Source organism: Emydura macquarii, unplaced genomic scaffold, assembly GCF_026122565.2.
Source record: "Emydura macquarii macquarii isolate MOO-44397 ecotype Brisbane River unplaced genomic scaffold, CSIRO-AGI_Emac_v2 contig_2422, whole genome shotgun sequence".
Taxonomy (NCBI): domain Eukaryota; kingdom Metazoa; phylum Chordata; order Testudines; family Chelidae; genus Emydura; species Emydura macquarii.
Window position 1 is genome coordinate 18,344,740 of NW_027132559.1, and position 72,089 is coordinate 18,416,828.

Below are 72,089 nucleotides of genomic sequence, written 5' to 3' on the forward strand. Positions count from 1 at the left end.
GTTTAATGAGAAATGATTGTTCCTTTTTCTCTTTCCATTGATTAAAATACATGATGCCAAATAAAACTTGTTCATTTTTAATCTGGGTGGGTGACAATTTAACTACTGCCACCTCACCCTTCTTTGGAAGCTTTGATCTTTTCTGCATTAGATAATGGTGAATTTGAAATGGCTGTGACCTGAAAAGATACATCTGCCAAGGTGCCTGATTTATTGCTACCCAGAGATGGATGACTATTCTACTTGCCATTATCTGCTAAGACTCATTTTTTTTCCTGATTGCTTCACTTCAGCACTAAAGGCTAGATTATGCTAATAGCACAGAGCCATAGGAAGGGGTGATGTGGAGCTACACTAACCTGGAGAAGCACTGGGAGGCACTATGGCTCAGAGATGCAGAATGCCTCTTTGTCCTGTCGGGAGAGCAATCTGCAACACCTCTTTATGAGGCTCCTTCTTCCCTGCTGCCCAGAGGCAGAATGGTTAGTAAGCAGAGCTTGCACACTAGGGTTTTGAAGCCAGGATTCTGCACCTTTTCTCTGACCTGCTCTGATCCCCTTTCCACTAAGTTGTGCTCAGTATGGGGAGCAACTTGGCAGTAGTTTCTGGGTTGTGGGAGGACAAAAGTTGCAAAGCCCTGAGATGAAGGATAAAAACATCCACAAGATCTGGAACGTTCCCAAGTGAACAAGCTCCTGAAAAGAGACAGAGTGAACCTAAGTGGAAATAAGAGCTAGAAAAGTTGCTGTGTAATCCAGGGGTGCTGGAACAATTTGTATAGCGGGGGTGCTGAGAGCCATTGAACCAAACTGTAATCGCTGAATATAATGTGCCGCACCCATAGTTCCAGCACCTATGGTGGAATCCCACTGCTGCTGTAAAGCGCTGTAGCCTGCAGTACAGTTGTCAGTTTGTTCGACGCTGTTTCAGAATCAGGCTGAAGGCACAGTTTCTCAAGTTTTGAATAACCTGGAAGGTATCCTCAAATGTTCATATTCTTTTCAAATCCTGCCTCATCATCGCTTTTGCTTCTAACTTTCACAGAGTTTAAAAAACTTGAATCATTTGCTTGTAAGTTCACTTTCTGTTTTCTTAGGGCATGTCTACCCTGCACTGTAAACTCAAGCTTGTGGACTCAGTGTTTCCCAGCCCATGCTGGGTTTACAGTTGCTGGGCCCCGCTTTCACACCCATGCTAATGTGTCCACATTGCACTATGCAGACTGACTGACTCAGGTCCGCAGCTTGAGCTGCATCCATGCTGCAAAATGGCAGGGTTTGGACTCAAGCCACAGCGGGATGCAGGCTTTGACCCAGTCCCCTAGCAGGGTCCTAAGACCTGGGACCAGAGTGCTTACTAACCTGAGTCACCCTGATTTGTGTGTGGAGGGAAGGGGCGGGGGGATTGTGCTCAAACCTGAGTCGGAGCCTAGGCTTATTGTGCAGTATAGACATACCCTTAAGAACCTAATGATGGAGAGGGCAAAAAACCAGCAGATCTGGAAGATGAGACCCAGAATAGGGCAGTGCTGCCCCTGTAGCACCACAATCTTTTCCCCACAACCTGGGAAGACCTACAAAGGATTGATTCTTACCAGGGCATGGTGTGGGCCAGTGTTCTCTGTGGCATCATCCCTTTGTCAACTGAGCAGAGAATAACCACCATAGCTGTGCTGCCAAGAAAGCTGATGAAATCCAAGGGGGCCAGAAGCTGTGCAGAGGGGAATGTGGGGAGCTGAACCCCCAGGGTCATTTATGGGCAGGCAAATCCTTCCCCTGAAATAACAATCCAATGGAAAAATTCTCTGAGAACAAATATTTGACTCTAAACAATGAGCGAACCTTGTTTTAGAACAGGTTTAGAAATGTATCTGCAGTGCTCACACATCTCTTTGTAGCAATGCCCCACATCATCCACTCAGGGGGTGGAGTCAGGGGGTGCGGCCTCTCAATATCTTCCATGGAAGAGGTTCTCTGACAACTCTCATGGAAGAGGCTCCAGTGCTCACTGACAACCTGGAGATCCATATGGTCTAGAGAATTACTGACCTTGGCACCCCCTGGTAACATATCTCCATTGGAGTACCACTACCAGAATCTCCCTTGGCTTCTCCCATGGCTATAGTTTCCCCTGGGAGCTCCAGAGGTTATGTTATCTTTTCTGGGGATTCTCTGTGGGGCTGAGAATGATGTGAATCACCTTGGTACTGCTCACGTTGCCCCAGGACTTGACTAGTAGTTGCATTCCCCACAGAAGATTGCTAATGAAGAGACCTTGGGGGCAAGGAGTCGGGGTCATGGAGACAGCTGTACCCCCACTTCTGTGCAAGAGCTGGCAAGATCCACATGTGGAGGATCTTGTTTATACGTGGATTGGGGGGCAGGGCGCAAGCTGGGCCTATTTTTCCAACACAGCATGCACATTACACAAACAAATGGTACGGTTTATATACTTAATATTTTAAATATTAAGTAAATCTTTTATAGTCTCTTTACAACAGAAAAAGCATAGCTTTTCAACATTGCATAATTAAAAAGTGGGTGAACAGAGTTTGCTCCAACTTTTAACAAGTTCTCCTTTAGGCTCAGATGAAGCATGGAAAATTTCCACCACAAATAAGGATTTTTCAGAAAGTAATTAACGTGTGAACGGTGGGAGCATATAATGGAAGTCTCAAGTAAGTTTAACTATAGCATTCACAACCCGAGTAAACACTAACATATAGTTCACAAGGACGTGGAGAAGTTAGAGAGAGTCCAGCGGAGGGCAACAAAAATGATTAGGGGGCTGGAGCACAGGACTTATGAGGAGAGGCTGAAGAAACTAGGCTTGTTCAGTCTACAGAAGAGAAGAATGAGGGGGGATTTGATAGCAGCCTTTAACTACCTGAAAGGGGGTTCCAGGGCGGATGGAGCTAGGCTGTTCTCCGTGGTGGCAGATGACAGAACAAGGAGCAACGGTCTCAAATTGCAGTGGGGGAGATCTAGGTTGGACATTAGGAAAAAGTTTTTCCCTAGGAGGGTGGGGAAGCACTGGAATGGGTTACCTAGGGAGGTGGTGGAATCTCCATCTTTAGAGGTTTTTTAAGCTGTGGCTTGACAAAACCCTCACTGGGATTATTTAGCTGAGGTTAGTCCTGCGCTGAGCAGGGGGTTGGACTAGATGACCTCCTGAGGACCCTTCCATCTCTATGATTCTATGATTGACCAATCCATCCAGGTGAAAAGCAATACAATGTTCCAAAAAGTGTAGTGAATCGGCTACTGGTTCTAAATGATAGCACAAAAGAGTATTTGTTATGCCTTCAGAGGAGCTACTTATACATTATCCCTCGCTAAAGGATTGCTTCCAATTTGCTTCCATCTTCTTTTCCAAAAAATGTAGAACCTCCTATTATTCTTACCCTGTCTGTTGAAACACAGAACAGAACAACAGTTTTCTTCTTAATCACATCAGATTTTTTGGCTCCAGTTCAACTCAAACAGGACACACACTGAAGAAAGAAAGCAAAGCAGATCAAGAGACCACAGGAGCTCTGTCAAGCATAGGAAATTGCCATACTTATCAGACACAGAGTCCATTTAGTCCAGTATCCTGTCTCTGATAGTGGCTAGCACCCAGTCCTTCAGGGAATGGCGTAAGACTCCTGTAGCAGGCAGATGGAAAAGACACCGCTGTTTCTGGGGGCTATAAGGAATGCTGCTTATCAGAAATCTTGCTGTCTTGGGGTTTGCCTACATTACCAAGTGTTATGTACCTGACCCCATTTGTGAAGATTCGAGTTCTCCTTCTGTCAGCTCACTCGATCTTCAGTCATGTTCAAACATGGTAGAGTTTTGTAGTGAACATGATTTTGTTTTGATCTACACTGACTGCTAATCACAGTTAGCACCTGCTAACTTGATGCTTCCAACTTTTTCAAATATAGTTAACATTTTGTAATGTAGACAGGCCTTTACTGTCTCAGGAGAAGTGGATCAGGTCATAAAGCACTCCACCCCTTCCTTTACACCCTTCTCTCCAGATCCCGAGGACACCAGTAATGACCTACAGAAAGACTGCTGCGACACATGCCTCTTCAAACAGCAGGGGCTAGTACTGGCTACGATGCTACCTACATCACAAGCTGCACTATAGTATATACCCAAAAGCTGCAACCATCTGTCATTGTGATGTCAGATCCTACCCTGAAGACAGGCCAGAATATGCTCACAGGGCACTGCACTGAACCAGAAGGTAGGCTTGAGTTTACAGTTTTGCCCCATTCAGTTTCCCACTAGCCATTCATTCTGCAGACTGCCAGACACTGAGTTGGGGAGAAGGGGGGGACAGATCACTGCAAGCTGGCCCTTGAACTGAGATCTCCCTAGAGAATGAGTTATCACAATGTTTGCCATGCCTAATACAATTTAAATTCATACAGGTCTTTGTATTTATTCAAAGTAAACAACAGTTCTAGCATTCTTCAGAATGTTCAATATAATTTCTACCCCTCTGTGCTGTTTGTAACAACCTCTTAAAAGGAAGACTGAAACCAACTGTATTTTTTTAATCCATTCTGTTGCTATTCCATCAGGAGAGGATTCTGGCTTATTATAGTAGGGTTGGTAAATAAATACCAAGTTGTTGATGTTGGGCTTTCTAATTTTTTGTTTTAAACAGAGAGTAAAGGAGACTGGTGTTTGTTTGGTGGGCAAGGTGGAGGTAATACTGAAAGTTTTGTGGGTCCTGACTCTCTTCTCTGACACTGGTGTAAATCAGGAGTAATACCAGTGAAGTCAATGAAGTTATGCAGAATCAGACTGGTGTGTGTTGGGCCCATTATATTTGTGAGAAACAAAAAAGGCATGGGAGGTCAAAAGTTAAGCCAAACCATCTTTTACCCCCAGACAAATCAATTTCCTTAAACAATATTATTCCTACATACACATTTCTTTCAGGGGAGAATCTTATCTAAAGAGCCCTCCCACCCTGTGTTTGCCTTGTCTATTTAGAATGAAAACTCTTTGAGCCAGGGACTGTTTCTCACTCTGTGTTTGAACAGTGCCTCGTTCAATGTAGCTTCTCAGTGCTACTGGAATATAAATAATTATAATGAGATCCTAGGTGCAGCAGCTAAATCTTCCATACCAGGCATCCCAGTTCCACCCCAGGGAAGGAAATACTAGCCTTGGATGTAAGGGAGGGGACTGCGTATGAATGTATGAAAGAAAGAAGCTGCTATTCTTCCTCTCCAGGGTCACTAGAAACTCTGGAGAACTGGGTAAAAATCTAGTCTCATCCCTACTAGGCAGAATGGGTGTTATACACCACAAGATTTCCCCAGGATTTCAGTGATTGGGGGAGAGCAAGAAACAGGTGTTCGGTGACTCAGAAAGCGGGGACAAGGTGAGAGTTAATATTAGGCAAAGGAGTAGGTTTGGGGCATTTCTTTGCATTGAGCTAGTGCAGTTATTAACTCTTATGATTTTATCATGAGTCTCACAATATTAAGTGGCTTTGTAAAGCCCCAGCTCCTGGAGGAAGGTTATTAGGTGGGAATCTCAGTTTTCATTTTAACAAAAAAGTAATTTTCTAGCACACCTAGTTGCAGAGAAGAGCTCAAAAACGTGACTCATGCATCCCAAAGAGTCAGAAGCCGGAAGGCAAATATAAAGCATCCAACATATATTTTTTTTTGAAAGGCCTCATTAATTTTAGGCCAATCTCATGATTTGCAGAGCCCGACATGATTTTTGAACTCTTGGGTTTGGCAATAGTGCAAATGGGGGAGGTCTTCAGCAATGGGAATGAAAATCTGGGAGGAAGGAATGGGGGAGTAGAGGAGAAAAAGGGAATGTGGAAGGTGCTCGGGCCCCACTATAGGGGGTAAAGACTGTTCTACCCCCTACAGTGGTTTCTTCATAGAACTGGGGCCCATTTCCTCTTGCTGAGGATTCCTCATGGACTAGAGAGACTTAAAAGTGGGGGCTGCTGCCCCCAGCTGGGGATTCCCTCTCAGACTATGCGGATTTGGGGGAGACCCTGCTGTCCCTGTTGGACAATAGGGCCTTGGCGGGACCCAGTGTATGTGTGTGGGGCAGAGGGATTCCCTGTGGACAATAGGGCCTTGGAGATTCTCAGATGACCAGATGTCCTGATTTTAAAGGGACAGTCCCGATATTCAGAGCTTTTTTTTATATAGGTGCCTATTACTCCCTATCCCGGCCCGATTTTTCACACTTGCCATCTGGACACCCTGCCTGTGTGTGAGGGGGTCCCAGAGACCAGTGGTTTCCAACTTTTTTTTTTTTTTCATTTGCGGACCTGTACAAAGTTTCGAATTTAGGGTGCGGACCCTTTGGAAATCATAGACATAGTCTGCGGAACCCTAGGGCTCCATGGACCACAGGTTCAAAAATCGCTGTTCTACGGCAACAACAACCCTTCGCAGACCCCTTAGACAACAGGGCCTTGGGGACCCTGTGAGTGTTGGGGGCTCCCCAGGGACAATAGGGCCTTGGGGGGAGACCCTGTGTTGGGGGCGGTTCCCCAGGGACAATAGCCCAGGAGGGGGGTGCTGGAGGCTGCCCTGCTGGGACTGAATCTTCCATGGATGACTGGGTCTGGGAACGGGACGGGGGGGGATTCCCCTCTGTAAGCGGGAGCGTGACGCTCACGCCATACGCCACAGCCCTATTACCGGGGCCACCCCGCAGCGCTGCCTGTCAGCGCCTGACTCCCGGGGGCGGGCGAATGAACACATGACATGCGGATTAGCCCCGCCCCCGTATCTGCGTTCCTCGCCCGCCAGTCAATAACAAAGCTTTAAATTCTAATTGGCTGAATTGGCTCAGCGAGATGCAATCTGATTGGATTCTTCCCGGGGGAAGGCGGATCTAGTTGCTTAGGAAACGGAAGCTGAGTGGAAGGGAAGGACGATCAGATGAGCTCAGGCGCGCGTCCCCCGAACGGGCGGGGGCGGGGCATTGGTGCTGAGGCTTCCAGGCCAACCCGGGCTGTGGTAGCCACGCCTAGCTGGGGGGAGGCGCTGTGCAGTGTAGGGGCCAGAATAAATTCCCAGCGGGTGCTGCGGGAGTCGGGACCTGTGGCCGGGTGGGGTGGGTATGGGGTGGGTGCTATGGGCTGGGATCAGAGACTATATGGGGTTAGCAGGCATGGGTCCAGGTGCTGGGGGACTGGCTGTCATCGAGCCCAGACTAAATGCAGGGGGTGGGGAGCTGGTAGCATGAGGATGGGTGTAGTGAAATTGTGGCCAATCTTCACAGTGGGGAGAAAGGAGCAAGTGGTAGCCCCCTGACTGGGCAGATGCTTCATACAGTTCCCCAGAAAGGACATGGGAGATTGTTCAGATAGGGTCTGTTTCTAGTAAATGGGGACCAGATTATTTCCCTAGTGGTAATCCAGATTTATGACCATTAACATGGTCGTTACCGATTTGCACTAGCATAACAGAAGAGAATCTGGCACCTGTTTCTTACCTCTTTGCAAATTTCAAACCAACAGCTATGATCATTGGTTTCTTTTTCAAACTGAATTTCATGCTTGAACAGGGGATCACAGTAATAGTCCAGTAGGGTCTCATGCATGAATGCCCAACACTCAGAAGTGCACACACTGAATCAGTATGCATATTAAGCACTGCCCAGGTGTGTTACAGGAGAGTTTTTATGCTTTTCTTTGAAGCTTACCATATCAGCTACCATCGGAGGAAGGATATCAAACTATGAATCTGATCTGGCAATTCCTACACTAAGTTCCTAGTCCAAAAGACACACAAAAATAATATATTGTAGAAGTTGTCTAGACATAAAAGAAGCATTAATGTTTTTCATACTAGAGAAGAGTGAAATATTTGGCCCTCATTAACTTGTAGTAATGCTGAAAAGAGAAAGGGCATGCTAATAAAAATAAACCCCACAATAACCTTTGTTAAAATTAAATTAAGGTTGTAGGCATACATCCGCAGTGTGAATGCATATTGCTTTTCAAGAACATTAGTGTTAAAAACCCTCAAACAGTAGAAACTCAGGAAATGCAATTCAAATTGTACTTCTCAAACCAGGCATTCTAACTTCTCTCTAACAATGCTTGTTTACATATTCCCTGCTTTACATATAAAATATAAAAAATGAGGGCCATAAGACACAGGTTTAATAATTTGCATCAGACACACGTCTCAGATAGTAAGTATGATGGTTTGAGCACTAAATGTTATTCTTTTCATGTATTTTCTCTGATGGTATTGGGCATAGACAACTAACTCTGTGTCTAGTGACACATGGAGTCAGGGCCTAATCCTGTCAGATACTGAGTGCCTTCAGCAGCTCAGAAGAATGGGCCCTCGATGAAGAATGGTGGATGGTTGTACCCTGTTTGCCTAATCAGGAATTTGTGAAATTCTTGTATGTGTATTGTGTAGTCATAACATCAGAGTGGGGAGCAAAGTTTAGGGGATCTCTTCTCACACTTCCTTGTGAATTCCTGACATCTGAGTTGGGGAATCCCACTAATGTATGCTTTCTTAGGAGAGCAGTCCATCTCCTGTGGAACTTAGGAGGTGCACAGGAGTATGGCTTTGCCTGAATAAGTGCATCAACCCTCTGCTGAGCCTTCTAACATTTCCAGGAGCCTCACAAGGCCCCCCTGGGATCTTATGCTTGTCCTGTGAACCCTGGGCGCTTGGGAGAGTAGGGGTGGGTAGTGTGGTTTGGAAGGGAGAACACTGATGAGGTACAAAGAGCAGAGTGAGAAAGCTGAGGAGCATCATAGTGCTGCAGGAGAAGGTAGGGAAGCAGCACATTCTTGGCTTCTGTAGCATGCAACGCTGCTGCTGTATTCAGCAGCAGATGCTCCCTCTGATAAACAATGGGAGATTTGTTGGATGGAGAAGGTGAAGAAACTCTAATGCTTTCCCACTTCCATGTCCTTTCCACCTGTGCTTTGAGCTGCTCCTTCCCAACCTGGATCTTTCTGTTCAATAGAGTTCCCCCATTCCTCATAGCAAGAGACACCCACTTCTCCTCATGTCTGCCATAGCCCCATCTCCTCTGATCCCCACCTACAGACATATTCTCCCTCAAGTTTTCATACACTGTATATCTTCTCTCCTTCCCATGTCCCCTTGTGAACCACACACCCAGTGGTTGGAGGGCTTTCAAGAGCAGAGGGGTGCAGATGGGGAAAGGATTGGGAGCAGCTTGGGTGTGCAGAAGGTGGAAGAGGGGAAACACTAGTGCTTCCCGGGCTCCTGCACCTGATGAAGCTTCTGTTAGTCATGGAGGAGGCCAGCTGCTGTAAAACAAAGTGGGCTCCTCAGGTGTAGAAGGGAGGGAATGCTAGAGCTTTCCCCATCTTGTCCTTCAGAACTTCTGCTGGGTGCCCCCACCCTGGCACTGGACTTGGGGTAAAGGGCCTGGGAAAATTAGGGGAGTGGGCATCTTTTGAGAGGCATAAGGGTTCTGCTAGGAGCAAAAGAGACCAAGTAGGGAGAGGGCACTTGTAGTTTATGAAGGAGAAGTTGGGGAGAAGGACTTTTCAGAGGAGATTCCTGCTGCTGTGAGCCATAGGAGCTTCATTGAGTGAAGAAGGGAAGTACAGGTGTCTACTTCCTACCATCTTCTCCTACATGCCTGAGCTTCTATGAAATCAGAACGGTAGCACTTTTGCTCTCTGTAAATGATTGCACACGGTTCCAGGCAGTGGAGAATCCTGGTATATCACCTGTCTTTCATCCCAAAGTGCTTTCCAAGCTCTATACAGCATGTACAGCATCACTGACATGCAAACATGTCTGGATAAGAGGGTGTAAAACACTTTTCACTCAGCACACTGCACAAAAGTGGGAGGAGGAAAAGCTTGGCAAGGGAGCAAACTCCTTCTGTTGTGAAATGTGTCCTGGGATCATTAATGTCCATGCAGAGCAAGCAAGACCTTGGATTTTAAAGCTAAATCTGAAAAATAACTGTTGAATGTTTTCAGAGTCCATATTCCACGGGAAGATTTTCTTTTTCCTGCCATTTGCTTAACATTTATTTCTAGAAATAGTTCATTAATTGAGCAAAGCCATAGTGCCACAGTTCTGTCTGTAAATGTTTTACATTGTAATCTGACACAAGGGACCAGTTGCAGCAATGAAAGTGGCCACTGTTTCCTCAGCTGAACAGTATCAGAGTTCATCAGAAGCTACCTGTGTTACTTGCTCAGACTGTATCCAGATGCAGTGACTGATTCTTTTGATGATTTAATCTTTTATCCATGTAGCTTCCCTGCAGACCTCAGAGCACAAATATGAAGCATGGAGCTGCTGCATGGCCTGCCATACTACTATAGAGAAAGGGAGGGAACAGAAATATTATCGAAAACCTTAGAGTCTAATGAGGCACTGACTCCACTGCAAATTCCTCCACGCTCAACTGTGTCACAGAACAGGTAAGAAATAGCTACTAAAGGAAACTGTGTTTTGCTGAAAATTCTAAAGTATTGGTACCAAATTGTCCTCCCACTTACACTAGTGCAACACCATTGGTTTCAATGGAGTTGCAAAACTTGGCGCTCAGTATCTGTCTCTATAAAATAGATTGCAAAGGTTGAATTTTTGTGACTTGCCATAAATTCTGTAACAAAACTCACTTATCTCAGTCAATAACCTGGCAATTACCTAGTAAGTGTTGATTACAAATGGAAAGCCAACTGGTGAAATAGGTTATACTGTGGCCATGGTATTGAAAACTTTAAGACTACATCTTGAAATACAGTTTTAGAAAAGAATGGTAGCAAAGTTTGTTTTAGCTCCAGCTGCTGAAAAAATGGTGATGCACACCTTTCACTAACCAATCTCTCAGTTTTGTCAGTAATCAACTAGTGTTTTGAGCCTTTTTTAAAATATGAGTTGATCTAGATTTACTAAATGTTTTTAATCCTTTAGAATGCCAGGAAGCCTGCATTTTTCTTTAGCAGTCTGTGATCAAATTGTTATAAGAATCAGTATTTATAGATACAAATTATGGGGCAAATTATACCCTTATTCAGGAGTGCCACACAAGACAGAATTTGGCTCTTTAATTCTGGAAAGCCAAACATCTCAGCTGTTCATTATTTAGGACAGTGATCTTTTTTGGACCCAAATTTCTCACCTTTATACATACAGTAGTCTTCCAGTGGTCCTCATATTCTCCACTATTCCTCCACATATTTTATCTACAGAAATAGGAAACTAAATCTATAGTTCCCATATTATGTAGAGCTGTCTGTTTTGCTAGTTTTCATTGATTTTGTCCTTTGGAGATTAGTATCCCATATTAAGTCTTCAGTAGGAGCATATTTAATGTAATTGGATCGTTCCTGTCTGTCAAACTGTATGCTGAGTCACCTGATTGAGGTATCTTCACTAGTCAAGATATTGGCTGTTTCACTATCATCATGGCTTGCGTTGTGAATGTATAACATTATAGAATATTAAATGAATTTGCATATGATATGTTATAATGGTTGACGTACTTAAAGTTTTGGAGAATTATAGGCCTTATCCAAATCCTATTGGACTCACAGGAAAGACACCCATTTATTGGACAATGTCCCATAATAGGATGAGTTGGCTGGGCACAAAGAAAGCCAAACAATTAAGGGCACAAAACACTATAAAAGCCAGTAACATTTACTTTTGGAAGTAACTACCATTTTAGGCTCCTTCTGCAGTACAAAACATTGCAATGCTGAAGCATAGATAAGAAACATGATTGTGACCCCTCCCCCCCCCATTTTATAACATGTCTTTTGTCTTGTTTCTGTGGATAGAATAAACTAGATTATGTCCACACTAAGGGACCATGAGCCAAATTCTCTGCTGACATAAATGTGCAGACTCCACTCAACTCAGTAGAGCTACATTCATTATCCCAGAAAAGAGTTTGGCCCCAGGTCTTAGACTAGATATTAATCAGGGTTATAATACAAGGGTTTTTTTTAAATTATGCAAATGGATTCTTTCTGACAAGAAAAGAAAATCTTAGAAAATGGTTGGCCTCAACTATCTTAAATAATAGGTCATAAATAATCTGAATTTTAATCATTATAAGTCTGCACACTTTACTGTTTTGAACTTCACGTATATCAATATTTGCACTGCAGGTCTATTGCAGCTGAATCATTTGTGTACTGTTATCTATGGTTACAATATTTGTCATCAATATTTGTGTTAATAAGCTGCCTCTAAAATACTCTAAGGCTGTGTTTGTATGTTTACTGTAATAACGGCCAATTCGTATGCCCCTAGAAACCAGGGAGCCTGAGGATTTCCTTTTGTGATCAAATAATCAGTGTTAGTAATGGTGTACTGAGCATTCAGTAGGGTTCATTCAGTGTCATTGTACAAATTTAGTGGATAAGTGGACACAAAACAGGTTTTATAGACAGAGTTGGTAGTGCTGTCTAGGATTAAGGTTGCCCAACACTTGCTATTATAAGACCCTGTTCTCAGTTGCTTATAACTTTGCCAAACTTTAACCATTTGATCTAAAATTTTCCATGCCAAGGTTTCTTCCTCAGACTGAATATATATATATTTTATTTTTGCAAATTAGGAGAAAATATGATGTTTCGCCCATGTTAAAAAAATTATTTCAGCCACTTCATTGAGAAGCTCTAGCACACCCATGTTCTGGAGCAGGAACTTGAAATTTGGTAGGAGGGGCCACCCTGGTCTTAGAAATGTGCCATTTGTTGTTACTATGAAAAAAAATCCGTATTTGGCCAAGTTATAAGCCTTTGAAAAATTTCACTTTGCAAGTGCTCAGTAAAGACTTGTTAGAGTATGGCAGCTGAATTCTCTGAAGATTCTGTCTGTACTTGGCATGCTTCACCCTAGAGCAGTGGGGGCAGAGCAACACTTTCCCTGCAATAGCTCCTTGCAGCTGATGCAGGCTACTGAGGTGCTGGGTACTGGAACTAAGAGTATCTCCTTCTCCCCCAGGTACCAGAGCAGCCTGACTCAGACGCAGAGGAGACAAGGAAAGGGGGACAGGCAGCACAGGGAGAAGAATGGGACTGGGAGATGGCATGGTGGGAGGAAGACATGGGGCTGAGGGAAGGAAGGCTGGGACTTGACAGCCGGTGAGGGGAGGACAGGGACTGGTAAACAGAGTGGGGTGGGGGAGTCTGAGGTTGGATGAAGAGCTGAGGCAGTGTGGGGAGACTGGAAATGGGTGGGCAAGGAGACTGAGGAAAAGAGAGTGGGACTGGGAGCAGGTGGAAGACTGGATGAGGAGCTGTGGGTGGAGATTGAGACTGGCTGGGCAAGGTACCTAGGGGAGGAACTGGGATGAAAGAGTCTTTACTTACATGATAACATAATTTCTTTCACAGGACATCTGTTATTTTATTCCACACTCCTGGGTCCTGCACTGAGCACAGCTCACTGACACCCAAAATCAGGCCCCATGGATCTACAATGGGAGTGTTGGACCCGGTGCAGGCATAAAAGTGTGGGGTTTCTGATTGATCTTACATACGCCTCTTGATTTTCATATTATAGCACAAACTGTATCAGAATGCATATGCCCCTTATATACCACTCAGTGTGTAAATTACACTAGTTTTGCACACCCACTGGGACTGATTTTCCACTCCCTTTCACCTATGCAAAGTGGATGTAAAGGGTGGTCATTCTGATTTACACTGGTGTAAATGATGATGCAAGATGCACAGCATTGGAAAGTCACGCCCACTGAATTAGAAATTTATGTGAGTTACACACAGGACCCCAAACCTACTCCAGACAGACCCACCACCAACACAGCTTCCTGCAGCATTTGGGTTTCTGTGGAAGTCTCAGTTTCAAGTACTGATCAAGTCAGAACCTGTTTTGTTTATCGGCTCTGATGAGCTCACATCCTATGGCCCAATATCCATACACTGTTGGTATGAGCTCCACAAAACAAGAAAAATTTGCAGGCAAAAATACAGTTTAAATAAAGGATGCAACTGATGGCTGAGTTGGCAAATTCATGTGATCCAAAGCAAGGCATGTGATCCAAAGCATGCATCTGCTGAAGTGGGTTGCAGCCCACAAAAGCTTATGCCCACAGAAATTTGTTAGTCTTTAAGGTGCTACAGGACTCTTGTTAAAGCAAGGAAAGTAGTTTTTAATTCTAAGTGTTACTCTTCCAGAACTTGGCCCTCAGAATTTAATATAATTCTAGAATCATGGACGTTAGAGATGCAAAATCTCTATTAGGCCATTTAGTTCATTTCTCTGCTGGTGCAGGATTGTTTTCTACAGCACATCTTTTTAACAGGTTGTCCAGTCTAGTTTGAGTTTGATATTCTCTTGCAGAGACACTGTTTTGTTCGTGTCCTTGATAACCATAATCCCATTGGATTGATATTGGCCATAACTGTTCCTTTGTGGAAAAGACCATAAAAATTAGATTCCTAACAAAGCCTTGTTTGATCTTGGTGGGCAATCAGATTCATGTCTCTTTGTGTGCAATGTTTGTCTTTTCTGTCTGGGATTAAGTGGTTGTTCTGCATCTTAGTAACCGGTGGATAGAAGTCAGCATGAATGATTCATTAATGTTTCCTTTGGGTTCAGCTTACCACCTATTGACATGGCCACATACACAATGGTTTGATATCTGGCTTCTAACCTTGAGGGGAAAAACAAAACCTTACGCAGAACTGTTAAAAAATTAGATGCTAAAGTTCATTCAGCTATTTAAATATAGAAAAATGTTCTGATAACCCAGAGGGTTCTGATAAGCCCAGAGGGATATTTTAGTTTGTCCTGCAAGACAAACTAGTTGCCTCGTGAAGCTGCATCATGTCGGGACATGATGTCATGAAGGCATGACATAGTATTGCAACACGATTATGGAATGAGACAGATGAGAAAGCTGGGAAATAAGCAATGCTATGGAGCTGAGCTGCCAGGGAAGTATGTTGGGTGAAGACCAAAGTAGAGGCTCTTCGTACTGATGGCACTGGTTTCCCAGAGATCCCCCGGGATCTGTCTGAATGCCTAGGAATCTTCCAGATTTGCACTCACCATGCCGTGGCCTTTCCTACTTGGATGATATGAGGGAATTTCTGCAAGGGAATCCTTCCAGAGATTTTTCTCCCTCAAGCCTCCTCTCCGTCTAAATGTGCAAGAGGACAATTTGACCCTTATTGTATAACAAAGTACAGTATGTCTTGCTGAAATTTTCAATGGTTTCACTGTGATCTTCTGTACTTTGGGAAGAATATCAGTCCCCTTGGAAAGCACTTAAAATTTCAGATGAAATTTGAGGGAAGTTCTGTATAAACCATTCTTTATTTGGGAATTTATTTACAGATGGACAAGCCAAGGCACATCAAGATTAAGTGAGGTGCCCAACGTCACATAATAATGGGCCTATTTCTCCTGTCATTCACACTGGTGTAACTCCAGTGATTTCAATGATGTTACTCCTGAATCAGACCCGTTTAAGGCCAGGTCCACATGAGGAGCACTTTGCTGGTATACTGTTCCGACATACTCTACCAGCAAAGTGCTGCTAGTGTGGATGCAGCTTAGACCAGCAAAACTGGGCTTTGCAAGCATAGTTTATTCTAGCTCCCAGCCTTAACACCTCCCCCAGTGAAATAAGCTACCCTGGCAAGAGGGCATTTTTGCTTGTATAACTGCATCTGCACTAGAGGCTTCTGCCGGCTTACAGTGATGTCCATTACAATCAGGGTGGATAAAATTGTTTTGAATTTTTTTTAAATATCAGGGTTTTTTCATTTAAGTTGGTTTTTATTTTGTTATTTAAAGTAAATAATTTATTTTAAATAAACCTGCTTAAAATGACATCTGAATTTAACACAAAATACGTTAAAGCCTAATTTTTCATTCTCTCTTAAAACATTTAAATAAAAAATAAATAATGCTGAATCTGTGATCGTCTGTTAAAAACTTGGATTTAAAGTTTCTGCATTTCTATGTAAAGAAGGAATCAGGGAAAACATCTAACTTTTGAGATCCAGTTTTATAAACATGGCACAGTAGGACAGCCTAAGTAACTTAGGAGACTGTCTCATGTTCCAGAGACTTAGGGTACATCCACAGTGCAATAACAGACATAAGGCAGGGCTGCAACTGGCCTGGGTCAGCTGACTCGGGCTCCTGGGACTTGAGTTGCATGGCAGAGAATTGCAGTGTAGACGTTCAGGCTCGGGCGAGGGGGCTAGGTCTCTCAGAGCATGGGCTTCAGCCTGAGCCTGAACATCTACACTGTGATTTCTAGCCCCACAGCCCAAGCCCTGTGAGTCCAAGTCAATTGACGTGGGCTTTGAGACTCGGTGCCACAGGATTTTTATTGCAGTGGATGTTCCCATAGACAAGTAGGAACTTAAACTCCTTTCACTTAGGCATATGTGAAAATTTTCCCAAGTTGACCTGAAATAATCAGTTTAATTCACTGACTACAGTTAATCCCTCTGTTTAATACATCATTTATTTGTACATCTGAAACATGTTTTGATAAGAGAAGTTCAAGTATCCAAAACATTTCAGGTTGTTTGGTTTCATAAAAATAAATGTTCTAGGCTATTGTTTGTGTTTAATTATATCCCAGTTACCACTCTAATGCAGCTTGACACAAGGAATGAGCAAAGAGTTTATTATTTAGTAAATAAGCAATATATCATTCACCATTTTCTAACATACTTAAGATGTACAGTTAATAAGAATCTGAAAATATTAAGCTATATAATTGCTTAAATAAATGTATATCGTTATTGTGTACCCTCCTAGGTAGCAAAAGGATGTACCAAATCTAGTGTAAAGGATCTATTTAGTTGTAAATCAACGTGTTTTAATGGTTATATCAACCAGTGAGAATGCACCTTTCTTTAGAAAGTAACAGAAGTACAAATGGAAAAGGTTATTTAAATCCAGGCTTTCCATTTGGTGATTTAATCATGATTTAAATTGCTTTGATTTGAATCAATCCACCCGGGTCACAAATCATGCCACTGACCAACATATAGCTATGCTGGCAGAAGTCTGTAGTGTAGACGTGGCCTTAGTGAGAGAAGAATCATGCCCACCTACTTAGCAGCAGGATGGGAAATAGGACCCAGGAGACCTGGCTCCTCGTCATTTGCTCCGCCAACTGAACAGCACTCTCTCTGACGTAACATAAACTAAAACGATGATGAAGGCCTGTCCTTAACACAGCAACATAACCAATACTTTTGGGTTCGGGGGTGATTTCAGAACTCCTGCTTCCAGGGTCAGTACACACATTTGTTCATTGCTCCAATTTTAGAAGTAATTTTAATTGGTCTGTTCAATTGAGAGATTTTGGAGGAAACCACCATACATGGGGGAAACTGAGTCTATTTTTTTTCAGCCCCTCTTGCCATCAATAAGAATGATAGGGTGGGCTTTGTGCCTTCATTAACCGCTGGGAAATTCCTGCCAGATGAAAAAAACAAGAGGAAAAGGAAGTGTGTAAAATGTTCACTCTGATTGGTGCTCATTTTCATGAAACAAATTAAATAAAAAGAAACTGCTGAAGGTGGATGTGGGTCTACACACATTGTACTGCAGAACTGTCAATGATATAGATACACTGAATTATGCTGGAACTATTCAACCATTAGCAGAAACTTGTGAGATATAGGATAGAGCTTGTATGCCCTGGTGAGTTGCAGGTACTGAAGAGTGACATTTCTCACCTACTCTCTAGAGATGTCAGGTAAGATTTTAAAAAGCCCAAATTGCACTGAGGCACCAGGCTCACATAGTCAATGAGAATTAGATGCCTAGCTGCCATTTGTGTCTTTGAAAATCTCCCCCATCAGCTGATGAGTTTGCATAGTGGCATGTAGAGGACAAGGTGGGTGATCCATGCTTCAGCATCTCAATACATTGCAGGAGGTTAAACACACATGCAGCATATTAGCATATGCATTCACCTACCTTCTTCCTCCAGCCAATCAAAACATACTGGACTTGATTCTGCTTGTCCATTGACTTCAACTAGAGCAAGATCATTATGATGACTTTGTTCAAAAAGTTGAGCAAATAGCCAAGAGAATAAATCCAATGTTTCCATTGTTAAGACATCCATGAAGGCATTCAACATACCATCGCTGCTGCTATTTAAAAATTTTATTTTTTTGTTTCAGATATGAAGAGTTAAGAGATTCACTTCAGTGGTGCAGGCTTCCTTGGGGAACCGAAAGAGAATATGGAGGAATTGCACCGGTTTCATTGCCAGAAGATCATAGACCAAAGAATGAGCCTCCTTGTTTGTTTGCTAAAGGACATCGACATTATGGCTATGGTGGAGATTCTTGGCCAAGGTAGATTAGTTGCATGCGTCATATATTTAGATTTTTTTAAGGTGTTTTAACCAAGAAACAGCTAATGGAATGCGATATATTTGGATAGACCGGCCAGCAATGCAAATTGAGCTGTGTAGATAATTTGCATTCTGGAGATATACTTTGTAACCCCCACTTTGTACAATGCTCTAAACTGTAACATGGCTGACTTGTACTACCATAATCACCTTCAATGTATTTACTGAAACTCTTGGTACTTTGGATCTCCACATTCAGTTTAACTTTTCAAATTGTTTGGTAATGGGAAGGTATTATCCTAAACTTCCTCTGTGACCTTAGGGAAGTCTCACTCATGGCCTGATTTTGCAGAAGCATTCAGCATCCACAGTCCTAGTGAAGTCAATGGGAACTGTAGGCTCTCAGCATTTTCAGAAGGCTACTCTGATTACACCCGGCTTCTTCCAACCCCAAGAGCCATTTTGGCAGCCAAGAATAGACAGAGCACAGAGGTGACCAGCCATGCTCGCTTTCCATGGGCATGGCTTCTGCACTGAGCCTGAGAGAGGGGAGAATTCATAGAATCATAGAATATTAGGATTGGAAGGGACCGCAGGAGGCCATCTAGTTCAACCCCCTGCTCAAAGCAGGATCAATCCCAACTAAATCATCCCAGCCAGAGCTTTGTCAAGCTGCACCTTAAAAACCTCTAAGGATGGAGATTACAGCACCTCCCTAGGTAACCCATTCCAGTGCTTCACCACCCTCCTAGTGAAAAAGTTTTTCCTAATATCCAACCTAGACCTCCCCCACTGCAACTTGAGACCATTGCTCCTAGTTCTGTCATCTACTACCACTGAGAACAGCCTAGCTCCAACCTCCCTGGAACCCCTTTCAGGTAGTTAAAGGCTGCTGTCAAATCCTTCCTCATTTTTCTCCTCTGCAGACTAAACAAGCCTAGTTCCCTCAGCCTTTCCTTATAATTCATGTGCTCCAGCCTCCTAATCATTTTTGTTGCCCTCTGCTGGACTCTTTCCAATTTGTCCACATCCTTTCTGTAGTGCGGGATCCAAAACTGGACACAATACTCCAAATGTGACCTCACCAGTGCGGAATAGAGGAGAATAATCACTTCCCTCGATCTGCTGGCAATGCTCCTACTAATGCAGCCCAATATGCCATTAGCTTTCTTGGCAATAAGGGCACACTGTTGACTCATATCCAGCTTCTTGTCCACCGTAACGCCCGTGGTCCTTTTCTGCAGAACTGCCTGGCCAGTCAGTCCCCAGTCTGTAGCAGTGCATGGGACTTTTCCATCCTAAGTGCAGGACTGTGCACTTGTCCTTGATGAATCTCATCAGATTTCTTTTGGCCTAGTTGTCCAATTTGTCTAGGTCACTCTGTATCCTATCCCTACCTTCCAGCATATGTACTGCTCCCCCAGCTTAGTGTCATCTGCAAACTTGTTGAGGGTGCAAATCACCCCGTCCTCCAGATCATTGAAGAAGATGTTGAACAAAACTGGCCCCAGCACTGACCCCCGGGGCACGCCGCTTGTTACCAGCTGCCAACTAGACATCGTGCCATTGATCACTACCCGTTAAGCCCGATGATCTAGCCAGCTTTCTATCTATCTTATAGTCCATTCATCCAACACATACTTCTTTAACTTGCTGGATTCTACACCATCTCTTCACCACAGTAATTCCCCTGTATGCAAAATGAATGCCCAGGTAACTGGTGAAGCTGGCTTTCTGGCTGCTTTGCAATGCCAGAATCTGGCCCATTATCTTTATCTGAAAACTGCCATTCAGCCCTGCCTGATCAAGTGGAACCAGGCTCAGAATATGCCATTGTGCATTCCCTCTGCTCTGCTAGCCCCAGACTATTCTTACTTTCATCCTAAAAGGTAATTTCCTACAGGTATATGTATGTGCAGTGCAGAGGAGATAGATCACAGGTGTCTCCAAAGATTGCATAACCTGCAAGAAGTGTGTGGTGAAGTTCACTGAGCTTAATTAAAGTGTCTCCAACACAAGTAGCATCAAGTTCATCCTACTCCAAAAGACAGGAAAAAGAAAAAAATATCTGAAAATCCTAATAAACCCAAGATAAGTAAGATGCATTATCTACCCTGAATATCAAACTGACTTTCTGGGTCTGCAGCACCAGCTGAGAAGCCTAGGCAACAGGTATGACTTCAGGTATCTCAATCCCTTTGTAAAGGAATTAAATTCAGTGCAGCTACTCTCTGCTAAATGGGGTTGGGAGGACAAAGAAGAGACAAGGCCATTTTATCCTGTCCTCCCCCATCATGTAATCAATTTTCCTTATAGAAGTTGGCTTTATGGTGGCAAGTCCTTGGAATGACTCCAAATAAGAATTTTTATTGCTCTTGGGGTTTTTTAAAAATATATCAATCCTAGACTTATTCAGTGTATAGGCACACTGGGCCAGATCTTGTCCTCTACTTCATCCCATTCTATTCCACTCTGCTAGTGAAAAGGGAACAGAAGGCTAGCTTTAATAGTAAACTGGTCAGCATCGTCACCTGCTTTTAGCCTCCAGATTAAGAGGTGTTTCAGGAATGTACCAAGGTGAAAGGAGATCTGGTGATCGTAGGCCAGTTCAGTGGCCCCTTGGGGCCATAACTGCAGGTGCTAATTAGAGCAGCCCTGAGGTTGCTCTGGGTTACAGGAGGAGCCCAAGGAGCCCCCAAGTGCCCCAGCAGAGTTACAACACATCTGAGGATTGGCCCTCAGACTGTAATATTCTCCCTAAACATTAATATCACTATCCAGTTAGAAAAGGAATGAAACGTAAATGTTAAATAAAACTTTCCAGGCAATGGATAATTATGTCCTTTTATTTATATCCTTCTCCACACTGTAGGGGCCGTGAATATTGGTTTCTGGCTGTTGAAGCAGCTTTCCTTTGCAGCTGCCTTAGCAGGTTGATTCCAATGAAATTTACCAGGAGGACAGGTTAGAAATGTATTAGGCACTTATTACAATGCAATTTAGTCTGGATCAGAAAGTTAAAAGTAGTAAAGATGCAAGGGAAGTACTTTAGAAATCTGTGAATGTGCCCAAGTGGGGTGAATGCCAGCGTTGGAGGTACAAGAAGCCTGGATTTATTTGCACACACACACAAAATATACAGCTTGTATTTAAAATACCAGCTGAATTTATTCAGAGTCTGAGATACTTGATTTTGGTAGAGGAACTGTTATCTGTTCCTGAGCCCTACACAAAAGTACTTGAATTTAAAAAAAAAAAAAAAAATCCCACATTTAGGAGTTCATTTGTTTTTGTAAGTGAGTATACTTCTGCTTTTTTATCTCCTATACAGTTTTTGGCCTACTGATAGGGAAGAATAATGAGCAGTGTAAGTACTACAGTACCAGAATCTGGGATTATAATCAAATGCTTCATTGCTTCATTTTTCCAACCCAATTTATAAAATTTCAGTAGAAAGTTTGTGAAGGAAAAAAAGTGGAAAAAATATTTTTCTAGCACAGTCCTGTCTAACAAATTTCTGGCTTTTAAACATTTTGGGTGGTTACTTATGATGAAGTTGATATATAAACTGGAGCGCACGTTAAGGAAGATTTTTGAGTTGGTTTTGTGTGTGAAGAGAAAAAAGTTAATGTGCAGTTTTCACCAGCAGATGTCAGTGTGCATTACCTTTTAATGCAGAGGCATGTAGTTCCCAATGCAAAATGCTCAGTTGTTAATGGACTCAAAATAACTGAAAGTCTAGGAAGCAAATATTTCTCCCTCTACAGACAAAACTAATGACACCCTGCAGATGCACTGAACCAAAGGTTATTCCAATCCCAAATACCGTACCTCATTTAGTTATTTCACTAGCTGGAACAGTTACAAAGGCTGTGTGGATCTAAAAATGCATCTTTGAAGCATCATTATTTTAAAGCTTACATAAGACAAAAATTGAAAAGTTTCAGGTCATCATTATATTTTTATTTTAAAGTTAAAAAGAGAATTTACATCATGGAGATATTTTGTGTGTGGTGTTCTCATTGGGATCTGTGTTCACGTCTAACATGTCCCAGGACACTGAGTGCAACTTGGCCAGTTATCAGAGAAGACTTGTAAGTGGGGGGTGGACGGGACGGCTAATGCAAGCATCGCTATTCCATAAGAGTCCCTCATGTGGGGTAGTTCACTGAATGGTGTTGAAAGCATTGTCAGAGGGAGGATGCATCCTGGCCTCTCACATGGATGTCAGGTGTCAGCAATGACTGCTAAATGAAAAGAAGGAAGGCAGTGACCCAATCCAGATTGGCTTTGGAGAAGAGAGAGTGAGTGCAGAGCACTCTGAATGTCATGGGAAGATTACTAACAAGACAAGGTGGGTGAGGTCAAGCTTTTATTGGACCGACTTCTAAGAAGAGATATTACCTCACCCATCTTGTCTCTCTAATATCCTGGGACTGACACAGCTACAACAATACTGCATGGAGAGATGACTGTCAACTTTCCAACAACTCCAAATACCACACTGGGCCAAGCAGAACACAACAACACATGCCTTTCATTCTGAACCAACGTTTTCCTCTCTCTTCCTCCAGTCTGTCTCCTCTTCTTCTGTGCAATTACATCCACAGTTTTCTGACTTTAGAGAGGGGAGGACTCTGAAAGACTCTGAAACTACAAGTGATGCCTCTGTGACAAGCTTAGCCTTTGCCAGTGGAGGTCAGAAGCCCCAAAGCTGTTCTAATTCCAGGGATAACATTACCAGTTAAAATTGATTACTCTGACTGTATTTTCTTCAGTTTGGCTGTCCCTCTTGCTCTCCCTTTCTCTGTCCTGTCCCATCTTAGCTGCTGATAACCAACATAACATCCGTTCCATCTGAGGCAGCTAAGATGCTGTCATCTCACTCAGAGGTCACGTCTCTTTTCAGCAGCAACAAGGACCACTGAAAAAGGTCCCTGTGCTTCTGCCTACTAAGGGTCTGCTTCTGCCTGCCCATTGACTTCAATGGGAGTAGGGGATGCTCAGCATCTTCTAGGCAACACTCAACCCCCCATAAGATCAGGCTGTGAGTGTTTGATCCTGTGCCCATTAAAATCACTGGCAAAGGTGCTTAGCACTTCTGAAATTCAGGCCCTGTGTAACTTAAATGTTAAGATCTGAGTCTGATAGTAAGTATCCAGTTTCTCTGAATTTGGTGGTAAGGACGGTTTCTGGATTACAGACAAAAAGCACATACCATGTCTACATTTCTTACAAGAAAAAAAATCTGTATATGTTTCCTGGGATTTTTATAACCAGTAAGTAACGTGTTTCTGTGTTTGTTTTTTCTCTCTCTTTATGCAGAGGTCTTCCCATTGAACAGTATTATGATGTAACCCAAATAAAAAAAAGTGATGTCCGTATGAATGATGATCTGTAAGTTTCATTACAACATAGACCAGATAATGTATTTAGTGTGGCAAATGTAAGTAATGATAAGATATTAATTCCACCTTAATGGCATTGTGGACAAATGTTTTATGATGAAATATGACCTGATGCTTTACTTGGTAAAAAGCGTGCTTGGTCAGTGACTACAGAAAACACCCCCAGTTTGGAAGGAAGTTCAGAATGTGATATTAATGTCCCCCTCAGTTAAGTATCTCTTAAGTAATGAGATTGGAATTGGTTTTATTGATTTGTCAACCTGTGTCAGCTTTTGATCTCAGAAATACTCTCTCTTTTACTGGATGGAGTCCAGATTAGCTGAGAATATCACTGAGCTAATCATGACATCATGTATACGTCATATTAAACTTTTCTCTTGTAACTTTAGGTGTATTTTAAGAGGAGGTTTGATTAAGATATTGTTTCTTTTTTTCACTGCTACTAATTAAAAGAGTAGCTAGCTTGCTTGAGATTGGATGCTGCCGGTTAAACCTGCAGTACACCATTTTGCCACTTGATGGCACCAATAAAACACTGAAACTTGCATCTCAAAAACCAAAATGTTTAGGTTAACCTAAGAGTAGTTCTGAGGAAATGAACAAGTTAAGGTCCTCATAACAACATTAACATAGCTGTGTTGCATGTCCTGTATGCTTAGTTATGTACATATTAAGGCTAAGGCTGTATCCGTTTCCCCTGGTTATGTGGCCAGTGGGGGGAATAGTGTGTGATTCACCCTCATCCCTTCCTCAGTCTCACTTCTAGCCTCTTAGGGTTGCCATCTCCAAGAGTCAGAAAAACTAGCCACTGGCCACCCTGCCACCACCAACAAAAAGGATCCTAGTGCCAACTGTAGCTAATTATTACTCCATACCTGTGGCCACAGCCCCTTTCTTCAGACACCTAGACCCACAGGAGCCCCTGCCTCTGCCCACAGGAGCTTCTACACTCACCCACTCACAGTAGCTTCAGTCCTTGAGGGAGCTTCAGTCCTTGTCCCCTCCCCACTGGTGAGCCTCAGTCAGTCCTGCTTCCAGATTGAGGGCCCAGCACAGACAGGCAGATGCTAGCTGTGCTCCCACCCATCTGACATATGCGGTAGTTACAAAATCAATTACAAAACTGTGTTACTAGTCGTGTATGTCATACGGCTGGGAGCACAGTGCATGCAGCTAACGAGCATGCAGCTAACAGGGAATGTTAGCCCCAGTGGTGGCAGGAGGGGGAAGCAAGTGACACCTTTTCTCTGGCAATGCAGTACAAAAACCGGCCAGGCTTGATTAAATGCCAGCCAGGCGGCAAGCAACCCTCCCTGCTCATGCAGAGTGCCTGCCAAGTTCCAAAGTATGCCCCACCCCCTGGTGCATTTTGTGTGAGCGCACAAGGCTTGGAAAGGTAGCAAAAGTTCTGCTGTGCCAGGGTGCAGACAGGCTACAAAGACGCCGCAGAGGGTGAATCTGCCGCCCTGTGCGCCATCATGTAGTGGTGTGTGCTGGCTGCCTCCTTAGCACCAGGCAATAGGGATTTGAAAGTAGGCCAAGGAAGGACGGGTTTGGTAAACTGAAAGAGCACCTTGGCCAAAGCCTACCCTTACGGGGTCTTGACCAATAATGTAGCCTAGAGACACTGGCCATGCAGCTCTTGCAAACTCTGACTGCAGGTTGTGGCGAGGAATCTTTCCCTACAAGTTCTGCATATATCCCCCCCGCCTCTAAAGCACGTTTGCTTGAGCTTTGCACAAATGACAAATGGGGTTTTGTAAGATGCTGGAACATTGGGAAACTGGTTTAATACGAGTGTTACACTTGCACTCTGCCCCTGCAGGTACACAAGAAATGCAGGATTAGGCCCATTGGATTAAAGATAAATCAGAGTTTCAGCTTTAACTCAGGGTATGTCTATACTAATGGCAGCAAAGTCGCCACCATCAGATTGATTTTTCTGGATCGATTGAACGGTCAGTGTAGACCCGCTCAATGGATCTGGAAGTCGACGCTAGTAAACCACCCCCTCAAGTGGCATAGCACTGCGTCGACGGGAACCCGGTTCCATCTGCGCAGTGCAGTGAAGACGGCGCGCAGAAGGGAAGCACAGCAGTCGATGGGAGTTATGCAAGCTACTCTGTGTAGCTTGCATAACTCCCGTGGACTGCTGCCGAATCTCCAAGTAAGTGTAGACCAGGGCTCAGTCTTTTTCTTTGCGAGAGTTTCAGATCACCTCTCATTCACCTGGACTGTTCAGCCAGCTGACTGTATTTTATTTTACACTTCATGGGCCTCACCCATTCCTGATGTAACTCCATTGATTTCACAAGAATGACACCAGGCAAGGTTTGCCCTCTTGCGTTTTGCTGGCCAGATGAATGCCTTTTAAACTGTAATTCATACTGGAGGGAAGTCACTCTGTGCATAAAGACTGAGACAACAGGTGAAGCACAGGAGGGGTTGTGGAGTGAAATCCACCCCCAACCTCAGGCACAGAACAGCTGCTTGGGCAACAGCTTCTCACACCGCTTCCACTGTACCTTCATAATCACAAATTCAGTCATTCCTACTCTGGACCACCCCACGTGCTTCCATGAGTCTGGTTCATAACCCATCCATCTCCTAGCCAAGTGCAGGTAGTGCAGGTTGTACTAGCCTCCCTCTGCAGGCGTGTGTAGGAGTCATGAGCCTAGGGCCCCTTTCCAGGGACTGCTGTTATAATCTGCCTTTGGACAGGCTACATGAGGGGGGAGGCAGGTTGCCACAGGAACAGACCATTATCTGGCCTAATGCATATGGAACAGTTGAGAGTGTGTTGATAAATTTTCTTAATTATTTTAAAAATTAAAATGTAACCTAAAAGATAAGGCTTCCAATGTTTCTATGCTCTGTTTTAATATTTTAATCTATTCATTTTTTTCCACAAGATCATATTTACTCATATTTTCTATTTAAAAGATTTTGTATGATGTAAAGAAAGAGCAGATCTTTTTTAAAATGCAAAATGCATAGAAAATTTGTCACATTCATACTCAAAAGGTCTTTCAAAGCGAAGACATTTATGTAATTCACAGTCCTCTCCTTGCAGGATCAAACTGTAGGAGAGTGATGATAGCCTCACTAAACCTGTGTTAAAAACCACTGGCTTAGTGCTGCTCTGGAGACTAACTTGGGAGCTCTTAATACTCGATGTATTGACGTTGTAGTCTGTGATAGCTCCTTTGAACCATTCCGGTCTATCACAGAAAATAAGTGATTGCACATTTGCAATAACTACATATAACCATAATGGACTTACTGTGCATTTGTCGTAACTACTGATCACTATGTAGTTTTGCATGACAATGAATGGCTTTGCATATACAGGAACTGCCCTTCAAAATGAATGAACACTGGGCCGTATCTTCCCTCCCAGTTAAAAACATGCAGAGGAGAACAAGGTAATCAGCCTCTCACAAAAGCTTTGGTGTGCCACTAGAGACTCACCCTCCCGGTCCAAGAGGCCACCAGGGACACTGTGCAAGGGGTAAGGCCTTGTAGGAAATCCTTCTCCTAATGCCAGTGATCCTGGGCCCACTAGATGAAGGTCTCTCCAACTGCATTCCTCTCTGGTCCTCCCCTACAGCAGTGTCAGCGTGGCAAGCTTGCAGTTGCCCTACCATTGGTTGTCAGGCAGTACCTGTGTGATCCATCCCAAGGGGTCACTCAATGCGTAGGATGAGTAAATGCCATTTTTAATCTATCTGGATTTTTCACACAAACTTAATGGGCAGTAGTGGTGGAATGTACCACTTAGAGTTGCCATTCCACCCTCCCTTCCACCTGACCCCTTCCTACCATACTCCATTGACTGCCTCTAGGCAGCCCAGTTTCTGTAGTGGTGCTCAAAGTGCACAGAAACCTCCCAGGAAGCTGCCTTTCAGCTGTGTCCCCCCACTAGCATTTCTGAGCAGTTAAGCAACCACTCCACTGCGCACCAAACAGTGAAGGGAGCTGAAGGAACCAAAAACTGCAAAAGCACACAAAGCCAACACTTTGAATAGACTAATTGTCTCTGAAAAGAAACCATGTCTGTGCCCTGATGTACAAAAAATGGCGTGGCTACTATTAGCTGATTGCCCCCAGTATGCTCATTGCTGTGCAAATGTGACAGCCTCCATCTTCACCAAAATCAGGAATTGAACTAAGGATCTCCAGAGCTAAAAGCATGAGTCCTTACAACATGAACCAGGCCCTGTAGTTGGGGGCTGTAACAGACCCATAGCTGCTGTGGCCTGGGCAGAGAAGTGGAGCCTTGGAAAACACACTGACCAGTGGGTTACATAAACATATGGTATCCCAAGATACCAATCTAATATGATCTGAAACCACAAAAATTCTGTTCTGCACTTTTATAACATAAAAAAGGAGAAATTATTTAAACTGTTAGCGAAAACAAAATTTCAGCCCAGAGTAAATTTTAGGCTGACTACAAACTCCATGAACACACAAATATATTATAAATAAATATCGACAGTCCCATAACTATCATTCCTCTATTATGAGTGTGAGTAAATAGGCACACTGTGCTTTTCTTTACAGATTGCATTTAATGTTCCGATAGAACTGGTTAGTTTGAAAGAATATAATGTGTGACATATGTAAGGCCAAACTCTGTTCCTGGTTACACTTTTGTAAATCTGTTATAATACTTGTGAACTAGGGCATAAATCCAAAGCAACTTCAGTGAAGATACTAATGTAACTGTAACAGCCAAATTTGGCTGAATAACTATTCCCTTCCCCTCTCTTTTAAAGGCTGAGGCCCACATTTTCAAAAATTTCCACTAATTTTGAGTGCCTTCAGTGTTTGGTTCCCCAATTTGAGATTTGAAAAATTCAGACACCCCAAATTAGTGGACACCTCTGAAAATATGGGTTTTTTTTGGCTGTTATGTATTCAGGGCCGAAAAGCTTCTATAAAGTGTGTTTTGGTATTAAAAGTGCAATTTTACTGCTACTTGCATACCACCTACAGTTTAGATATTCCAGTGATGAGGGCTATAGAAATGTCTATAAATAAATAATCCTCCTTCCTCAAAGCACATATGGGACTGAATCGCTCTTATTTATATGGGTATAAATGAGAAATAGCTTGAAGTCAGTGGAGTTATACTCATGTAAAACCAGTGCATCCGAAAGGAGAATCAAGCCCTTTGCTGGTATTTACACAACTCCATTTGTCTGTGTCAGAAAATGAATATATCTAACTGAACAAGTGGAAAACCAAATATAATTAGTAGGATGAATAAACTTTTAGAAATTGCATTTGTGTTAATACAGTTATTTTCATAGATCAGTGGTTTTCAACCTGTGGTCCACAGACTATGTTTAAGAGATCTGCAAAAGGTGACTTTGAAAATAAAGTTTCAGATCACAGAAAAGATGTTTTTCTGATCAGTCAAAAGTATGTGGATATCCCCACCAAGAGGTCAAAACCCTGGAAGTGTTGTTGCCACAGAAGCTCACAGTTTAGCACCCTTTCTCACACTCATTCAAATGCCTTCCGAGCACGTGCAACATTTATAGTTGAATTCTGTTCAGTTTTCAGTCTAAGACTTCTATGGTGGGTGTCCGCAGACCACAGGTTGAATTTCCAAAGGGGTCTGCACCTCCATTTCAAATTATTTAGGGGTCTGCAAATGACAAAAGGTTGAAAACCACTGACTTAGATTCTCAAGGGAGGCACAGTGTCAAGATCTGTGCTGTAACTAACAAGCTTGTCCTGAAAATCTAAGTGGTTACAAAAATAACAGTATGTAAATGATTGTCAGAATTTGATATTTGTTTAAATCCTATGATCTCTGTAACTATCACACATAAAAAGAAAAGTAATTCTCTTTGTTCATTTCAGTAGAGGCACGAGTTAGCTTGTGATGCAATTTTGTGAGATATCACATCACACAGGGATTATACTGAATATTACAGTGGGGCACGATCCTCTCCCCACATTTTCTGTTTATTGATCAAAAGTGTAATGGCCTTAAAAACAGATCCATAATTGACCATGCCTTGCATTTAAGATGTGAAACAGAATTAACAAGAAAATAAATTGTATAGACTTCTACAAATCATAGGTTTAACAGGAATCTGAGATTATCTCAAAAAGGTGAAAACTCAGGGTTTTAATGATTGGCTACCCTTCTGGGGCAGGGAGAAAACCCTAAAACGGGTTTCATTTGTCCAGAGAGCAGGAAGCCCTCCAGAAACCCCTCTAAATACACATGCCCATATGTATACGTGCAGCGCAAGGCATGTCCGTAATATTCCAGTGTTCTCACTATGCCTTTTCCTCTTCAGAGATCAAAAGACAAATGCATATACTTTAGATCCTATACTGACTGACAGCTCAGCATTTAAATGAAAAATAATGAATAATGATCCCTAGCTCTTATAGAGTGTTTTTTATCAGTAAATCTCAAAGGAGGTCAGTATCTTATCCCTGTTTTACAGATGGGAAAACTGAGTCACAGAGCAGTGACGCGATTTGCCCAAGTTTACCCAGCAGGCCAGTGGCAAGGCCAGGAATAGAACCTGGCTATGGGTACCCCATAGTGACTGAAGTGAAGTAAAGAAATATCCCTGGGAGAGTAGGCATGCTGTCTAATTACGAGATCCAATGTTAGTAGCACTACTCCCAAGCCCAGACGCAGGCGGCTGCCATCCAGCTCCCAACTACAAGCCAGAAGCCAGGCAGGATGTGGTGGCAGGCAACTGCCACCTGCTGTGAGTCAGGACTGGGGGGTTGTGGGCCGCTGCCATCTGGCTCCTAGCTCCGAGCCAGGAGGGATGCGACGGCTGCAGCCACGCTCCCAGCTGGAATCAGGGTGTGGGGGCTCCGAGCAGCGAGCAGAGAGATGGATCTCTCAGTTCCCCCCACACTGCCCCTTAGGTCGGTGGAAGTGCTCCTGATGAGGACGCACTCCAGTAACCCAAGGAGAGCAGTGTGGACAACAACCACCACTATTCCAGGTGGTTGGAAGTCGACATAACTATGTCGACACATTTTTCAAGTGTAGACAAGGCCAGAGAGAACAATCAACTATACAAATGATGTTTTGCACATTTCTCTATTACGAGGACCTGGGAACTTTAAATAAATTGTCCCCTGAAAGAGCCAAATGATATATACTTAGACTGTAAGCGCTTTGAAACAGAGACTGTATTTTTTTTTGTTCTGTGTTTGTACAGCACTTAACACAGAGGTCTGCTAGGTTCTATCACAATACAAATAATACATACAAGAAGGGCTTGCTATTGAAGAGGAATCCCTCCCATGCATACTTCCTTAATCCCTCCTAACAAGCACCTAGGATTTTGGGTGGTGCGAGTGACTGCATTGGGCTGTCCCCTGATGGAAAACTTGGATATAATTTGACTAATGGTTAAACCCATACCATGTGTCATTGCCTTCTTCCATGTGGTGCGCACACCAAGGGATTTTGGAGCATCCAGATGATCCATTTGCTGCCTCTCATATCATACTTTCAGCAGTACTCTCATTCTGAGGTTTTTCTTTTCTTCCAACTTTACAACTAGGACTGGATTGTACCTCTAAGGAGACAGGGAAATGACTTTTTCCACCCAGCATTGTAAAGCAGTTATATTCCCACGTGTCTAAGGCAATGGCAGCTTGAAGGGAAAACTTCTTAAACTCTCAGCAAGGTGAAAATTAAAAGGGAGATATTTAAGCATACAAATCCTTGTTGCCAGATAAGATTATGTCATATGTATATTTATTGCATTCTCCAGTTTTGACAGACTCTGATTCTTGAAAAATAAACCATTAAAGCAAACTAAAAATTCCTTTTAGTCTATGACTCCTTCTGGCTTGATGGTAGGGCCAAGAGACTCAGCTAGTCTCATCGATTACATTTTTGCTCTCTAGAATTAGTTTCCCTCTATTTTATTGCTTTAAAAAAAAAAGTCTCTACCATGGAGGATAAATAGTTTATCATTGCAAAATTAATATATAATTTCTCCACTAATACTGTGAATAGAGTGATATTTTTTCTGTTTTGCATTCCTGATAAAAAAGATTCAGTTTTTTACAAAGTACTATATGATGACATTTACTTAAGGCAGGGCTCACAAGGAAATGTGTTAGAGGTTAATTTTTTCCCTTGTTTCTCCTAAAATGACACACCCACACACCTCCAGGGGAGCTTTCATATTTTGGTACAGCAGCATGTATAGAATTTTCACACAGAATGACTGACATCTGTGAGAGTATCATCTGAGTTTATTACATGTTCATTTGTCTCTAATGTTTGTTGACTGTACTGATTTAGATAACAAAGGGAGAAGGAATCACAAATGAATATGAATCACTTCAAATTAATCACCTAATATTTTCTTTTCTCTAATACAGGCTTCCTAAACCTCCAGATAATTCAGTTGGGTAAGTTTATATCATTTACATTGTTCCTTTTTCTTTATGCCATAAAAGAAAGGCAGTTCTTCTGTTTCATATCCGCACTGATACAGATAAGGGAAAAGTTAGGATTAGAAAAAAAAAGAGATCTCAGTACAGAATGAACACATACAGTGGTAAATTGAGTAGTGCTTGTCCAAGCACCACACCCTCTTAGCAGATGTTGATCTTGCTGGATGGTGTCTAAGGGCTAAATGTATTTTGCTGATTCACTCTTCCTAGTGCTTCATGGGATACTTTTTCTGGGCTGTGAATGACCTTGTTACTCCTCTGTTTTAGCAAAAGAGATTTGTTGGTATTAAACTGAGTAATATAGTAGTTCCCTGTCACCCCGATTTGTTAGCCAGCCAAACAAACTCCCTAGGCCTCTGCCAGCCGTCTTTGCCTTGCGGGTGACACTTGATAAACCCTAGTCCCTGAGCCACCTGGAAAAGTGTTCCTCTGCCGTAGCTGGCCTATCACTGGACACTCTCAGAATTACCAAGTTTGCTGTCTCCAAAGAGACAGAATACACACCAGCCCTTGGTTCAGGTGAGCAGTCGCACCTTACTCTAATATAACAGCACTGAGATGATAAAACAAGAATAAGTTTATTAATAAAAAACAGAAATTTACATGATACTAAGCGGTGATAATAGAAACAAATGGTTACAAATAAAACAAAGATATAACTCACTTCTAAGAGACTACATACGACTTTAACCGGCTCCAACCTATGTCTAAAGCAGTTATCTCATCTACAGCCACGTCTCAGTGTCACCAACCCACATGGCTGGGGATCCATTGTTCATGGATGCAGAGTGCTGACCTCTTTGTTTTCTCAGTGATGGATCCAAAATGTCTTTTTGCTTCTCCTTAAATTCCTCAAAGTTTATTATTTTTGTCACCAAAGTCAGGATGAACCCCTGGGGGTTCAAACTTCAGTGTCTTCCCATGTTGATTTCACATCCTCATATTAGTTTCCTCCTGCGTGCCTCCGATGCAAAGGAATTGTCCATTGTCTAGCATCACCATGCTCAATTTACATTAGAGACAGGGAGATAACTAGCCTGCCTCTTGCCTGGATGAAAAACTGTTTCTCCCTTTGTTTGGTTACAGACGTTAAAATATAGTATCAGTAAGTAGCCATAATGCCTTATATAGTGTTAAGACACACATTTCACAATAATTTTAATGACCACTATGTCACCAGCTTTTATTTAATATCTTACCTGACATTCTTTATAGATAAATAGCATGACAGTAATGTGATAGGTGTAGTGAGTTTGTCAGGTTGACAGGAGTTGCTGTTACATGACACTGAACCCTTTCCCAGTGGACACTGAGGAGTCTTGGAGTCAAACCTCATTACCTCACCTAGCTATAGGGTTGGGGGGAGGTCGGAGCTCCTGTTCAGTGAAGAGCGTATCTAGGGTATGGGCACAGCAGACTTTTGGGTGGGAACCCTAGGTAAAGCCAAGCTTGGTCAGAAAGTCTGAGCTACCCTTTGTTACCTTATTATTAATATTTTGGTTAGTGAAGTCCAACCCCAGAAAAGGGGTGAGTTTGGCCTATACATAGTGTGTAGGCTGTGTTTTTTAAAGCAGTTTGGAAAAGTTGTCTGCTCACAATAAGATGCTGTACACTTTCATGTTAGAGTTTTCTAAAGAACCCAGATCATACTATTCCCTTGTATTTAAACAGAATCCCAGTGTTTATTTCCCTCAAGGCAGACCCCTGGATCCATATTATTTCAGTTGTCACAATGTTTTAGGATTTATTTAGTTCTTTGATTTCCTCATCATGCAATACTTGAAAGTTGAAAAAAGCAGCCCCGGAATATGGGAAACACTCAGTGAAATCCCACTTCTCAATGTCCAAGTGACACTATCTTAGCACCCCCTAACAGAACAAATGTATTCTTTGGGCCAAATTCTGAATTTACATGCATAAGCCTGGTACCCATTAGCTTCAGTAGGATCTACGCTAGGCGATGAGGCTAGAATTTGTCCCTATTAGCCACCTAAAAGTAAACGTTAGTAAATGTGACTCATTACATACAAAGTCCATGCACTTAAAAGATTTGACCCTTGGGTTTAGAAGTCGTAAGTTCGTTTATTACCAAAGAACACTATAGCTTGTAAGGAAGCAGCTCCACCTCATTCTGCCTGCTTTTTTTAAAATAGAAGTTGCTCCAAGTCTGTAGAACACTATTTACTGTAGAACATTATTTACTAGCTTTATTCTGCTTACTAATGTATATAATCTTTTCTACAGTACTCAGTTAAAATTAATATTAGAAAACATGTTCAGCCTGCCTTTGACTTTTTATTTTACACCGATAAAATAGGTGACAGTTACCGTAGTTGAACTGTAGCATTAAGTGTGACGCCAACAAAGCTTTTAAGCACTTTGGGCTTGCCTCTGTATTGACCAATGCCCAGCAAAGGTGCAGTGAGTTCAGTGGGACTATGCACGCTTCACCCTAGGTGCCTGTGTATGGGATTTGTTGGATTGGAGCCTACATGGGCCCAGAACAGTGGTGTTGGAAGGAGTGAAAGCAGTAGCATTCTCCCAACAAGAGACAGTCAGCTCAACTACAATCCCCTCTTTCCCACACTCTGACCTAAGTCTAGAGATAGAACCTTGTGTTCACACATGCCAGAGCAGTGCATTTCTACTGTACTAGGTCCCCAAGCAGGCCCTGTCTTCCCTTCAACTGTCCTCATTTCCTTCCTTCTTTTGGCTTTCTTACAGTGCCTTAAGTGATCAGTGTTCAGTTTCAGTGTGCCTACTTCAGATGGAATCTCCTTCATGTGCCTTCACACTTCCGCCACTTCTTATTGCCTGCATTTGCTTTTCTGAAGCTTGCACTTCTTATGTGTGAGGCAGGTGGAGCTATTTCTGCTGTGACTGGTTTTCTCCTCCACACTTTGTTTTCCTTCCTTCCCTTCCTATCATTGCTCCTTGTGTCTGGTTTTTGTTTTGTCACACTATCCTCCACCCGCTCCACTTTCTCCTATGTCAGTTCTTGAGTCTGTAGGAAAATATAATCCCTGACAGTTTCTCACATGAGTTCTTCAGTCTTTTATCCACTCTGTTGCGGGTACCTCTCTCTGAAGAGGCTCCTGTCATGTACTACTATAGAGACAGGAGGAACTTTCTAAAAGAGAGGAAGAATATAAAGTGTATGTGCTCATGAGCCTAAAAGGACAGTGTTACTCTGCTGGCTGAAGCTGTGGATGACCTGCCCCAGGAAAGCAAAATAGGCACAGGTAGAGTAGTACATACCATGCAGATTATGTTGGTAGGAACCACATACAAAATATGATCTGGATCTGGGCTCTGTTCGCAAACACCACCACACCTCCCAAAGTCTTGATTTGGGCCCCTCTCTAATTAGCACGTAGAGATCAGATATTAGTCTTCGTCTTCATGCTTCCACCATTGCAGAGCTGGTCCTAGAGACATGCTATCTGTACAGTCTGATTTGATGCCGCTTTCCCTGTAGTGGCATCTCTGTGGCCCAAATGCTGGCCCCAAGGGTTGCAACTATCTTTTTTACATAGGAAGAAGGGGAGGGAACAGGGGAAGATCCTCAGAGATATGAGGGTAAGCTGTGGGACCTTCCCAGGGAGGTCAGAGCAGAGAGGGTTAAAGAAATTAAAGGCCCCCCTCCTCTTTGCCTCTCATGCCTCCTCTCAGATGAGCAATTATTGAGTCTCCTTTCGAGTGTCTGACAGCAATGACCCAATGTCCGTTTTAAACACAGTAGATCAAATTCCTCCCAGGTGTAAAGCCAGTGACTTCAGCAGAATGATTCCAGAGATGAGGTTGGCCCAGTCAGATGAACAAAATGTTGTTTTAATATTAAGACAAATCTATATTTATTTAAAGTAAGGTAACGTTTTTTTCTGTTCTTCTTTCCATCTAAAATCTATCCAAGACAACTATGCCTGCCCTTTCCAGTCTCACATCCCTACCAGACACACATCTCCAGGTATGCTATGTTCCCAAACTTTAAATCACCAGCGGATCAAGACACTGGCATCCAAGCAAGCAGCCACCAGCCTTTTCATCCCAACATCCCTACAAAGGCTTATGATGTGATTGTTCTGAGAAAGACCAAAGGTAAAGCAGCATTCAGAATTTGTTTATTTAGGAAAGTTCTCTCATGTTTGTGGTTTTGTGGAAATGAAGCCAGTGTATGAAAAAACAGCAACAGAACTAAGTAGCTTGGCTTAACCTGGAGCATTGCATGCTGGTACCAAGCAAGCTGCCATCATGGCCCTCAGTTTCCTACAGAGGAAAAGCATATAATTTAATGTACGATGTCCTCCAGTCATAGGAATAAATATCTATAGTAATTGGCAGTGAGAGGGGCTAGAAAAAACCATGGTAGAGATAAAAAATTTGCAAATCCTGGACCAAATTCATCCCTGAAGCACCTCCCTTGACCTTGGTAGTTACACCAGGGATGAGCAACGGATGTTTATAAATAGCAGAATGTGCAGTGAGAGGTCATGGGGTACGAAAGCACGCAGCAAACTTTTCCAAGCCCTTTGCAGTCTGAGGACTTGTCTACACAACAGTGCTGCAGCGGTAGCGCTTTGTGAAGACGCTCCCTCCGCTGACAGGAGAGCTTCTCCCGTCACCGTAGCTACTCCACCTTCCGAGAGGCAGTAGTTTAGTCGATGAGAGAAACACTCCCATCGACATAGCTCTGTCTACACCGGGAGTTCAGTCAGTATAACTATGTCGCTCCAGGGTGTGGATGAGCGACAGTTCTACCAACATAAGTTTGAAGTATAGACTGGAGCTGAGATGAAACCCACACACTCACTGTTTGCAGATGACTGCTATATGCTTAAACAGTCACCGCAATGTTTATATTTTACCCCACCAACGTGAAATTCTAACAGCAAACTAATGCTGCTCAGAGAAGCAGTAAATTACTGTCACTCATTACTCACATTGAGTAGCATTTACTCCACCAGGGGTCTCAGTGGCATTCAGTCCAAGTAAGGGTATCAGAATCTGGTCCATATTCTGCTTTTTCCAGTGCTCTGAAAAAATCATGTAGTGCTCCAGCTTTGCCCCCATTTTCTCCAGATTTCAATCTCTTTATTGAAGTTGACATGCTTTTTGCAGCTCTCCTGTATGGGTTAATTAGCACACATGTTGTTGTTAGCACCACATGGAAGTTAGGCACTGGGGGTAGGGGTGGAGATTTTTTTTCCAGAATAGCAGGACTCTTTGGTGCTTTTGCCAACATCTCTACTCCCCCATCTGTGCTAGCCAGGCACAATTTGGCAATATCTGTTTTAAAGAGAAGAAGCATATGCTGAAGTGATAAGAAGCTTTTCAGTATAGTAGGAGCTGATGGCATTAAGCAGCAAGTCAATTTGCATTAATCAGCCACCTTCTTTAGTCACTGTCACTATGCTGAATAATGATTTTTAAGGGGGTTGTATGATTGGAGCCACTTTGATCAACCATAAACGAAACCTTTTCACAAAGTGTGTAACGCTGGAAGTACTTTTATAGGTCTCTCTCCCACTTTTTACTGTTCTCTGTTCCCATTAAACAATGCTAATCAGATGTATGGGGGTGGGTTTGCAAAACCTATTTTTGCTCAACAGCGGATCATTGGAGGCCATGGTCTATTCCCAGCAAAGCTTATCAGGTTAAGAATTACGTTAGAACCAGCAAATGACTGCTCTTTGAAAATTCTTTGCTTTATTCGTTGTTCCCTCTGCATGATCTAACTTATGTGGGCAGACCAGGACAAAAGCTTATTTACCACAGTTTGCTATCATTTTGGGAGATGGAAATCTAGCCTGAGGGTTCAGGTAACCCAGACTGAACTTGGGTGACTTTTATCACTTGACTGATATAAAAAATACTTTGGGTGAGAGTCACAAACGTATTAGGCACCAAACTCCCATAGACTTGATTTGATTTCTGGGAGAGTAGAGTTCAGTGCCTAATACCTTTGTGAATCCCACCCTTTGTGCCTTTATCTAGCATTTTACATCTGCAAAGTGCTCTGCCTCCATTAATTAGTTAAGCCTGACAATGTTGCTATGAAGTAGATAAGTAGATATTATTCCTATTTTTGCAGATGTTGAAATTGAGGCAGGGAGGCCACACAGCAGAGCCAGGACTAGAACTAAGGGCTTGTCTGCCCTGAGACCATGTCTAATACAGCTGCAACACTGCAGCACGTCTGGTGAAGACGCTTTATGCTGACGGGAGAGAGCTTTCCCATCGGCATAAAAAAACCACCTCCACGAGTGGCAGAAGCTATGTCGGCAGGAAAAGCACTTCCACCAACATAGTGCTGTGCACACGAGTGCTTATGTCAATGTAACTTATGTCACTCGGGGGGTGAAATATTCACACCCCTGAGCAACATAAATTTTGCCGACATACACTGTAATATAGACATAGTCTTATAGCACTGCAGCTGTGCCAATGTAGCACTTCGTGAAGACGCTTCCTATGCTGATGGGATGCTTCTCCCATCAGCGTAGGTACTCCACCTCCCTGAGAGGCGGCACTTACTTTGACAGGAGAAGCCTTCCCATCAACATGTCTACACCGGGAGTTCAGTCGGCATAATTGCATCGCTCAGGGGTGTGGATTTTCCATTCCTGTGAGTGACACAGTTATACTGACATAAGATTGTAGTGTAGACCAGGGTTCAGTTGCTCCAGGCCTGTTCTCAGTCAGTTAGGCTACTTCACAGATCACTGGCACTCAGTTCCACTTCTGGAGGTGGTTTTATGGGCAAAGAGCCAGCCTTATAATTCACCAGATGTTACTTATCCTACAGTGCTTTGTGGTGGTGTTGTTTACTGCTTGTAAAACTACACAAAGAGAGAATGCAGTGAGAGTCTTGCCAAAGTGGTGTCAATTTGCATTAAACAAGAGCCCTTGCAATAAAGCCCAAGCCAGAGAGCATGATTTGTGTTCAATCCTGAGCCCCCAATGAACTTTTCTTTCTTGTTCTTCCTGATGGCTATTATACTATAGCCTAGTAAACGTTTTTTTCTGAACCGTTTAGGTAATCCATATAGACATGAAATCATCGACGTTCCATATGACTCCCAGAAGGAGGCATTGCATTGGCCAGGACAACATGCATACTTTCATGTAGGTAGTTGTTGCCGTGGTTAGGTAAATTCACATTTTTTATCAAACAAAACCGCACCTTTGTAAAACTGATTTAGAAGAAATAAAAATGGCTGACTGTGTTTCAAATTAATTGCTGTTGCAAACCCATTCAAGTCCTGAATAGAGCACAATGTATTCAAAACAAACAGCTGTCATTTTACGCGAGATCTTTCATTCACCTCAAAAATATGTAAATAAGACCAGAAACTAATAGAGGCTGTCAGGCTGAAGGCTCTTTTTGATTTAAGGGGTAAAAAGCCCAATGCCCATTGCCCAGTCTAAGTACTCAAGGAGACGTGGGGAAGGAGGAATTCTCCTGATAGGCTAGCAAAGTGGCCATTGAGCCACTCCCTGGAGGGTACTCCAGCTCTTTGGCTGGAGGTACTGTGTAGCAGCAGATCCTCTCTGGCTTCGCCCTGGTCCTCTCCTCATGCTGCTATACAGGGAGCCTCCTCGCCCTACAGAGCTGGTCTCCATGCCCTGCAAGAAGTTCACATCCTCACCTACACAAATCTCTGAATCCAGCTCTGCCTTCCACAGCTGAAGCACACTGGTTGCAGTGCTGGGGGTCCTGCATGAACGCAGAAGGAGTGGATGGATTTGTCCCTAAATGTTAAGGCTTCTGCTATTGTTTGTCTTCAGATGAATAGAAAGACCAGGTCTCTGCTCAGTCTAAAATTAGATGAAAGACATATGCAGGACAAGATGAAGTATGTAGGGGAGGCCAGGGGTACACAAAAGAGGGATATAGATACAGCTTTTGGGGCTGCAGTTTCCCATGGATTTTGAGAGATACAAGCCTATTGACTTGACAATCCCTGTGAAGCACCCTGTTAATATGAATGTGTATGAATGTATGTAGGGTCCAGACTACGTGTGTCCTTGAAAACATAAGAGCAAGGAAGAGCCTTATGTGAAGATTTTAATCAAAGTGTCTTGTTGCAGATGAATTAGGCAGAAGTTAAATACTCTAACTAGACTGTAATGCAGAACTAAATTTGCATGGTACAGAGTGTACAATCTACTCACAAGAGTAACTCCATCAGATAAATTGAACAGAAAGATTGCTGGAGGAACAGTGTAGAAAATGGCTAATGTTGAGTTGAATCAGTGAGGATTGCTTTCAAGAGTAAGGGGTGCAAAGGCCCTTCCTTCAGAAATATATGCTCACCAATGCTACCACTTAATGTTTTCTAAAAAGACCATATTTTCTGATTTTTTTCATATCAAAACTTTAAAATAAAAACTGTTATACACACACACCCAGTGATAGAGGCACCTGGCTTAGATGCAGCACAATCTTTATACTTTATCTATTTTCTTTTTTATTGCAGTTTCCTAAATTTCTTGAGGGAAGCGGTCAGATATACTATCCAAAGCCACCAAAGACTGTGGCTCCTAACTCTACGTGCAACCCATTGGAACCTAATCTTTCTCCAAGAACAGCCAATATGCTACAAAATGTAGAGCGGGCCCAGTGGATAACAACATATAACCATGATTTCACAGGTATGCACTTTTTTTACTCTGAACTACTAGAGATAAAGATAAAAAGATAACATGATGTCAGTGGAAGGGTTTATCCAATGGAGTTATTGTTTCATTTTTGAGTCCTCTTTATTCAAGATTTGGGGTATTTTTAAAAAGCAGCGTATGATATACGTCACACAGGGTATCAGTTATTTGTGGTTTTCCATATACGTAACTAAGCATTTCTTCTCATTTGTCTAACCAAAGAAGAATAAAAAATAAAATATGTTTCCATTAAGGTAGAGGTCCTATGAACCCCCTTGTACTGGACGATTACGACATAAAGCTAATTGGCAGATTAACTGGAGAATTAGGGAAAGACGTGGAACTTGTAAGTACTGCAATTACTAAGAATCTCATCCTGCAACTAAAAGTAGAGCTCACTAACAGGTGTAGACGCACATGTGGCTTGCAGCAGTAAACACTAGCCCCAGTTCTGTGTGTTTACAAGATCAGGTTCACTCTAAACTGGAGATAAATTATTCTTAAATTAAAATCAGTGGCAGTATATTTTGTTGACAGAACTCATATAATGTATTGAAGATGTTCAGTTACTAATTTTCTCAGTTGTGACTCTCTATTTCATTGCATGCTCTCTCCCCTCTTTCAAAGCAATCACCAGCACATGACAGCACTTTACAATACCTTTTGCCTCTAGAAACATTAGTAATGCCATCCTTAAAATCAGATGGGAGGTCTCTTGTGAGTGGTGCACCAGTACAGAGGTTGAAACACATTAGGTCAGATCCTCAGCTAGTATAAATCAGCATAGTTCCATTGAAGCCAGCAGCTGTGGATCTGGACTACTCCTTTTATCGGACTCAGTCTTTTTTGACATGTAGACATGGCTTCCATTTGGGAAAAGCCCACATAGCATCACAAGTTATTGTCTGTCTACCAAGCAGCACCCGCTAAGTTTTTTCGGAATAATTTTCCATTACTGTTGCATAATCCATTCTGCTATATTCATGTGAGTAACTTGCCTTTTATTTTAAGGTGCATCAAGAATGTACAATTCCTTCAAAGTTCTTTGATTCTATCTTATAGTTCTACTCTGAAAAGGGTAAAATGGCCTTGAGAGCTTCCATGTCTATTGTCTCGATAATTTTAATAGTAAATGTGCTCCGGAGACAAATAAAAATGTGTTGCCAGCTGTGCAAACTCAACTTCAGATATGAAAACCAAGCTGGATTGCTTTCTTCTCCTGCATCATCACCTATAATAAATGTTCTGGGGGCCAATTTATGCCCTCAGTGACACCTGTGTGGGTTTGCGCAGGTGTGGTTGATTGAAACTATGTAAACAATTGAAAATATGGAAACTATGTAAACTAACAGTTCACTTTTCCACAGCTGTGCTGGCTCGGCAGTGCTAGCAAGAGTAAAAAAGGAATTCAAACTCTTTTTGTCACTAAAGGATTCAGCTGATTTTGAATACACATAAGAAGCAGACTTGTGGAATGCAAAGATGCTATTTTTTACAACGTCAATTTTCAGAGTAGAAACAGATAACATTTTCAAAAGCATTTAAGTTACTTGGGCTCCTAAATCCCATTTTTAAAAGTGACTCAGTCATTAAGTAAAATTCAATAGGACTTAAACATCTAAGTGGCTAAGTCACTTTTAAAAATGGGATTTATTGATTTAGTGTACGTCTACACTGCAGCTGGAAGTGTAATTTCCAGGTGAGGAAGACATCCACACATTAGTTTTGATTGAGCTAGCACGCCAAAAATAACAGTGTCACTGTGGCAGTGCAAGCAGCAGGACGGGTTAGCCATCTGCATGCATGCTTAGGGCTCAGACAGGATTGTATTTAGGGAATGTATACATACGCTTTAGATGCTTTTGAACATTTTACCCCATATCTTAAACAGAAAGGCTGTTGAGTTTTCTCTTAAAGGTGATCTGGAAAAAACATAGTTTGTGCCCTTTTTCTGCTCCTTTATGATGCATAAAGAAGGCTTGAAAAGGGTATTTTCAACAACTTGTCTCTAGAAGAGAAAATCCAAAATGGCAGCACTCATTAATTCAATCACAGGTCAGTTTCTCTTGCCCTCTGGCCTCAGAACTTGTGTTTGAAAAAGGTTCACTCTGGGTCAGACCTGCTTGTCCCAACAATATTATTCTATTAGCACTTTAAAATAAATAGCAGAAATAAAACATTTGGGTTATTTGAGTAATTTTTAGACTGTAAGCTCTACCTGGCAGGGATGACATAGTTGAGGCTCCTTGGTGCTACCGCAGTATACATAATTAATAATAAAGATAGATCAGTGGTTCTCCAAACTGTGATCTGCAGAGAGCTGGCAGCCCATCTGGTGTTAATGATCCTCCTTGTTTCCTCCTGCTAAATTACATTAAAAGAAGCTAAAAAATATACATTAGCGTAAGCATTTGTTGGCATTATAACATGGATGTCATAAGATCACAAATAGGAGGGATGGTAACCATAGAAAGTGGAGAAGAGGGCACAAGGAACCTTCCCCATTTGTGTCCTGTACATAGACGCTGGGCACAATACATTCACTGTCCTCTTCCAAGCAAAATGTCTAGCCTTCCAGTATACTCTGGGCACGGGAGGGATCATGGTCCAGGCTCCTCCCCTCAGCCAGCAGAGTTGGCCTGTCTATGGGAGGGCACACACAGCTCACTTTCAAATTCCCCCTGACTCTGCGGCCGTGTCTGGCAGCACGCCTCCACACCACCCCCAAGAGGGGACTGTGGATGGAAGACCCACGCTTGAGCCCTTTTGGCAGAGTAAGCCAGAGATCGGGATCATCAGCCATGACACTGTTCCTTTGTGAAATTCACAGGTTGAGATGCCAACCCTAATCCTATATTTTTTCCTCCCACAGAAAGAAACATTTCTGCCTAGTCTCTCACAAGTGAGGCCCCTAGAAGGGCGCATTGCACGTTTCCTCCAAGGTCGGCGTCCCCGCGAATCAATTTTACAAGAACGGGATTCCTCAGATGTCCATATGCTTCCAGTTTTGTACACAGTTCATGCTGTCATACCCAGTTACTCAGATGTGATACTTAGCAAAAGGAAAACAGCAACAAATCTGGATCAGCAATGTAAAAATACAGAAAACGAAGCCAAAAAATGGGATGAGGACTCACTGCAGACTCTTCGTCTGCCTCAAGCATGTTGCCAGAGAGATAACAGACCTACAGTAAACAAATTTCAGAAAATCACTAATACATGGCAAATGGAGGCTTTGTACAGAAGGCAGCTGGCAGTCAGATCTGAATCTGAATCTGTTCCTGCATCTTGGAATTCCCTTTACTATGAAGATTTGAAACCCAGCCATTTAGACCAATACATTGTATGGCACAACCCAGTTAGCCTTAGTAAACCAGGCTTCTCAAAGGATCAGACTGGTGGAGAAGGTGGACTTTATCAACCGGAGCACAATGATCACGAAGAAACCCAATATGCTTTGAGTTTGGAGGGCAATCCACCCAACACGGTATTGCCTGAATGGGTTCCTAATTCTGGGGTGTCTCTACCTCAGACATCATTACTCGAGCTTCAGACTTCCTTTTCTAAAACAGGAGCACACAAACGTTTTCATGATTCTATTAAAGGAGAAGCAAAAGACCTCAGAGATAATATCCATAAAGGGAGAAGGCACACATTCTATGGCTTAAATTCCTTTTATTTCTATAATTGACATATGCCTTTGTCTCTTTTAAAAATACAGCAGCAAATTTAAAAAAAAAGACTCAATCCATCGCTCTCTTTGTATTTACAATCTGATGTTTTCTGGGTTCATATTTTGGACTCTTTTCTCTGTTTTGCTGACAAGGTAATGAAAAGAACAGCCACAGTCTGAGACACAGGAACGTTTAGAAAACAAAGGTGATGAACCACTAAATTAAATTGTAGTGAATCACCAGGGATGTACTGCGTTCAGCCAAAAGTTCTGAAGGAGCCCTAGAATGAATAGGTAAGTCACTAACCAAAACGTGTAATTTGTCATTAAGCACAGCCACCAGAGGACTGCAAGGAACCATTATAATAGGCGTTTTTAAAATAACACCCAAGGATGATTATGAGAATTAGCTCAGTGGTTGGAAAAACAGTTGAGAAAAATATAAAGGACTTAGAGTATATGAGAGAAACAGAGCAGCACTGTTGCAGGAAGGCTGGATTGTGCTTCTCTACCTGTAGGAATCCTTGACAATGTTAACAAAATAGAGGCTAATGGCAAACCACTAGACAATGTATTAAAGCATTTTGATAGAGGCCCCCTAAAAATGAGAAGCTATTAAGGAAACTTAATGTAAAGCCCTGTCACAGGTTAAGAACCAGCTATGAAATAAGGACAAACGCATAAGACTAAACAGCTATTTTGAATGCAGAGAGAAGTTAATAGTGGGATAACCCAGTGATCAGCACTAGAATAAGTATGGTCCCAGTGAATTTATTAAGGGCTAGGAGGCAGATTGGGATTAGAAATGTGCCAACATCTGCTAATGACACAGCTCTATATAGGTTTTTTAATTAGTTATTTAAACTAGGGATTATTAAATTAGACCCCCAGGAGGACATTAAAGAGGAGAAAAATGCCACAAAACTTTCTTCACTGTAGTCTGCTGAACTGTTCCATTAAAAGAGTAGGAATTGCCTCTTTGCACCACACAAACTGACCCCAGAGATTAGCAGGATATCAGAATCATATCCACATGTAATACATGCCCCTGGCTGTTCCTTCCCACTACCTGAATGCACGACTCCCGAGGGGAGCTTCCTACAGCAAAGAACTGCCCTTGGGACTCCCCTTAGGCAAGGATCCTAGCAATGGATGGGGACTGAAAGATAATGCAGCCAGAAACATATAACATCTACGTGTGGGAACTCCACAGGATCGACTGGGAGATGGATTGTGTTTCTGAGTCCCACACAGATCCCCACACCCACAGAGAGCTCTCTGCCTATCTAAGTGACAGGGGAAACTATGCAATGTGGACAGCTGAGTCCCCTTTGTGTATAGGAGGGGGAGACCAGCATACAGTGCATCCTGTCTGCATGTAGACAAAATCAAGCCATTGGTTTTTAAGACTAGGAATGATTAAATTAGCTGTTAAGACTAAAGATGAGTGTCAGGAAGTCCTGTAGGATAAAACACAATATTACCTGGACAACACAAAGGCAGATTACATTTAATTGATACACATGCACGGTTCAATTTAAACAACTCCTAGACACTAAAGGGTTCTAAATTAGTTGTAACCTCTCAGGGAGATGTTAAAATCAGTGACAACTTCTACTTAATGTGCAGCAGTGTTCAGAAGAGATGGTAAACCACAGGGAATTCAGAATATTAGGTTATTGCCTAAATCTTCAGTCTACTGCATTCCATTTTGTTCACCACAGTTCATAAGCAACATCTTAGAAATAAGAGAGGTACAGAGAGGGGCAACAAATATAAGACTTGAAGGGGTTATTTACATACCAAGAGAGATTTTAAAAGACTGGGATTCTTCATTTGGAAAGAGAAGAACTAGTTTGGTAAGAGACATAACATACTTGATACAGAAAAGACCCATCAGCCATTCCTGTAATATATTCTCAGTCCTATAATGAGAAGCCACAGGACCTTTTGCTTGGTGAAATTAATCAGATCAAAGGAAGTACATTATAAACAGTGTACTAATTTACTTGTTTAAACTTGCTACTCGGGATACTATTAAGGCAAAGATCTTAGCAACATCAAAAAAGGATTAGACACAAATCCTAGGAGCATAAGAACAGCATCTGCAGTTCTAATCGATTAATTAAACAGTCTAAGTGCTATCAGCCCTTGTGCTTCAGGAGATAAGCTGATCATGGGCAGATTAAGAGCCCACTAAAACATCCAGTATTGACCAGAGGCAGGCCTGGACCATAGATCTGTTCTGATATAGCAGTTCCCACAGTACCAGATTCACAAGACAAAATGAGCAGTTAATTTCGTAGCCATGATATTGAAACACAACTCTAAAACTGTCTGCCAGGCAGACAGATTGATCACAAATGTCTCGTTATGGATTAAGGGCTCAATCCACAAACTGCCACTTTAGGTACCTACATGCAACATTTAGGCATCACTGAAATTCACAAAACAAAAAACCAAGAAACCTAAACTGCTACCTAACTATGGAGGGGCCTACATTTCTGCTGATGGTCATGCACAAAGCTGCCTAAATCCTGATGCCGTCAAGCTACTTGCAGTTCAGTGCCCTGCCTCACACCGAAGCCCCAACAGGATTCTCAAAGCACACCTCACTTATCCTAAAGTTAGCTGGGGGAGACCAGGTCAGGTAGGAAAAGAAAGAGTCTGCGTGTGCATGCCCAATAGTTAGAGCATTCAGTTGGGATCTGGGAATCAATGTTTGAATGCCCAATCTGGAGCAGGTGTTAAACCCATCTCTTCCACAGCCCAGGAGAACACCCTAACTATAGGGTGCTGGTTATTGTAGGCTGATGTGCTCTGTCTCTGCTAGAACTTGCTTCGGCACCTAATTTCAGGCGAGGGTTCACAGCTGTGAATCTTGAATGGTGGGAGATTCCTAACTGCCTGAGCATTTTCTACTGGCTGGTTGAGGCATCTCCCTGTTCAGCTTAATGGCTTCTATGAGTCCCTTTCTTAAGCTCCTAGTTCTCCCCACAGGATGATGCATGGGGAGTCTAGCTGCCTAACTTAGGGCTGAGAATTCCACTCTGCAGCAGATCCCCAGGAGTTAGGTATTGGGGTGCTTTACGGATCTAGCCCCAAATCCTGGAATTAACATATAGCAAGTGACTGGACTGTATGGAGATCTTGGCAGTAAGGAATCTCATCCTCCTGCTTAGGCCATTCCACAGCTGCTACTGCATCCTCAGCGCTGCAATTGGGTAGCCAGGGGTTCTCAAACTGGGGGGTTGGGACCCCTCAAGGGGTCATGAGGTTATTATGGGGGGTTGTGAGCTGTCAGCCCCTGCACATGCCATGGCTGACAGCCAGAGTCCTTCAGAGCTGAGTGACCAGAGAGCAGCGGCTGCTGGCACCCAGCAGCAGCGCAGATGTAAAGGTGGCAGGGCATGGGGGGGATGGTGGCAGGGCATTGGGAGGTAATTGCTTTTTGGTGGGGGGTCATCACAGCCTGAAATATTTTCAAAGGGGGTCCTAGAAAAAATAAGTTTGAAACCCCTGGGCTACACCTTTTGTGCCACTCCTCTGCAAGCGAGAGTGACCTATTGATGTGTCCCTGTGCATCCACCATGTCATCCACTCAGCCTCCAGCTCCAAGCCCTTTGTATGTTGGCACAGGGAGCCTCTGGGGAGCTCTGCAGGGCAGAAGAGGTATGGACACCAGCACAAAGTCTCCAATACTGCACCGTCTCTCTTTCTGCAGCAGAGCAGCACTGCTTCTGCTAGGTCCTGGCCCTCCCTGGCAGGGAACAGGATTTGGTGCTACATATGTCAGTGGGGCTGCTTCGCAGAAAATTCTGAGGTCAAGTTCAGGCTTCTAGGGTGTTATTTTTAATGACCCTTACGTGAGTCGTAGCACCAGCCTTGTGCTCTTATTTTAAGAAATGCCTTGCCCAGTTTAATACAAGTACTGCAAATTTTTTACAGATTACATTTGATTAAGATAACATTATATAAGGAGACCCAACCATACAAATCTCCTTACAAAGGAGACTTAATTTGAAGCTTTTCTCAGGGGTAGGTTGATGCATTAGAGCAGTGTTTCTCAATTAAATGTGGCCGCGGAACCCTTTTTAACTTCTGCGGGGCCATGCGATATCCTCCGCTGAAAAATCCGGGACATCTTCCCCTTTTCGGCGGCGTGGTATCGTCTGTTTTCGGCGGCGTTGTCAGCTGTTCGGCGGCGCTGTCAGCTGTTTTCGGCAGCGCGATTTCAGCAGCTTTCGGTGGTGCGGTTTCAATTTTTCGCAGAACCCTGAAATTCATTTCACAGAACCCCAGGGTTCCGCAGAACACCAATTGAGAAACACTGCTTTAGAGAATAATTTGACAGCCAAACTGTTCTGCTACAACTACTTACAATGCTATAAATTAGACTTACTTTAGATAATACTACTAAATGATAAAGTGATAGGATAATAATCCCTGACCATAACAGATCTGCAGAGGCACTTATCACAACAGGAGACAGTTATCCTGTCTGAACAGCTGATTCCAATTATTTTATCCATCAGCAAAAATTATTGAAAAGTAAACTGAAAAAGTGGCAGATCTGACCAGATTGTATTGTGCCCTCTGATGGATGGAATCAGACCTGCTCAAGCACTGGTGACTATTATTAATTATTTGTATTATATACCAGGACCACATTGTGCTCGGCGCTGTACAAACAGAAAACTCTAAGACCAACCACAATTTTTTGGAAATCTTGGATCAGATCCCAAAATATCATGACTGGCACTGAAATCATGAAATTTAAAAAATATTAATGTGGATTCCTTTTTATTTGCCCTCTTATGTTTTTGAGCCTTTAGAGTTCATATTTCCAAGCTTTCCTCCACATCCAAGAGGGTGAGAAACATATTTTTCTTTTTTAAATGAAAACAGAGGTTCTCAAAAAATCAATAGATTTCAGGAACTGGAGATTTAAGAAAGATACCACATAGCAAGATACTCACAATAAAATTATGGGAGTTGGCAACACTTGATTCAGTTGTCTTCTAGCAGCTGGCCTAAAAAGAGAGTATAACGTGGTTGCTATTGAAAAGTTGCATTCTGCAGAGCTCAGAGGACAGAAGCACTTTTCTGTGTGTGACTGAATCATAGGCCTTCATAGAAGCAGTTTCTTTTTTAAAGTAAAGTATCTGTGATACTCTTATGAGATATTTTTAAGCAGAAGCAACACTTACCTATTTTTTTCTACTGATCACATAGTCAGCTAGGAACTACTATTATCATAGAGTGGGGTAGGGAGATATATTTTTTTAATTACCATTCAGTTAGGAAGGGGGGGCCTCATCAAGAAAAAAAAAAGTCTATTCAACACCTTGTTATTTAACACTTTCCAGGTTCAGGTTTTTTACTACCAATTTTTGTCACAATCTTCCTCTTTCAAAATGGCTGCAGTTTTAGTCACATTCATTAGTAAATAAGTATCAGCAGCAAAGTGACCTCAACTTCTATATGAACCGTATTTAACATTCTGTATACATTATCTGCCTTGGTACTTCTATGGCCCTTATCACCATACTAGCTGAGCTACTGCCTAATGTTAATGAATGTCTTTGTGAGCTGGGGAGCTGAAACAGTGGAGACCAACCAAGTCTGAGCTGCAGCAGGGAGTAGTGGGGCTAAAGCTAGAATAGCAGACACCAGCCATGCCACAAGTAATACCAGAGCTGAGCGCAGTGAGTGGCTGGGAAGATCAAGGTGGGACCCTGGGCAGCGAGGGTCCAACGGAGGGAGACATCACCAGACAAGAGGGCCTTGAAGGCTGGACTCGGAGGGGGAGACGTGAACACAACAAGAGGGCCAATGCTGGGGGGAAGGGTCCTGCCGCCGAAAGCCTGAGGGCATGTAGCCACCACCAGAGCAGGTGTGTTACCCGCGATATCACTGCAGTGCAGCCAGGTTCTGGGAAGGAGGCCTGGGGCTTGTGAGGAACAGACAATGAACTTTTCCTAAGTTGCAGAGACTTACTCCTTTAACCTTTTCCATTTGTCCCTTATTTTTCTTACTGTTGTTGTTTAATAAATTGTATTTGGTTTAAACTTAATGTAGTGATCAGTGGGGTCATGGAAGTGACTGGTGAGGAGAGAGTACCCTGGAGAGGAGACACCCTAGCCCCTATTCTAAGTGACCACGACAAGACTGGGGGTTAAGCCTTCCAGGAATCCTAGGCCCATCCTTACCGGTGTTATGAGGACTCTGCCACATGGGAAAGTGGAAGAGGAGTCCTTGAAGTCAGGCAGGCATCTGGGTAAAGGGAGTTGGGGCAAGGACTCAGATCCTTTCACTATCTGATTCCATCAGGTGAGTACAGAAGCCAAGAGCGTTCCCCCACAATAAAGGGATCATTCGCCCGCTTACATGTGGCTTAATGCTGCAATGAGAATCATAACTGAAACATTAACATCAGCACCCATTCAGTGGTTGTCCACGCTGGCACACATACTGCCAAACAGAATCCAGAGAAGAACACACAGCTTGTGGCCTATTTGAACTTGCCATTTTATGAGGACCTCTGGTTCCTTTTCGGGACTGGACTAAACAAAGCTCTTAAAGCATCTTCATTCAAACCTGAGGCACACTGGAAAGGATTCTGGGATAATGCTATTGTCCTAAACAACCACCAGATTACCAACCTCATTTAACAACTTCCAGGCTTCAAGCTACCCCCAGAAACAATGGTCTGCATTGGACCGTTTCAGAACATTGTACAGCAGATGCCGTCATCTCTTACACCTTTGAAGATGACAGACAATGCAAAATGTAACTAAGGACTCCAGACACAAACAATGAACCACATAGTAAATCCCTGTCCACTTCAGTCGTTTGCCGGTAGCATCTCAGACTTACACACGCCACTTCCAAGGCTCCTCACTGGCTCACTAATCTGGATTTGGCCATTTGAACATTGCTAATTACCTCTCTGACCATATGAAAAAAAACTTCCACTGTAATTAATGAAAGTTAGGAGCTGAAATACCTTTCAGGATCTAGGCTAAGGAACCAGAAATTTTTCTTCCTACAAAATTTGGGAGATGAGTCTGTAATATGTATTATTATATAAGGTTAGTGTAGATTTTACTTTGCATGGTCTGATTTTTTTATTGAAAGATTCCTATAGCAAACTCAACTTGTTGATATTACACAACCTATCTCGTGTGTTTTATGATGAACAAGAATAGAAAATATAGCATGCATGTAATGAAGCCATGTTCATTATTTAAATTTTAGTTTCTGCATCTCCATCACTGCCAACCTCTACCATTCAAAAATCATGAATCAGGACCCAATAAATCATTAGGATGGCGTTAAAATCAGGATAAAAAAAAATTTTGAGGTCAATTTTATTTGCATTCTGGTTGGTTTTAAATGTTTAAGATCCATTTGTGTCATGTTTTCAAGCTTTTTGTCACAATGATTAGGGCTACAAAATGTTTTTGTTTTTTTAATTAAAACTGAGATTCTCACATAATCATGATTCCACAAGCTGTCTTCAAGAAATACACTGAATATCACAAGACTTGGCAACATTGATTGACCTTTTACTTTAATTTTTCAACCTTCATGCTGTATGAACAATATTTTTTCTTTTAATTTCATTTCCTATGTCCTTAAAAACGGAAAGGGCTAAAAACACCCTTTAAGCTGCTTTAAGAACATATAGTGGTATAGAGCTTTAAGCTGCTCTAAGTCTCTGAGGTGGACTGATGCCCAATGACATCCATTCAAAAGTTCCCTCTTCTTTGTTTGCCTAGGACACAGTCCTCAAATATTCCTAACTTATTTCATTTCCAGTGTGTTTTGGCTCTAGGCATAGATAGGACATGCACTTTGGTAAACATTACACTGAGTTTAAAAGTTAAGCTGTTTCTGAGTTGAGTGTGGAAAAAGTGTGGCAATATTTTATAGTAGAAATGCTTTTTTAAAAGCTTTTCTTTAGTTAACTCAAAAGAGCTGAAGCAATTTTTGTTTAAATAAGATTTTAAATTCCTTAGTGTAGACACCAGCGTTTCAAATGAATTTGCCAGAGATCAGCATGTGAAAATGAATGCCCTGATTCTCCTGTCTTGCACCATGTGTGACCATTTGGACCTCTGCAGAGCAAGTGTGAAAAACTGCAGTTTTTTCGGATTTAGGTTATGTCAACCCTTAATAACCCGTAAACTACAGCTGTGCCAGTGTAACGCTTCAGTGTTGATACTTATTATGGTGACAGGAGGGGTACTCCCATTGCTGTAGATAATCCACCTGCACAAGAGGCGGGATCTAGGTCAACAGAAGGCCTACACCTAGGGTTAGGTGGGCTTAACTACATCTCAGGGGGGGTTGGAGGTTTCACAGTCCTGAGAGCTGCAGCTACGCTGATGTAACTTTTCAGTGTAGACCAGCCCTTAGTAGTCTTTTGCACAGATGTAAATGACACAGGCTGGATCTACACACAGAGTTGCACTAGTTTAACTCCAGGCAGGATTTTAACCCAATGTAGTGAAATCGAGGCAACTCTGTGCCTGGCCTCTGACATTGATTTCAGTCTGTCTGGCTGCAACCTCATCCAGCCTAACCCCTTTTGGTCCAAGGGACGCCTTGCCACAAACCAGCGCGCGTGGGTTTGGCTCAACCACGGCATCCAAACCCTGGCAAGTTTGTCCTGTAGACAAGCCACAGCCTGCAAGGCAGCGCCCAGGAATCAGGACCTAGGCATGTGGAGTCTGGACCACGTGCTGCCGGGCTAGGGCCAGGGCCAGGGCGGTACCGGGGGGATCCACCGCTCACACTCCCGCTCCCTCAAGGACTCTTGGCGCAGCAGAGCAGAGCAGAGCTGAGGGCGAGCTTCGCTCCTCTCCCGCCCCCCGGGAGGGATTCCCCGCTCGCATCATTCCTTAGGCTCCTCCCCTGGTCCCGTCAGTAGGAAGAGGCGTCACGTGACTTTCGCCCCTCCGCCCACAATTGAGGCCGCAGCCTCACCTTGCACCGTTGACCTTTTGCGTGTCACTCTTGTACGCGTGCGCAAAATCCCCCCCCCCTCCGTTCCTCTTACGTATTCTGACCTACGTCGTGCGCCATTTCGCAACGAGAGTAAGGCGGCGGCCGGCCGGGGCCCCTTGGAAGCCACCTACCCTGCTGTTCACGCTGTGTGACGTTTGTCCTGACGGACACGCAAAGCGACAAATCAAAGCTTCCCAAGGCGGCAGCCGGTTGGCCAGCGCTTTCGAGCGGGCAGGCCGAGTGCCGAGGCGGTTTGGTTGCAGTGGCACCGGCTACATTAGGCTCGGGTACGGCGTGCCCTTGGGCTCAGACGGCAGCGAGCGTGGTGGGACGGTGACAGTCGCAGTCGGGGAGGACGGCGAAGGCCGGCAGGTGGGTGCTGCGAGGGGGTTCCCGGCGCTCTTGTCTCCGCCGGAAGGGGCTCGGGGCGGGGAATGTGGCTCTCCTCGGTGCCTGACCGCGAGCGCCGTGTCCAGCTCCTGCCGCCCCCCAGGGCGGCAGCGTGGCCCAGGCGGGAAGTTCTCCCCGGCCGCGGGGAGGGGCCCCGGCTCCAGCGCCGCGCACAGCCGCAGAGGCCGCTTCGCGCCCTCCCGGGTCCGGCTGCCTCCCGCTGACCGGCCCGCGCCGCTGCGGCCCAGCGGAAGTGCCCTTCCCATCCGCCTGTGGGGCCCGGCCGCCGCCAAGGTCAGGCTGAGGTGGGCGGCGCGGCGCCTTCGCTCTGTTTCCCACCGGGACCGGGACCCTTCCCCCGAGCCTCCCCGGCCACGCTGCGGGGCTGCTGCTGCTGCTGTGCCGTAACTGGTGCGGCTGGGCTCGCAACGCTTCCGTGGAGCGGTTCCCTTGCGGCGCCCCGCAGCCCCCTGCGGCCTTCCCTGCCTGCCGAGCTTCTCGGGTCCCCTGCGGCAGAACTTCCTGGACGCTCCGGGGAGCCGTTTCAGGAGCCTCCCGTGTCGCGCCTGGGTGCCCGGGAGCGCTCTGCAGACAGCTGCTCTCCGGTCACAGCTTGTTTCCTAGCTTCTAAGTCCTGAAAGCAGCCTAAGTGGTGTCCAGCCGTTCTCGTGGGGGCTGTGGAATTGAGTTTGAGGATTTTTAGATGGCTGGATCCTATCCAGAATGCTCTCAATTAAGACTATAAACGTGTGTTCCTGCCTTTTTCTAAAGGACACCAAAAACAGCCTGACCTTGGTATTGTTTCCTTTTTAGCATTGAAAATGGGAGACATTGAGAAGGGTAAGAAGATCTTCGTTCAGAAATGTGCACAGTGCCACACAGTTGAAAAGGGAGGCAAACACAAGACTGGACCCAACCTGAATGGCCTATTTGGACGGAAGACTGGCCAAGCTGAAGGCTTCTCTTACACAGAAGCAAACAAGAATAAAGGTAAAACTAAAGTTACTCTTCCAGGTTACATGGGAGATGTTGCCTTTCACTCAGTTACCATTCTACATCTAGCTGCCAATGACAGTAGTTATATAAGTATTATATTTGCTTTGATTAAAAATGTTTGCCTTTAGATAAGTGATTTTTGAGGGATAAGTTAATTACTTCAAATGTGTAATTAATGGCTGAGCTTAAATCTACATTAACGACTTTAATTGTTTTTTAGGTATCACCTGGGGTGAGGTTACACTGATGGAGTACCTGGAGAATCCTAAGAAGTACATCCCAGGAACAAAGATGATTTTTGCTGGCATTAAGAAGAAGAACGAGAGGGCAGATTTGATAGCATATCTCCAAGATGCCACTTCTAAGTAATAGTTATTTGCTGCCTTATTTATTTCACAATGGAGAAGGAAATGGAAGGGTCTCTCTGATGGGATTAGTTTTAAATTTTCTATTTTTACATGTACTATATGAAACCTCTTAAAATCTGTCTCATCAGCCAGAGAATGTTGGTCATCGATGGTTGTTAAAGTACATTTGTTTGGCAGCCATAATTTATGGGAATACATGTAAATTGGATTGGGCTTGAATGAGTACAATTATGTTTTGTGGTCATTCCTGATCATGCAATTAAAAAAAAAAAAGAAAAGGATGTTTTGTGCTTCTTCATTCTAAAGAATAGAACTAGATATTAGTCAGTAGAATGATGGCTCTGAGATAGGCCAGCTCTTCAAAACACAGAAGAGCAGTTCCTTGGCATTCCCCATGCATTCTCTTCTCCTCCATTATATCTCTCCCCACAGAGAATATCAAACAAGAGACTTAATTTGACTACAATAGTTAATATAGCTACATCACTGAATAGGGAGACATTGTTTTCTTTTAAAGTAGGAGCTAGTTATGCCCTTGTTTTGATTTCATAGCTCTACAGACAAAATGGGCAAAGTACCCAGCTTTGATAATGTTCTCTATTGGAAAACCTTATCTGGTTTATGCAAATTACTCTGAACTTCATTGTGCATGATATAATGCATGCCGTCTTCAAAAATGTCTTCCTCATAATCATTGAAATGCACTGCTTCATAGGACCTTCTTAAAGAGATAGTTAACTTCAAACTGCTCAGTGCCTAGTCACTGTCTGTAGATGTTGGGTATCTGTTATGTTCCCTGAAAGAAGGACCCATCCTGTTGTAAAAAGTTATTAACAATTTCTCTGGGAGTTGGCAAAGTACAAAGTAAAAACTGGGCTTGAAGCTATGAGCAAGGACTCTTATCTAGTGAATCTCTCATTAAAACCACTACTCAATTGGATAGAGGTGCAGGAATTGCACTGGCAGGACTGAAGAGGGAAATTAAGTCTTCATCTGTGCCTCATTTTAGTAAATACTATTACTTGCTCACTTCTGAAAACTGATCTTGCACAGTGTAAAATGAAATTGTTAAAAATTTCAACTTTTCTCCACAGACATAACTGAATTGTTAGGATAAATGTATTTATTGTGTACCACCACTAAGAGATACATGATGAGTTTAAGTGTACTTGATCCTATAAATTAAAAAACCTTCCCAGCATACTACTTCCTGAATGTCTGTAATTATTAACTGAGAAGTGATGGGATCGTAGCTCAAAGGTGTGTGACTGCACTATGGTACTAGGCTTCCAGGAAGCAAGAGTGATAGAGGTTCAGCATCGGGGGGTGGGGGGAGAGGAAGGACCACTAAGGGGTTTCATATGAAATAACTCATTGTGAAGAGGAGGTGTCTGGAATAAGGTCTGCCAGCTGTCACCAAGGCAGGGCAATATGTTTTGATTGGGAGGCCTTTTTTCTCCACAACAACCAAGTGATGGATTTACTTTGCAATATATTTTAATGTAGTCTTCTGATGCTTTAATTCCTTTTGGTTCATGTTCAAATTCTGTATTTTCCCCTTTTACTTATCTTACCATGATCCATTCCTAAGTTTTCATGGAAAATAGTTTAAGTAATAATACTCCTTTAAAAAAAAAAAAAAAACCAAACCAAAAAAAAAGCTGACATCTTTGATGCTAAAGGAAATGCTAATAGCATTAATGTCTGAGAAGCTACAGCCCTCCATTGCTGGTCTAAGGTAAGTGTGATTACCTATTAATGTTGGTTTAACTTTGTACCTGCTAAAGAATTATTCAAGTTTAATGAAGCAGGAGCCTTTTATGCACTCAGCTACCAGCTAGTAGCTTATAATAAGTATGCAAATAAGACTTTCTGCTCAGTAAAGTGGGAGTGGTTAGTGGGATATTAGAGAACTTCATCTACAGCTATGGGAACATTAACATGAACTTTATTTAAAATACCTGCAATTAGTAATCACTGAATACTAACTTAGTGTCTAAAAAAGACAGTGGCCATGTACACTCTCCACTAGAGGTAGTGTAGCTCTAATAGATCCATTTTAAGACTCCTCAAATGCTCACATCAGCTTTCATATTGCTGCTGAAAGCACACTATTTGCCATCTAGCTAGGTATGGTTAGCACTCAATACGTAGTATGAATGCATCTCCAACTTCTATGAAGTTATTTTACATCACATCTGAGGGAGGGAATTATTATACCCATTCTACAGATACTTAGTAACTTGCTCAGGGAAGCCTGTTAGAACTAGGAATGTATTCCAATCTCTGCTTTGCCTACAGACCCATTCTATAAAATACTGGAAGAGTCCCAAAAAGTATTTTAATGGGTCTGTAGCTCCCAACTGTGCACACCACTCTGTACACACTCCTGAGTGTTTCAGCAATAAGGCCTAGTCCTCTGCAGTAAGATGGAACTAAATTCTACAGCAAATGGGCAATGTGTCTGAAGGGTCAGGTATATTCAGAACTAGTGCTTTTCTTGGCAAACTATGGAAAGGTAGTTGTACAGCATCCTTTGTCTTAAACTACTCAATTGCACTTGAACTGCTTGTACATTTTCAATATATTGCAGACTTTTGCACTGAAAATGCAAACCTGTATTGTTAAAGTTGTTGGGGAGAATTGGAGAAAGCTGGCAGTTTTGGCAGCAATGTGGGAGACAGCTGATCCTTTTGATACTAAGGAGGAGGAGGATGCATCCCCCACAACTTTCCCCACTTTGGGGAAGATGTGGGTGGGCTTAAATTAATGGGTGGACGGATGGGCTTGAATTTCTCATTGCATCTCCTAAACGCACTCACTAGCAAATCCTTCACCTCAATTCTGCTAGAAGGTGACCCACCGTCTACTGATAATTCCAATGTTGGATAAACACATTTGCTTAATGTTTTTACTAAATAGATTGGTAATGAAATAATTAACAATGGTGACATGAAGGTTTCATTAGGTTTCAGTTAATACCCCACTGAGATTAATGTAAATGCAGTCTTTAATTTGTTTCAGGCCGGCTGCAGATTCAGACTTTTCTTACTTTTGATTCACCTTTTTAAAGGCCTCTTTTCACAAGCATGAGGGTAGGTATTTTTTTTTTTTTTAAATAAAAGCTTAGAATCTGGAGCATAGATGGCAAAACTTCAGTATGTATGCAGTTATATATATGCGCAGGGCTGTGCATGTGTGCCAATGTAATGATGGGAGATAGTCACCCACATGATCTTTTTTTATAGTTCATGATAACTTGCCTAATCTCATCTTTATTCTTAGTTGGGATCCTATGCTACTTACTTAAATTGAGATGGTTATATCCTTTTTCCTCTTAGCTAATGTTTAATCTTTTCCCCCCTGCTATCGATGCCATTCTGGATAAGTATCTGTAATGCAGTAAAACCTAGGGTTCCAAATGAGGGATCAAGACCTCAGTTGTGCTAGGTACTTTATGATCCAATAACAGAAGGATGGTTCCTGCGTCAAGAGCTTACAGTCTTGATGTGAGGCACCTTAAAATTGCCCTCATCCTGTGCCAGAGCATATTGTTTGTAATGATACATTAATTCATGTGTTGAGATTATCACTCTGACTAAATATGAAGTTGTAAGACACCCTTATCAATAGGCTTTTCAGACTTTAAGCAAATAGCAGCACGTAGGAAAAGATTAGGACCACGAAAAGACTATTAAGTTGTTATGAAATCTAATGAAACACTGATGATAAAAAAATCCTCTCTTGCTTACTATATTTAAATTTTAACAGTTTTGTCTAGTTTTCTGACTTTGGCTACTCTACTCCTATGGGGGGAGGGGGGAGCTCTGCTCCCAGCAGCTCATACTATTACAAAGGAATTAATCTGTTCAGTTAATTAAAAGTTGATTAAGTTCCAATCTTTCTTTTGCCTTAAGGGATTTATGGGCGGGGGTTGTTGTGCAGTCTCTTCTTTTGGTACAAAATGTAGCCCTAATAAGGCAGAAGAAACACCCACATTAATTTGTCTGTCCTACACTGTGGTGGCTGAGACAGATTCATAGCCTAAATCTACAACAAAGGTAGATGCCTAAATCCCAGTTTAGGCTCCACTGCAATCCACAAAACTGCTGAATCCTAAATGGCCCATTGCCTATTTCAGTATTTATCCACAGTTGAAATGGTCATTGGGCCAGAAGGTGGGGTGGCGGGGGGAGAGAGCAAGTGAAAATAACTCAATAATCCAGTGTTTAGAGCACCCACCTGGGATGGGAACTGGAGAGCTTGATCCAGTGCCCCTCCTCCAATCGCTCTTTTTCTTGTTTAATCCACAATGGAACAGTTGCAATGGGGGAGAGTGAGGGAGCCTTACATCAGAATATGCCATAGCTCAGTGAGTAGAGCACCCACTTGAGAGGTAGGGAAATCCACCTTTAGATCCTTTCTCCCCTTGTGGCAGAGATGTGGGGGGGAATTGAATCTAGGTCTCCCATGTCCCAGGTGAGTGCACTAACTACTGGGTTAAAAGTTAAGGGCAGCAACACCTGCTACCACCACTTTTTCCTCCTCTGATGATTGTGGAGCAAGATGGACCTAACTCATTCCTCCAAGAAACACCTTAGGTGCCTAAGCCACCTGACGACAGGCAGTTGATTCCTATTCATGGATCGCTAAGCAGAGATAAGCACCTCCCTGTAGCCCAGACTTTGGGCAGGGCTACACTTAAAACGGTGGAGCTAACACAATGACAGGAGAACTCCCTGTTAATCCCCCTCCATGAGAGGCAGTAACTATGTTAATGGGAAAAACCCTCCCACTGACATAGCGTTGTCTACGTTGGTGGTTAGGTTGGTATAACTGCATTGCTCAGGGATGTGAATTTTTATGTAAGTTGTAAGAACTTTCTGTAAACTGGTAGTGTAGACCTGGCCTTAGGCATCTAGCTCTGTGGGATTACATTAATTCACAGGATTTAGCATACACTTCTCTGGTTGACATCTCCCATCAGCTATCTTAGGTAGCTCCCCATCTAGCATGCTGGCTTTGGGTGATCACATTCTTAGGCACCTAGCTCTCCCCATGCACTGTATAGAGAGCCCAGGTGTCTAAGTTGACTTTGTGGAGCGCAGTGTCTTCCTGTGATTTTTTTCTACACACCTAAAAGTTAGGTGCCATGATGCTCAGAGTTGCAACACCTAAATCACTTTGTGGATCCCATCTGTAGCATTCAAGGCCAGAAGGGACCATTAGATCATTTAGTCTGACCTCTAGTATATCACAGGCTATTAAAATTCATCCAGTTATCCCTTGTTTTGAGCCTCTAATGCCTTATTTAACTAAAGCAGTGGTTCTCAACCCATGGTCCAATTAGCACACCGCTATGGCCCAGCTGTGAGCTAAAAAAAATTCAAAGACGGCTGCTCCAATTGCCTCATTCTCAGATCCTGAGAATGGTAGGGCCAGGGCCAGCTGAGGGGGAGATGGTGCCACGGAGCCCTGCTGGAGTGCTTCCTGCCACACCTGGGGGGATGAGCGTGTTCCGAGCTGCAGCATGCCCTGGGCTACCTGAAGCAGATGGCGCCTGCTGGCCCTTCCCCTGCTGGCTGTAGCCGGACCTGGAGCTCACAGCCAGAGCTGGAGGCTGCCCTGTAAGACATTACATTCAAATTTGTACCATTATTTGTAAGCAACAGCTGGTATGGGATGGAAATTTGTTGCATGGGCAGCTTTGCAGCTAGGGTCCCCCCTGGCTCGGTGGGTGGGATCACCCCTGCCCTTGACTGTCTGGGAGCACAAGTGGAGGGGCATGTGCCCAACTGGGGAGCCACAGCAAGCAGGGTGGGTAGGAGCCCTCTCCCCTTCCTATGCAATCTCTGCTACAGGGCTCTAATGCCCTCTCCAGCAGTGACCCTCTCTGGTCTGGACAGCACCCCAGTGTTGAGCCCCGCGTGAGGCTGAGTGTATGTTCCTAGTGCCCACTGCTACAGGTGAGAGGAGTTCAAGGCACAGAGTTGCTGGGTGCCGCACACCAGGCACACCACCCCCTCCACAGCAGCCCAGCAGGGGACACACTGCTGATACTGCAGCTGTTTTGTGGGCCCAGCTCAGGCAAGGCATAAAGTGGGCAGAGTCACAAGGCGTCACAGTCCCGGCAAAAAAGAATTAAAAAACGGAGTCAGGTCACTGAAGGGTGCACTTTAAGTGCTGCCCTCCTAAGAGCATGAACATTTATTTCAACTGGGATTATCACAGACTTCCACCCACCCCACCACCACACATACTTTTTCCAGGTCACCTTAAGCACTGAGCTCAGGGATTCACAATTATCTTGCAGAGATCAACAGCTCAGAACAATCCTGACTACTGTACAGAAACCAGTGGATTCACACACACACACACACACCCCTCCCCAGGTATTCTAGATCCTAGGTACTGGTACTGTCTGTCTCCCATGACTCTCACACACTGGCTCTCTGTCACATGCACACTTCCCATCTGTTTCACACAACTTTCACTTACACACATTTGCTCATTCTTATACACATGCACACTCACTCAGTCACACCTGTATAGACCAATGTGTTAACAGAAAAAACCCTTTATTTCAATAAATAGGTTGGGCTACTTTGTGGCTAGTTTTTAAGTGACTTACAGTGATGTTAAGTGATGTGATGTACGGGTGGTATATATGATATATTGTGTGGATCAGTCCACATAACACATAAAGAGCTGCATATTTGGCTCACAATGGTAAATAGGTTGAGAACCACTGGGCTACAGTGTAACTTGTGTTCTGCTAAAGCTCATTTTCCAAAACTCATCCAGTCTTGATTTGAAGACATCAAAGGATTGGAGAATCCACCACTTCCCTAAGTAGTTTGTTTAAAAAAAAAATTTTTTTTATTTCTAATTTGAATTTGCCTGACTTTGAATTCTAGGTGCTGATGGTTCTTGTTATGTGTTTCTTCAGTAGATTAAAGAGCCTTTAACACCTAGTATTTTCTCTGTTAAGGTACTTTCCCCCCATTAAATCCTCTGACTTCTTTTTAATAAGATACAGAGATTGAGATATTTACATTTCTCACTGTAAGGCATTTTCTCAAGCCCTTGAATAATTTTTGTAGCTCTTTTCTGTACTCTCTCCAAATTGTCAACATCCTTTCAAAAATATAGATACCAGAACTGTATGTAGTATTCCTTTATCTTCTCTGCAATGTTCTCAACCTCCTTAATTGATCCTTTTACTCTCTAGTAGCCCAGTGGATCCCTCTTCATTTTATCTGTTATAGTTTATGCTTCTTTCCATTGGCTTAATTAGTGACGGATTTCCTTCTTCTGCTTGGCTTGAGTAACACCGTGCTATTTATACACCCCCCCACCTTGCTTCCCATTTTCATTAGGGTTATGTGTGACTTTTGCAAATCTATTCTGGTATGCTTTGATAGCCTCCATGTGGAGTCAAAAGATTTTAATTTCATTGCTTTTGGTCTTCTTGACTAGCTTTCTCATTGTTTGAAAGCTTCCTTATTGAAGTTTAACATAACAGTCTAGTATTTGGTACTATCAAACCCCTTTCTCCCCCCACCAGGTGTTGAATTTATTTATGTTGTGGTCTCTACTATTTTGTGGCCCTATTATAATTGCATCTTGAACCAACTATTGTATATTGCATAGGACTACATGGGGAATATCCCTCTCTTTGTGCGCTTTAGAATTAGCTATTCTGAAATGCAATTGTTTAAAATGTCAAGAAATTGCTTCTTTAATTTGCCCTACAGTCACATTTGATCAGTTTGTTTGCACACAGTGACCACAAGGGGGAGCTAAAGTACTGAAAAGCTATATATGAACGATCACTTTTGATCACCATTTTTAATCCACCTTTGAATGTTTAGAGTAAAGCAAAGTTGATTTTCCCAAGTGACAATTTTACAAAATGCACAAGAAAAAAAGTGTTATATTATGACTAGACTAAGAGAAAAAGTTCATTAATATATTGTGGGTAGTATGGAATGTTCTGGACTCTTGAACTGATTAGTGTCTTACATTTCATCATGTGATTTGAAACAATCTTATACAAACCTAAAAGTATTTGAACATTAGGAGATAATGTAATTTAATCATAAAGCAACACTTGCCTCTCTGAGCTACACAGTGGGTCTCTTATCTAGACAGCAGATCTCTAATGCACATTCTGCTTTTGTTCCCCTTGTATAACTTGCATTGATGTAGTCAGCTGAAGTTTTATGTCTGGAACAATGCAGAGATTGTAATGTAGTTTAGCCAAATTGCAGATTAGATAGAAGAATTTTGCCTTTTATTGATAAAAATGCACTTTGATATTGTTTGTAATAATATCTTGTAAGTAGTATCTGATGATAGGCTCAAATTCTTTGGAAAATGTGATAGGATTTATGGTAATATACTATAATAAAATGCTAACATATAACAATGGTCTCCTTCCTCAGAAGCCTCAGAGGTGGCCACAACTGGAAATGGGGCAATGGACGAAGTGAATTAGTGCTCTGACGTGGCAGCAAGTACTTTTTCTCTCAGTTGCTTGGCTGGCTGGTTCTTTTGCTTAACTGATAGCCCTATGTGTGATTAGGAAGGACTTTCCCCCAGGTCAGACTGGCAGTGGAGGAGGGTTGCCTTCTTCTGCAGCATTTGGCTGCAGGATAGTTGCCAAGATTATCTGGGTAACTCTCACTTATTCATTTCCCGGCCCTAGCAGAGGCCTCAGTCAAAGAACCTCAGTCCTTCCTGTTTTCTTCCTGTGGCACATGACAGTCTGGTCTCCTGTGAGCTGTAATACTTTGGTCTAGTTTCAGTTGCTGGGTTTAATGTGTGGGTGCTAGGTGGGGTTGGTGACCAGTGATTCAGGATGTCAGATAAGATTATTTGGTGGTCCCTTCTGGTCTTAAACGCTGACAGAACAAAGCAAGATGTTAGAATACGTAATGGTTGCAACAGTGGATCAGTGTTCTATTTTAGATATTTCTAATTTGCCTACCACTACATTATCTCACTGTGTGTATGGATATTCTAGTAAAAACCAACGTGTAACACCTTCTGCTGTATTTAGAAGACCATAGCACCATTCCTTCTGTGAGTTAATATACAATTGAAACTAGAAATAAAGTTCTGAATGTAAGTATGCCAAGCAGGAGGTATGTTCTCTGTTAAACTGTATTTTGTTACCTGGACACCTTTTGCAATGTTTAAGGACTCAATCCAGCAAGATTCTGAGCACTCTGAGTGTTTTGCTGGATCTGGGAAGGAGTACTTATAACATTTGGAATTTCTCAAGTGTTTAAAGTTAAACATGTGCTTCAGTGCCCTGCTAGATTAGATCAGCACCTTGAAAGATCAAGCCCTTAGCCCTCATGAAAAGGATATGTCATATCTCAATATAATGTTATGACACACACAGCCACATGACCTCCACCCACACCCTGAGAAAGAAAAAAATCCAGAAGGAAAGTTTTGCAATAAAATGTAATGCTAAGTCAGAAGGGCATTCAAGAAGAGGAGGTGGGTTCTCTTCACATGAATGGGATCAAAAGATTGAAATCAAGGTAAAACCCATGATCAAATGAGAAGGAAAAATAAAGTGGCAGATGAGTCAAATTAGGTGCAGGATGAAATATTCCATCAGATTACGTGGCCTGCCGCTATAAAGAATAGCACCATGCTTGTGCTTTAGCTCATTGAGAAGGTGCCAAACATCACAACCTGATAGCACTAATAGCAGTAACACGCACATTCCATCTTCTCACTGAGGGTTCTGGTAGCTCAGCACGTGTTAAATGAATTCTATTAATTCCGTGTCTCTCCCCACCCCCGTTCTTCCATTCCCACATCTTCCTTCTCTCCGTTGCCTATTTCACTTTATGTTCAGATTTCCCTCTGAAATCAGCCATCTTGCCTCAGTGTTCCATATTTTACTCCTTTTTATCCCATGTGTTAGTGATAAATGTCCCACATTAGCAAATCAACTGATTCAGAGATAATATGATGATGATTACTTGCTACATGTATCAAATGATGTTTTGCAGAGCCTTAGACTTTGATCCTTCCTCTGTAATGCTAGAGACTAATGTCCCTATTTACACAACATGATTGAGTTACATTACAGTTGATGTTTAGATTTCTCTTCTGGATCAGGTCTTTTACCTGTGTGGTGCAGAAGAGATACACAATGGCTACCATTAGCTTATAGGAAATAGATAGTTGACAGAAGAGGGAACAGAACTCAGTAGAAAGGAGGCATACATTAGCATTAATATGAAAAACAACATCTGGTTCTTATCAAAAACAAGGGAAATAATTTTTGATGAAGGATACCATTTTTAATTGCCTAAATACTTTTCATGCAAATTTCAACTTTTATACCAATTCTCTAATGTCCTTCTGTGCCAATTTCAGATGTTAAGTGTAAATCCTCCTACCTATAAGTGAAGACAAAAACCACCAAAGCTCTTGTGAATTCAGTCCCCCAAAACGGCAGTCTGGCTCACTCCCCGATTGACTCAGCTTAGTTGTTACTCCATTTCCATCAAATGAAGGTAGCTGTTCTGGCTTATCAGGTAAATTGTGGCGGGGTTTACCCTTTTCTCTAATGTTTTCCCCTAACCCTTTCATTTATTTTTAGATTTAGAGTAGGCTACTCTTGTAGTGATGAGTATGTGAATGCTGTGTATAGTGCTTTGGACAAGGAAAGCACTACACAAAGGGGCAATGGCTTTAACCACCTCTCAGTTCTTTCTGACCCCAGGAGATGTGTAGAAGAGCCCCCTTAGATTTTTCTCCTGTGCGTGGTCCAAAAATTGATGTTAGAGGTCAATGGTCGGTGAGAAGTGTAAACTTCCGTCCAAATTCTGAAATTTCCAAATTCCGAAAACGATTCCCAGTGCTTCACATTCGATTTGGTTAGTTAGTTTCTGCTTTGCTTAAGGTGCGTGATGCAAAAGCAATGGGTCTTTCCTATCCAGAAGGCATAGTGTGACACGACGCTCCCACGCCATAAGGAGAGGCATCGCAGTCAAATTGTTGAGGTAAGGATGGGTCAAAATGTGTCTGAACCTCTGAATTTGTTAAATGCAACATCACAGGCTTCAGTCCACTTCCAAACCTTGTTTTAGCAGAAGAGTTCATGTAGTAGTTTTAGTAGTGTTGCTAACTGTGGAATAAATTTTCCATAATAGTACAATAGCCCTAAAAAAGAGCGAAGTTGGCTCATGTTTTTAGGAGGTGGAGCTTCCACAATAGCCTTGACTTTTGCAGGAGCCTTACAAAGGCCAGTAGCATCAATGACATGTCCCAAATATTCAACAGAGGGCTGGAAGAATTCACATTTGTCTTTGTGGACTCGTAGGCCATACTCTTTCCATCCTTTGCAGTGCAGCATCCAAGTTCTTAAGGTGATCCTCCTCATTCTTGCCAGTGACCAGGATGTGGTCATAATAGCACTGAACTCCTGGCAAGCCGCTCAAGATCTGATCCATAGCCCTCTGGAACAAAACTGGAGCAGATGTTGTTCTGAAGGGCAAGCGACAATATCAGTACAGCCCTTTATGCATCACGATAGTCAACAGCTCTTGAGACTTCTCATCAATGTGCATCTGTAAATACACCTGACACAGATCAATCTTGCTGAACTTTTGCCCATCAGCCAAGCCAGCGAAGAGGTCATCGATGCAGGAAAGAGGGTATTGATCTACACACAATACCAGGTTATTAGTAACCTTAAAATCCCCACAAATCTGAATGGAGCCATATTTCTTCAATACTGGAATGATTGGTGTTGCCCTTTGGCTGTGGGTAACAGGTACTAGGACTCCATTCTTGACCAGGTGCTCCAGGTCCACTTCAACTTTTGGCCTGATGGCATATGGCACAATTCATACATTTTGGTTGACTGTCAGGCCTAATGTTCAATTTCACAGTGATTTCTTTCATACTTCACAGGATCTCTTCAAAATCAGCAGCATGTTTCTTTAATACAGCTGCCAGACCTGTTTCTCCTTTAGCCATCATGTGCACTCCTGCCTAATTCAGACGGATCTTCTTAAGCCATGTCCTTCCAGTTAAGGCAGGGTAATTGCCTTCCACCACAGTGGCAATTGAGCAGTCTGTCCATTGAGCTCCACTTTAACATCAGTAGTGCCGAATATAGGTACAGCTTCTCCAGTGTATGTCTTCAGAACAATTTTTGTCGGAAGATGCTTTAGCTTCTCCTTATACACCGTGTCTGAGACCAGTGAAACTGCTACTCCTGTGTCCATCCAGTTCCATGAGTACAGGTTTACCTTCCAACAGCGGGGTTACCCAGTATTCATGTGAGCCAACTGCCATGGATAAGATGTGGAGTGGCACTACTTCTTCTGACTGGGTGTTACTTTGATCATCCTGAGCCTGCTCTACCATGTGCAGATTTTTCTTTTTTGGTCTGCCAGACAGCAGGCTTCTTTTTCTCCTCCTTGCCTGTTCTATTTGACTCTTCTTTCTTATGTTTGCAGGCATGTTCAATGTGTCCCTTTGTTGATACTCTAGGACTTTACACCAGCATTCCGATACATGGTGACCAGGCTTTCCACAGCGGGAACATTCCTGGCTCCCCACTGTCTTGTTGGTAGGTTCTTGTGACACCTTATGCACTCTGGTTGATACACTTAGTTGTTCTGCTTCCTTTACTGTGAGTTCATGGAAACTGCAATTTCAATGGCCTTCTGCAAGGTGAGCTTGGCTTCTGTCAATGGGCGCTTCTGTATTGCTTCACTGCGCACACCACAAACTAACCTACCACGCAGAGTGTCATTTAACACATCATTTCATTCACAGTGCTCAGCAAGCTTAAGAGCTGCTACCTATTGAGCAATTGTTTCACCTTCTTCTTGATTCCTTTAGTGGAATCTAAATCTCTCTGCGATTACCAGTGGTTTTGGAGAAAAATGTGCCTCCAGGATTTTCATAATGTCACTGTAAGATTTTGTGCCTAACTAATCAGGTTGCTCTAAGCTGCGCAGCAAACTAAATGTTTTAGCTCCCACAACACTTAAGAAAGTTACCACCTTCTTATCGTCTGCAATTCCATTTGCAGCAACAAAAAGCTCAAAACACTCAGTATATGAGCTCCATTGCTCCACAGTTTCATCAAAATGTCCCAGGGGCCCAGTGAGTGTAACCACTGCTGCTTTTTTTTTTTTTTTTCTTTTCCTTTAGTGTCTTTTATTCATGTGTGTTGGAGGTCATTCACACACAATTACTAGTAATTTCCTTTCACTAGCACTGCTTCCTTCCTCCCCCTTCCCAATCTACCTACTTTAGTTTTGGTTTCTGCCATGAGGAGGAATAGTACGGCCACCCAGAATAGTAAAAGGTTTTCCTTACGTTTTTACTTTTGCTTTTTCGCCAGTGGCAGTACCAGCACAGGTCCGTCATCCTTGTCGCCACTTTATGTTTAGATACTTGGAAGTTACTTGCACTCAGAGAGAAACCAGCAGATAGTAACCCAGTAAACACACACAGACTGAGTTTATTCTCCTACTCTAAGACCGGACAGAACTGACTGAGTTATCCTATAATAGTCTAGCTCTATTAGCTACAGCAAGCTAGGCAGGACACAAAACAGACAACACTACACTGTGTGGCTTATACACAGGCCCCAGTTTTAGCCCTTGCAAGCAGGGGACCCTGCCCTTTGCAGGCGGGTCTCCTCTGATGGGAGATCAAAAGGAAAATTAAATACCTCAGCACACCCAAGAATAACTTCTTCCCAGAGCCAACTCAAGAGGAAAAAGGTCAACAGTACCTTTACTTCAGGGCTGTATGCATAGTAGTTTTCAAGGAATTCTTCTGGCTGGGCTGCTGAGTCGGGCTCTCTCTGTCAGACTTACCCAGGGAGTTCGCTGTACTCCCCACAAGGTGGAGATCTCCTGGACAGGCATTCCTCCTGCAGCTTCAGGAGTCATCCCAGCAGCTTCTTGCTTTTTAAAGGCCGCCTCCCTACCATACAGTATTGATAGGGCAAAAGGGCTAGCCCTGTGCACAGAGCTTCTCTGGTGCCTTCCTCATTTGTGTGGGGTCTATATACCCCATCACAAGATGCTTCAAGTATCACTTCCCTTGTTGCTTATTTTTCTTTTTCCCCTCTTTGAGTGTTATTAATTTGCTTTTATTATTGTACACAAGGTTCAGTGTACTCTATGGACCTGCATTCTGTAGCAAGGTCCCTGGATTCTTGAGCACTCTGGTGGAAATTCTGTGGCAGTGTTAGATAAAGTAAAAAGGAAAGGTTGTACTCAATTAAAGCTTTCAGGAATGGGTGTGTGACAGCTATGGCACCTTCCTGGACAAAACATTGAATTAAACTTCATACAGTAAGATTTAACTTGGGTATCATTGTAGGCCAGGGATAGTTATGTAGTTCTGTGGGGAAAAGGGAACTCAGCCCTGCAGGAACTAAGAAGAGTGTGAGGGGTGGAGGAGGGCCCCAAACCTTAAAGAAGGGTTGGAAAGACTGACACAGACCAGAGCCATTGTGGAGAAATTCGTGGTGTGTGTGTGTGTGTGTGTGTGTGTGTGTGTGTGTGTGTGTGTGTGTGTGTGTGAAGGGGTGATCTCTGGTAAGCTTATTAGCATGCATGTAATTTCTTTTATTGTTTTTAATATGTTTTCTCTATGGTGCTTTTACCTTCAGAATAAATGTGCTTGCTTAGAAACTGAACGGTGGCAATTACGCTGTGTATAACCTCTGGGAAGAAGGCAAAACAAGCCTATTGAGGCAGTCTGTCTTACTGGGGAATCCATAGTGTATGCAAGGAACTGTGGAGCGTGGACAAGCCCCAGTCAGAAGGGAATGAGACATGAGTCTCCAAGACGTCATTTTTTTCTGGAATCTTAGAGCAGGGTGATAAATCAAGCCAAGAACTCTACCTCTCTCAGGTATTATACTGTCTTGGAGTCAAGTCCAATACTTAGGTCAGCCAGGGGTTCATTTTCAGAGCTTCTCATCATGAAACTGAAGATTCAAGCCATCTCCTTGACAGTGAGTCTGAGAACCTGCCTGTGTCTTCAAGTGCTGGCTATATTATATGGGGGTGTTTCTGGTGTGACTGCCCCAAGTACCTTTGAATATGCAACCATTCCTGCTTCGCAGCCATTGTTTCTCTTGAACCAAGCTCCACTGGCTCACCTTTCCTTGCCTCTAGAACTGAAGCCTTCTCTCATCTGTGGTTTACAGGATGAGAATATTCACCCGGATTTGTCCTTGGATCTCTCTGATCCACCATGATGGAAGTGAGCCTTTTGGGAGTGGGAGCCATATAGGGGTGCAGGGCCATTGGATTCATCTTCAGAACAAACTAAAGATCAAGCCTGTTTCTATTTCCTCCTCCAAGACTCTTTCCTGACTCTGTCTGGCATCTCGAAATGAGAAACACAGTCATACCCTTTACGGGAAGAGGGGTCTGCATATTAATCTGACAACAGGGGCTTCAACAAAGATTTCTCAGCCTCACTGGGCTCAAAACTGTGATAATAAAGCATATGCTATTCAGGTTTAAAAGGCTTCACTTTCTTTCAAGGCCTAGTCCATTAGAACAGTCTCTGTCTCTCAGGATGAGAAATGGGGTACTTCTGACCTAAAGTAGTATAAAGCATAATTCCATATCATTAACGACTTGCGGTGGCAGTCTCTGCTGATGCCCCAGTTGGAAACTGGGTTCTCTATGTTGTATTTATTTGACTTTTCCAGATAGCCTATGTCTCTTTCCGGTCTTGGGTGCTGCTGTTTTGGTTCTCACTGTGTGGACTGTCACAGTAGGGTGTTGGAGAATGCCAGTTTCTTACCTATTCATTTGTTTTCTCTACATCCTTCTATGCAAGCCCAGTTATCCCATCTGCTCTTTGTTTTGATGGTAGAGTTGGGTCCATCTTTTCCTAAAATGTATTCTTAAAATTAATGGAATTTGTTTTGCTTGGGAAGTCACAAAGGGTATGTCTAGGCTGCAAAAAAAATGTGTTCTTAGCTCAGGTTAGCTAACTCAGGATAAAATAGCAGTGAAGATAAGGCAACTAGGCTTTTAACTTGGGTAAGAGGCTCAATTTCAACCCCAGGCTAACTTAGAGGCTTAACTTGAGGTGCTAACTGGAGTTAAATGCCAATTTGCTGTACCTTCACTGCTATTCTAACTCAAATTCGCTAATGCAGGATAGCTATCCCAAGTTAAAAGCACACTTTTTTTTGCAGTGTAGATATACTCATGATCTGGTTCAGCCAAGCCTCCCTATAAAAAGTGAATGATGTCACAAAAACATTTATTTTTTCTTTGTGCTGGTAGGAGAAACCCTGTTGTCAGGGTTGGCAAAGAGGGACTTGAAGAAACCAAATTATCAGGTAAGAAATTATAATTCTTCTCTTTGCAGAATTTCATTTTGTCAGTGAGCATGATATGATAGCTTAATTTCTTTCAATTTATCTTCTAAAACAACTCCTGAAGCTCCTGACTGCACTAAAGCTAATTATAAATCTCTCTCTGCTGAGTATGCATCTCTCTATAGCGTTGAAGATAAAGGGATTTCAATGAGAGAATTTTCTCAAATTCTTTCCCTTTCATCTGTCACTCTGCCAACTATTTTTGTGTGGTACTTCAAGACCTAGACATTCATTATTGTGCTGAGATTTAAACATCAGCTGGTAACTTACGAACTTTTCCTGAACAAAACATGCTGCCTGGTGAGTTGCATGGTTTCTGGTGATATATGCAAATGCTGAGGGCTAAACTGGTTATTTGGT

The 72,089-nt window shown here is 42.9% G+C and overlaps 2 protein-coding genes across 3 annotated transcripts; both read left to right on the forward strand.

The window, feature by feature from the left end:
- Positions 1 to 9,344: 9,344 nt before the first annotated feature.
- Positions 9,345 to 44,640, forward strand: SPMIP4 (sperm microtubule inner protein 4). 2 transcript variants are annotated; one of them, XM_067562039.1, is made up of 10 exons: positions 9,345 to 9,406; positions 10,264 to 10,431; positions 18,157 to 18,333; positions 23,658 to 23,729; positions 32,135 to 32,164; positions 36,123 to 36,307; positions 39,246 to 39,334; positions 40,690 to 40,864; positions 41,125 to 41,216; positions 43,743 to 44,640. In XM_067562039.1, the coding sequence occupies exons 2-10, from the start codon at positions 10,298 to 10,300 to the stop codon at positions 44,559 to 44,561; spliced, it is 1,773 nt and encodes a 590-aa protein (XP_067418140.1). In that variant the 5' UTR covers positions 9,345 to 9,406; positions 10,264 to 10,297; the 3' UTR covers positions 44,562 to 44,640. The 2 variants fall into 2 exon arrangements, with proteins under 2 accessions (XP_067418140.1, XP_067418141.1); XM_067562040.1 differs by lacking the exon at positions 9,345 to 9,406 and having other exon boundaries at positions 10,250 to 10,431.
- A 9,151-nt stretch (positions 44,641 to 53,791) lies between these two features.
- Positions 53,792 to 56,518, forward strand: CYCS (cytochrome c, somatic). Its single transcript, XM_067562041.1, has 3 exons — positions 53,792 to 53,930; positions 54,762 to 54,938; positions 55,165 to 56,518. The coding sequence occupies exons 2-3, from the start codon at positions 54,770 to 54,772 to the stop codon at positions 55,311 to 55,313; spliced, it is 318 nt and encodes a 105-aa protein (XP_067418142.1). The 5' UTR covers positions 53,792 to 53,930; positions 54,762 to 54,769; the 3' UTR covers positions 55,314 to 56,518.
- The last annotated feature ends 15,571 nt before the right edge of the window (positions 56,519 to 72,089 follow it).

Bases quoted from the DNA above. Each gene is read 5' to 3' on its own strand.
- SPMIP4 (XM_067562039.1), top strand. From the start codon at position 10,298: ATGGAGCTGCTGCATGGCCTGCCATACTACTATAGAGAAAGGGAGGGA. The intron at 10,432-18,156 runs GTAAGAAATAGC...TTTTTGTTTCAG, and splicing joins TCAACTGTGTCACAGAACAG to ATATGAAGAGTTAAGAGATT. The intron at 40,865-41,124 runs GTATGCACTTTT...GTTTCCATTAAG, and splicing joins ATATAACCATGATTTCACAG to GTAGAGGTCCTATGAACCCC.
- CYCS (XM_067562041.1), top strand. From the start codon at position 54,770: ATGGGAGACATTGAGAAGGGTAAGAAGATCTTCGTTCAGAAATGTGCA. The intron at 54,939-55,164 runs GTAAAACTAAAG...ATTGTTTTTTAG, and splicing joins AGAAGCAAACAAGAATAAAG to GTATCACCTGGGGTGAGGTT.